The following is a 72,089-nucleotide window of genomic DNA, read 5'->3' as shown; positions in this document are numbered from 1 at the left end:
ACCCTCTTGATTTTTATTGGATGTCTTATATCCCAAAGGACATTAAATGTGATGAAATGCTGGGCTGGGTCAAGGACCTGGATATGAGATGCTGTTAGGTTGGACCCTTTCTTTGGTCTACCGTCTGTGGTGCACGTACTATAAAGTTTAGCAATTGTTGTTCTGAGAGTTATTTTTGTGAATTTTTAATTACAAAAGTTGACCACAGTCCTGCTCTCCAGTGGGTCTGGGGTTCGAGTCCCACTTGGGGTGCCTTGCGACGGACTGGCGTCCCGTCCTGGGTGTGTCCCCTCCCCCTCCGGCCTTACGCCCTGTGTTACTGGATAGGCTCCGGTTCCCCGCGACCCCGTATGGGACAAGCAGTTCAGAAAATGTGTGTGTGTGTGTGTGTGTCTTTTATGCTGACATATTCTCATGAAGTGTTGTCAGAAATATGTGTGTTTGCCTTAAAAAAAGTCCACTAAGGTAATTGCACCTGTGTATTTTTTTGCCTAAGTTCTCTGCCCTGCCTTATCCTTTTCACCAAATTTAAAGCATCAGCACCCGAATTCTGTGAAGCACAAAGGTTTTATATAAACACCTCATTTCATTTGCTTACCCAGGGCCATTCACAGTCCTGTAGCCGATGAAAGTGAAGGACGAGCCGACCCGCCGCTAACCTTGTCTTTCCACAGGACTGCTGTGGTTACACTGCGTTGGCAATGGGCTCATGGGAAGGGAATCAATCCCAGCAGGTCACAGTCTCTCGCCACCTGGTAACTGATGGAGGCGCAGATGGGGTGTCACGTGACGCAATGTCGGCCCGATTCAGGGGTTTCGGATTCAGCGTTACGCTTCTCGAGATGACGCGTTGTTGACTTTTTATTCACAGGCCGACCCAGAAAAGCGAAACACCAAAAAATGTCGGCTGAAACGCAGATAAAAAAATATGATAAAACACAAACATCATTTTTTTTTTTTTGTACAGTACAGTGCAGTATTGCTACTGCAGAGTACTTTGCACCCTGTCTGCACTGCTATTACACACACATATGCGGAACCAAAAAAACCTGATTGTATTCTTCCAAACAACGTCCCTTAAGTGTTTTCGTTAAAATTTAAGCATCTGTTTTGTTATTACATCACTTTTTTTGCAAAATTTTTGTCCCAAAGACTTATTTTTACTGTGTCATAATGATCTCGCTTTAAGTCTGTCGTACCGAAACTGTTTTCCTTAGAAGTTGTGATCATGGTGAAGTGGCAGGATCTATGAAAACATGGGGTAATAATTAACAGGGTTTGACATATTATATTTTTCCCTGCCAGATGCTGCAATCTTCACCTCCCCAGAACGCTCATTACAACCAACACACAAATCAATAAGCCCACGTAAAACACAGAGGCGTCATCAAAAAGCATTTCATTTACTGGAACGTCTTGGTGAATATTGATGGTGAGAAGTGAACAATTTCCCATTGTTGTGTTTTCATTTGCTGAAACGGTGCCCTGCTGTCGTGCACCGTACAGCTGGCAGATGGCACGAGTGCCGCCGGTTCGCTCTCGCACGCTCCTGCGGGTTCATCATCCACGAGACGAACCGATCCGAGTTGCCCACCCCCTGTCGTTGCCGTTGCGGATCAACGTTACTCTCGGTGTCGCCGGCAGGCGCGGCGGGTGATGGGAATATCTACTACTCGGCAGGAACGGATGTATGAGGCACAGGTGCGCTGGTGCTGATGAAACAGTCCGGTGCCAGACGGACACTTCTAGATCTTAAGGGGATCTGTCTGCTGATCTTCACGTGTGCTGAAGGCTTTTTCCATGATGACTGACGTTTCCCCCGTGTGCGCATGGGTCCATGTGCGGTTTCGCCCTCTTGCTTCACACGTGGCTATCGTTAGAATCAATAACCGGTACTTCAACGGGAACAAGTACTCCATAAATAAAAGCACTTTTACAATTACATACTATGTGCTGAGGTCCATATAATGTAGTACGTTATTATTTTTTCTGATAGAGGCCTTAAGGGAAACTCAGTGATGATAATGTTCCATGATGACATTAAAAGGTATTTTCGTGTCTCCGAATATCATACCAACCCACATATTTTTAGGGATCATGTCAGTATTGTGATGTAAACGTCACTAGGAATAGTTTGTTTTGTCTCTCATGGACTTTGATTTGAATTAAACTAGACTACTAGGGGACAGCTGGTAGTGCATTGGTTGGCGCTTCTGCCAGTGGATCCAAACGGCCAGCTCTACTACCCTTGAGCAAAGGTACTTACCCTAAAATTACTCAGTGATATAAATGGGTAAATAATCATAAGCTTGTAATAACTAGTAATAAGTAATAAGTAGTCAACATTGTAAGTTGCTTTGGAGAAACACATCAGCTAGATGAATAGATGTAGACTACTTCAATTCAGGTCCTTTTCATTGCAGACATAACCAATTCGGGATTGATTCTTTTAGGCATATATCATGGGAGTAAAGCCTGTCGAAAATGTTTTTATCGAATACATTATATATATAGTACATACAATTTTTCATACATTGCCGATGATTGTAGTTTTAGTTGTAAATAAAAAGGCAGAATATATATTGTAGCCAAAGCTCCTTGTCTTCAGCTGAACAGATAGTCTAGGTACTTACCGTCCCCCAGGTACAAAATGGGGCTCCACGTGCAGAAAACTGCACAGTGATGGAGAATGAAATTTGAGGTTTCGTGTTCCATGATCTGCTGCAATCCTGAGCGGAGAAATTATATGTTTTGAAAGTTACAGTGGTTAAAAACATCTGCAGTCTTGTAGCACTTACTAATAGCATTTGTGATCCCCAGGTTGCTCCACTATGACATTTTGAAATTGGTTTCAGTAAGTTTTGGGCAACACAATATTAATAAGCTGAAAGGGTTCATTCAAAGAGTCAACGGTACGAGACATTTCTTCAAAACATCCATACAATTACTAAGGAAAGCAGAGAATGGTATACCTAAAATGTCATGTCATAACGTCTACCAACATGCCTAATACTCACGTTTTATCACCTTCACTTTTTTTTGAGAGAGAGACAGAAAGATGCTGTGATGCTGGGTCTATTTTTAGACGATCAAGTCAGACTGTTGAGTTTTGAGATGATGGAGGGTGTCCGCCAGGACTCCGTTCAAAGGGGTGAGTGCTTTTCTCTGTAATGCTCACATCCGCAGCCTTTGTGTGGCAAGAGCGGGTAAGGGTGGGAGAGGACAGAGGCGAGAGCTTCCCTGGTACCTTTTCTTCCCTCATTTTATGGCCACTTTAAATAAATCAAGAGTCATGGATGTGGTAAGGGCTTTGTGTGTTGGGGAGAACATCCCATGACTAATGGTGCTGGAGACGGTGCTGTGGAGTCAGAGGTGGAATCGTGGAGTCAGATTCGGAAACAATTATTGGGGATTATCGAGTCGGAGTTGGTAAAAAACGTACCGAGTCTGATTAAATGTACTGCATACGCCGGCATGTAAGACGATCCGGCGTATACGTCGACCCCCGAAAATGAGAGGTGTAATATAGGTTTAGGCCAATATTTGCCAGATGAGTCAACCCCCAGAATAACGTGCAACTTTTGGGCAGTGCTGTGGAGTCGGAAGCAATCATTGGGTTACTGGAATCAGAGTCGAAGGTTTTGTGTACCGACTCCACAGTCCTCGCTGGAGACGACCCATCACTTTGGTGTTAAGCGTGTGTGAACAGATTTGGGTCTATCTGAGATATTTTAGGCAGCGCTTGGCTCAGTGCTCCAGAGGAGCGTTCGGCATTCATTGAACCCGTGTTTGTGATGACACATCTCAGGGCTACAGGGACACCTCACAGACACCTCATCATCAGTAAGACGAGCGCGTTGCCTGAGCGGTGCTCTCTGATCAGAACACCGCCTTCGGTGCTGGGAAACATCAATCTCCCTGCCATGCCTGTTTCACCTCAAATATGTTCACAAGGTCTTTGAATGACATGTACTGTTTATTTATTTCAATGTTGTTGTGGATGTGCTGTAGCAGTTCAACGTTTGAGCACACCTGCTTGCAGGCAGGCTTTTCATGACTGTCTAAGCTTAAAACTATAATACCATGCATAAACAATGAAAATTTCAAACGAAAATTAAAATGTTGGACACTGTACATTGGACATCCAAATCAAACCTATACAATTAAAACTGAGGAGAATGATAATAAAAAAAATACTTGTAAGCATGTATACTTAGGTTTTTTATTATTATTTATGTATATGTATACTTATGTATATTTCTGTATATGCATGTATACTTAGGTAATTTATTATTATTTTCTAAGCTTCACTGTGTAACTGCACACCAAGAACGAACATTTTAAGCGGAAATGAAAATGGACATCCAAATCAAATTTATGCAAATTAAAATTGCTGGCAGCAATGGAAAAAAAAAAAAAAAAACTATCCAGCGTGTGTGTTCAAACTTTTGACTGGTTTTCTTTAGTTCATTGCTTTGACTCTGTGTTTGGGAATTTCTAACAGTGTCGTGTGAACCACTTTTACCGGAAAGGATCCATCATGGCGATCTGCATATCGGGTCCCACAATGCACTGCTGTCAGAGGCAGCTTTGAGCCGCAGCGTCTTTCCCCGAAGCACAGCAGACGGCCCTTGCGTGATGTTCCTTTCCGCTTTGTGGCTCTGCGTCAGCTGACGGCGGTTCTGAGTTGATGTCGGTGACGCAGCTCCCTGTCTGATCTCCCTCCAGCCCCAGGCGCGTTTGCGTCCCTGGCCGAGATGGAGGACACTCTGCTTAGGAACCTCTTCCAGGACTACCAGAAGTGGGTCCGTCCCACCCCGCATGCCAATGACACCATCACAGTCCGCTTTGGACTCAAGATCTCCCAGCTGGTGGACGTGGTGAGAAATACTTGCATAGCAATAAATAACCAACGGTGGAATAACCTTTAATCCTCTTCCTGAGAGAAGTATGTGCACCACCCAGTTTTACTGAATGATTTAAACTTTCTAAATACACTTGGGGTTTTCTATCTGAGGACATACATGTCTAGGGTAAAATAATTTCTTAATATGAAAATAATGAAAAAGGGTAAAAAAAAATAAACACCATAATAATCCAGGAACGATCACAAAACCGCTGCTTTTGGATCCCAAGGTTACAGGTTCGAATCCTGTCTCATGCTGCAGTACCCTTGATCAAGGTATTTACCCAAAACTGCTGTGGTTAAAAAAAAAAAAAAAAAAAAAACTGCCTTTGTCTGTATGAATAAGTAAATAGCTGTGGCCAGGCTGACATTTATTTACTCAGCAGACACTTTTCTCCAAAATGACTTCCAATGAACTCTATGTAGTGTTATCAGCCCACACACCTTATTCACCATGGTGACTTACACTGCTAGATATACTACTTACAATGGGTCACTCATCCATACATCAGTGGAACACACTCCCTCTCTGTCACTCACACACTGTGCATGAACCTGAACAACATGTCTTTGGAGTGTGGGAGGAAACCAGAGCACCCAGAGGAAACCCACACAGACACAGGGAGAACATAGAAACTCTACACCGCCTGAGCAGGGATCAAACCCAAGTCCTCTCACACCACCCAGGGGCTGTGACACAGGAGCGCTACACACTGTGCCACCCACACCACACCACACCACGCCACCCCACACAACTTGTCACTGCTCATCACCTTAGACCATGCTGTGGAACCGTTCAATCTCTCGGCACCTTACTCAACACTCCTGCGCTCATCTCCAGCTCGGGGACGTGGGTGAAGGCTGATCTCTGGGAAATTCATTTAAAAAAAAAAAAAAAAAAAAACAGAAAAGTACATTTAAAAGGGTTTTAATGACCACTCTGTGGACTGGTTAGAGATGTATGGCTCCACTTAAGCTGATTATTTTGGAGGAATTAGGCTGTGCCATTTGATAAAACGCCCTCGACATCTAACATGCAAGAAAGTCCACCAAGTGGGAGCTGTGTGGTGCACTTTGGAAAAAAAAAAAAACGGGAATGAATCGAATCAGCAGCGGGCAGGATGGCAGTTAAGAACACTGACTTAAAACAAAAATGGCCAGTTCAGGTTCCAGGAAGGGTCCTGCTGTTGTACCTTTAAGAAAAGTCCATAAATACCACAGTACAATTATCAGCAATAAAAGCACACTATTTTACACTGACATGTATTCATTTAGTAGACACTTTTCTCCAAAGCGACAAACATCTCATCGAAAATACAATGTGTTCGTTACATTAGCAGGAAGAGACACTTAGATGCAGTCGTGTGATTTTTAAGTGCAGTTCGTTTGTTTCTTTCCACCATATGAACCAACGTTCATCGCACGAGTAGCCGCATATTAGATATGCTGTCAGTGCACACCACTATAATTAATAATGGGCTGTGAGCAGAGCTCTGAAATCCCACATTCTAACCGACGGTGGAAGTGTCAGCACGTGGAGCAGCAGGTGGCGTAGTGGTTAGAGCCACCAACTTTCTGCTACAAGACCTGGATATGAATCCAAGATATGTGAATCGTTCCAGTAAAAATGACCTTGCTGGACAAATGGATTCATAATGAAGTAGTTCGCTGCACCAGACTAATATTTTAAGCTGCTTTGAAGAAATATGCCAACTAAACGAATAAATAATAATAAATGGCCGCTGTGGCCGTACATATCCTTGTGCTGCAATCATCTCCCGCTTGAGTGATGAGGGACAGATGAACCCTGTGAAGGAGGAGGACAGGATGGAACTCAGCATCAGGGTTTCATTATTATATGAGGTTTTTAATTTTTTTTTTTTTTTTACTTTACTAAGCTTCTATCTAGCTCAGCTGTAATGCGTCACAGGGACAGTTGCAGTGCTATATTACATTTCCCCTCCCTTATTTTCGAAAGTTTGTGAATCCCGTGCTACCTAAGGGAAATAGAGTCCCCAGCATGATGCCAAGAGCGCCAACTGCATCACTCAGCACGCAAGGACAGGGCATCTGCGGTCTGCTTTCAGTCTGCACACCTCCGCCGAGCAGAGCCACTACGCTTCGAAAGGGCTTCAGTAAACACAGCTCTGCGACTGAGTGCGACTAAAACAATGTGCTTCTGGCAATAAACGTCCCTGTATTTCTCGGTTGTCGCTTCGTCCGATTTTCGGTGCGTAATATTCAGCTTGATGACTCAACTTGATCAGCAGAGATGGGCAACGTTTTTGATTTCACCTAGGGAATCGTATTGTTTAAATTATCTATCTATCTATCTATCTATCTATCTATCTATCTATCTATGTCTGTCTGTTCACCCGTCTGCCCGTCTGCCCGTCCATCCATCCATCCATCCATCCATCCATCCATCTGCTTGTCTCTCTGTCTGTCTGCATCTATAATTAATTTGAGTGTTTTGCTTAAATGTGTATTATGTCAGAAGAAGTTATACTGTCCTCTCCTGGTCACAGGAATCAATTGCCTGCAAAACAAAAACAAAACTATGAATGTTTGCATGCAGAATAAAAACCTAACGGGGGGGGCGTGTTGTCACAGTGGGTTGGACTGGTTTCTGCTTTCTGGTGGGTCTGGGGTTCAAGTCCCACTTGGGGTGCCCTGCGATGGACTGTGTCCCTTCAGCCTTATGCCCTGTGTTTCCGGGTTAGGCTCCGGCTCCCTGCAACCCTCTATGGGACAAGGGGTTCAGACTGTGTGTGTGTTCTTCTACCTTACATTTACATGTATTCATTTAACAGAACACAGTTACATTGTTACATTACAAAAATACAATGTACATTACATTAGCAGAAAGAGACACTTAGATCCAGAAGTGTGATTCTAAAGTACAGTTAGTTTCTTTCCACCATATGAACCAAATAAGATGAGCTTCACACCTTCACATTTAGTTGACACTTTTTCTCCAGAACAACTTACAACAGTAAGGTCACAATTATTTACCCATTTGTACAGGTGGGTAATTTTACTAGAGCAATTTAGAATGAGCACCTTGCTCAAGGGTACTACAGCTGGAAGTGGCAATTGAACCTCTGGATCCAAAGGCATCTGGTCTAATCACTACACTACCAGCTGCCCCTTTCGATGGACCTTTTCGTCCCTTTTTGGACCCTTGAGTTGTCCAATTAGTTTATTCATTTGGGAAGTATTTGACACCCGGGGGGGGGGGGGGGGGGGGGGGCACAGGGGTGCAGTGGCATGGTGGTGCAGCAGGGTTGGCCGGATCCTGCTCTCTGGTGGGTCTGGGATTTGAGTCCTGCTTGGGGTGCCTTGCATTGGACTGGCATCTTCTCCTGAGTGTGCCTCCACCCCCTCCCAGCCCTGCACTGCTGGGCTAGGCTCTGACTTGATGCGACCCTGCTCGGGACAAGAAGCTTCAGACAGTGAATGTATCTGACACCCCAAACTCAGTGTGTTCAATGATGTTTTTAACCAAGCTTCTGTTCGCCACCTTCAGGACGAGAAGAACCAGCTCATGACCACCAACGTCTGGCTGTGGCAGGTAAAGAAACCGCAGGAGGTTACGAGGAAGGCTGCTTCCCCACTTAAAGTGCAATTACTCACAGCCCTCTTCATTAATTATGCAGTCACTGTTTATTTTCTTATTTGCATTTTAAAGCGCTTTAAATCTCCGCTAAATATCCGATACCTCGGTGCGTAGCTGCGGTCATAATGGGCAGGTTTCTCTGGCTAATGTGCTCTAGTAGAACTAATTGAGAAGTGCCTATGCCGGGAGGAATTATCGGCACCCTCCGGGGAGGCTTTTGAACGGCCTCACACTGATATCAAGGGCCTTGTTTTAAGAAGAGCTTCAAACGGAACGGAACTGCAAATATAGGGCTAATTTAGCTCTACGGATTCAATAGCTGTGAGTCGTATCTGTGCTTAACTCACGCTGTGGTTGCAGGAGTGGACCGATTATAAACTACGCTGGAACCCTGAGGACTACGGCGGAATTACCTCGATAAGGGTGCCGTCCGAGAGCATCTGGCTGCCAGATATTGTGCTGTATGAGAAGTAAGTTTTGTTTTGGTCAAACACCCATTAGTGGTCCAATCTTAAAGCGGCTCTTCAAAGATGCATTTGTGGATGATCCTTCTTTGACTGGTCCTTAGTGCAGATGGGCGCTTTGAAGGGTCTCTGATGACCAAGGCCATTGTGAAGCACAACGGCTCCGTCACATGGACACCACCTGCCAGCTACAAGTCGGCCTGCACCATGGACGTCACCTTCTTCCCCTTTGACCGGCAGAACTGCTCCATGAAGTTCGGATCCTGGACCTACGATGGAAACATGGTGGACCTGGTCCTGGTGGATGACCATGTGGACCGCAAGGACTTTTTTGATAATGGCGAGTGGGAGATCCTCAATGCCACGGGGATGAGGGGCAACCGCCAGGATGGACTCTACTCTTACCCTTTTGTCACCTACTCCTTCATCCTCAAGCGGCTCCCACTCTTCTACACGCTCTTCCTCATCATCCCGTGCCTGGGCCTGTCCTTCCTCACCGTGCTGGTCTTCTACTTGCCGTCTGATGAGGGCGAGAAGCTCTCCCTCTCCACCTCCGTCCTGGTGTCACTTACCGTGTTCCTGCTGGTCATCGAAGAGATCATCCCTTCCTCCTCCAAGGTCATCCCGCTCATCGGCGAGTACCTCCTCTTCATCATGATCTTTGTCACGCTGTCCATCATTGTCACCGTGTTCGTGATCAACGTGCACCACCGCTCCTCAGCTACCTACCATCCCATGGCCCCTTGGGTGAAGAGCCTCTTCCTGCAGCGCTTGCCCAGGCTGCTCTGCATGCGAGGCCACGCCGACCGCTACCGCCACCCTGAGATGGAGATGTGCAGCCCTGAACCCCGGGGCCAGAAGCAGCAGCGAGCCTCATCGGGGAAGGAGGATGAGAACCACGCCTGGGTGGACATCCTGGAGAGGGCCACTAGCTCTGTGCGCTACATCTCATATCACATTAAGAAGGAGCACTTCATCAGGGAGGTGAGGCAAACTTAGACCCCAAGACACAGGATGATAATAATAATAATAATAATAATAATAATAATGTCCTCCATTCTGTCACTTCTCACGTTAGTCACCATTTCTACAGCAACGTTTGCTATACAAGCTTTGTAAGACTTTTTCAAAATGATATTTACTTCCAGTTACGCTAATGACATTCATTTACAATGATTGAAAATAATTTATGTGAGCTCTGCAAAATGTCAACGTATGCAACGTTTTTCATCGTGTTATGGATCACAAATGTCAAGGAACATAGTGCATAAGTTGTAAACGTTGTGGAAGTGAGTTCAGTTGAGGTGGTCTCACACCCCTCTTTTGTCTGAGCACATTTTACTGGCACATATTGACTTTTACTTGTCAAGAAATAGAAATTTTAGAAAATATCAAAAAAAACTCATTCATTTGTAACATTATTCACCAGGATACTTTTACTACTACTACTAATAAAAATAATAATAATAATCAATAGAAACAAAAACGATACTGAGTAGTAGTTCAGCGAAATTCTAATGCCCTAAATGAGCTGTAGTAAGAACTAATTATGATCAACGGCTATAAATCAAAATTATTGAGAAATAGCTTCTTGTGATTCAAATACAGAGTCGTTATACCTATAATCTTTCTTTCGAATAATTTTCTTATTATTTTTTTTAATTTAGCGTGCAGCATTATTAGGCAATCCAGGATAATAATCCTTGACGGAAGGACAAAGTGGCTGTTTTGCTGACTCTCGACCGGAGTTCGTTCCATAGGATGTCTCACGTGTGTTGCTGCAGGTGGTTCAGGACTGGAAGTTTGTCGCTCAGGTGCTGGACCGTATCTTCCTGTGGGCCTTCCTGTCCGCCTCTGTGCTGGGCACCATCCTCATCTTCACCCCGGCCTTGCAGATGTACCTGAGCACCCCGCCCTGAGACCTCCTCACCGATGCAGCCCTCATCACGCATCACATCATCACCACCGCACTGATGCACCATCACAAGACAAGAATGCCGCTGGAATGAGCACTTCATCCCAGTGCTTTTCACCTAACATCAAGCACAATAATTACATTAAGCACAAAATATTCAAACACTGTAGATTTCATAGAAGCTCTGACCACGATTTTCGGTGATTACAGGAGCTCACTGTTAACTATCAACACGTTCCTGCTTTTGGGAGGCTGCTTTAGTAGGGTATTGTGGAACTTTTGTTTTTTTATTTTTGTTTAACCATGTATTCAACCGAGTATTTTGTGGTTCGTATACTTTTTTGATGCCGTGTACAGTCCGTCAGTATTATTTTCCCGTTTTCCGAAGTCGCGCTACTGAAACCGTCGCCCATCATACTGTAAACGTTCATCCACAGAATTTTAAGAATAAACAGCTTTAACTAGTTGTTGTTTGCCTTTTAATTAACAGTATGTCAATTAGAATACTTATTCATTTGCCACTTGGGACAAAATTACACAACTTAAAACTGTGGAATTTCGCTTAGTGAAAAATTCTGTATGGAATATTCCCAGTGGTGGTGGGCAGGATAATGTCTATACTCCTTTTGGCAGGAGTGCTGGTCAGCAGGTCCAGGGACACTAACATGGGGGCAGTGGTGGCTGCTCCCCCCATCTCTTTGTCTGTTTTTCTTTGTACTTTTGTTTACTTTGAGTTGTGTGTCGCTTGTGTGTCAAATAAATAAATGTATCTGTAAAGAGTTCACACCGCACACACAGCGGCGGTATCTGTACTCACCCTGCTGAGCTGGAATGGATTTTGTTGGAGGTGGAGGCATCAGGAGTTAGATGGTTACTGGTAAGCTGTAAGAAAAAGGAGGAAAAAAATTAATGGATATGAGTGAGTAATAATAATAATAATAATAATAATAATAATAATACCACTTCTCACTTTAGTCACTATTTGTACAGCAACGTTTGCTATATAAGCTTTGTAAGACTCTTTCAAAATGATATTTACTTCAAGCTACATTAATGACATTCATTTAAAATGACTGAAGATAAATTATGTGACGTCTTCAAAATATAAACATATGCAACGTGTTTCATCTTGCTATGGATCACAAACCTGAAGGAACATAGTACATAAGTTGTAAACACCATGGAAGTGAGTTCGGTTGAGGTGGCCTCACACCCCTGTTCTGTCTGCGCACATTTTACTGGCACATATTGACTTTTAGTTGTCAAGAAATAGAAATTTTGCAAAATATCAAAAATAACTCATTAATTCGTAACATAAAGTGCCAGAGTACTTTTTAATAGTAATAATAATAAGAATAATAATAGAAACAGAAAACTGTACAACGATAACTACTACATGGAAGTACACCAAAAAAAAAAGACTGTCTCTCGTTCATCTCACTGTCTGGCACTAGGTGTCAGCATGTGATGAGAAATTACATATTTTTTAGATTTATTTATTTCTTCATTTATTTATTAAACCAGTAGTTTTTCCTTATTTGCTGTTTTTTATATAGACTTTTTTCTCCAAAGTGATGTGGAATAAATATTAATGTTTAGCAGAATCCTTTTCCAAGGTGGTTTCCGTTGATACATACAGTTCATTAAATTCACTACAATCATTCACACTTCTGTAGAGTAGCAGTGTAACACACACACACACACACACACACACACACACACACACACACACGCCCAAAGGCAAATGAGGGTCATCATTTTTTATCGTACGATCAGAAACAGATCTTCAGCAACATAGGGCAAGCTTTAAGCTGTAAAACTGGCTTCACGCGGCCAGAGTTTAACGTCTGTGTCATCGATGTTCGTCAGATCCACTGACGTGGGTGTGTACGTGGGGCAGTGAGTCAGCAGATGTTCTGCAGTTTGTTGCTGCTCTCCGCATGGGCATCCAGGGCAGTCTGCTAGTCCCATTTTGTACGCGTGTGCCCTGAATCGGCCGTGCCCGGTGCGTAGTCGGTTTAGGCGCTCCCAGCAGTGTCGGTGTAGCTGGCTTCCAGGTGGTTTAGAGGATGGCACCGGGATAAATCTGTGTAGCCGTGAGCCACTGTCCTTAGTCCATTGCTTTCGCCGCTCGGCTTCCGCCCAGGCCTTCGGTGACATGCCGCTGGTGTTGTCGAGCATCTGCACCACGCGCTGATGGAAAGGCCTTCGAGATTTCAGGCGGAGTTGCTTTTGTTGGCCGGAGGTGATAGCGGTTAGGTGACTGTTAAGCAATGAGCTTTTATCGTTTAAGGAGTGTTTTGCCAGTGCTATGCACTGTGCATTTCTCCTGATATCAGGTGGAGGTATGCCGCTTATGACAGGTAAGTAGTTTGTTGGTGTGGAGCGGATGCAGCCAGATGCAATTCTCATTGCGGTGTTCAATGCTTGGTCTACTTTGTTAATGCGGGTGCTTCTAGCCCATACTGGTGCACAGTATTCTGCTGCGGCGTATATGAGTGCTGCTGATGTTGTTTGTAGGACTTCGAAGTTTGCTCCCCATGAGAGGCCAGCTAGTCTTCTCAATAAGTTGTTCCTTGCGTTTACTTTCTTTGGCAGTTGGTCTAAATGATGTTCAGAGTCATCAATTCACCTGAAACATATAACCGTAAGAGGGCACTCATGCAAACATGGGGAGAACCCCCAAACTCCACCAGGTGACCCAACAGGGACTTCACAGCTTAGGTGCTACACACTGTTCCACCCCTTCTTCAGGTGTAAATTTTGAAGCAAGTCCACTTTAAACACGTCAGTATTTCAGAGACGCAAGAACTGCACCGAAAAACCATATTTATTCATAATCTACGAAACTCATACCTGCTCTGTCCTTCACTTATACAGTATAAGTACCTTTTAATTCACTTTCAGTGTGACATATGCGAGGTGCTTCTTGATTTTTCTTCTCATTTTCCCGTTAAAAGCCAAAGTAGTGTGCTGAAAGGACGAGGGACCAGAAGGAGACTGGAAAGAATGGCAGCGAATGTTATGGGATTGTCTGGAGCGTCGAAAGACGGGAAGAAAAACAAAAGAGATTGATGGGGAGAGGAGAAACACGAGCGGCACAGAATCTCCGTGCAACTCATAATCTCGTTGAGTGAAGTCGGCAGACTTCTATTGATTTCTTTCGTCCCAGTCATAGCATTGCACACGTCGCCCTCACCGGGTAGATTGCTGCTGACATCTGGATTGTCTGCAGCCCCCAGAAATTTCGCGGAAAAAGTCAGTTCGGAAAAAAAAGACGTATAAATTAGTTAGTGAGGACTGACAGATCGTGTGTTTCCGTGCTGGTCTTATCGCAGAGCCAAGGCCCAGCAACTGAAGGATGTTCATGTCCTTGTCTAGATGAGTCTCCTTAGTGTCACACCTGAATGTCAACACTGTCTATCACTCATGCTGCCATTACTACTGTGTGTTTGTAACTTTGATTAAGGAACTAGACAAATATCTCTTAAGTATGAAGGTGAGTTGAGGGACTGAGAAAACTGGACATGTAGCTTTATACACACACACACACACACACACACACACACACACACACACTTTCAGAATCGCTTGTCCCATACGGGGTCACTGGGAACTGAAGCCTACCCGACAACACAGGGCGTAAGGCCGGAGGGGGAGGGGACACACCCAGGATGGGATGCCAGTCCGTCGCAAGGTACCCCAAGCGAGATTCGAACCCCAGACCCACTGGAGAACAGGACCCAGTTCAACCCACTGCGCCACCACGCCCCCTCTTAGATTTATAGAAAACAAAACACTTTGTACCAACACCAAAATCTAATCCCAACTGCAAAGCATGGTGGTGGGAGTATAATGCTGTGGGGCTGACTTGCTGTTTCAAGGCCTGGATGGCTTGCAATCTTCGAATGACTAATTATTAAATATTTGTTCTATACACATATCACAATTTAAAATACTATGAGTGTTAAATAAGACTGTCTTTATTATTATGACTTAGATGAAGATAAAATCACATTTTCGGAGCTATTGCTGTGGAAATCTGGAAATATCCAAAGGAGTCACAAACTTTATCTCACAGCTATACACAGAATACATTGCCTGTGACAGACAAGAAAATAAAGAAATAAATCAGGATGTGAAATCATACAAAACCTACATGTTTCAAAAAAAAAATGTTTACTAGTTATCCAAAAAATTATATCAATAATGTCATAATACCTAAATGATGACTTCCAAAGTCTTACTACATTTTCATTACATTTACGTATTTATCAGATGTTTTTCTCCAAAGCAACTTCCAATGAACTCTATGTAGTGTTATGAGCCCACCCACCTTATTCACCGTGGTGACTTACACTGCTAGATACACTACTTACAATAGGTCACTCATACATACATCAGTAGAACACACACACTCTCTCTCTGTCACTCACACACTATGGGGGAACCTGAACAGCATGTCTTTGGAGTGTGGGAGGAAACCAGAGCACCCACAGGAAACCCACGCAGACACGGGGAGAACATGCAAATTCCACACAGACTGAGTGGGAATCAAACCCATGTCCTCTCGCACCTCCCAGGCGCTGTGAGACAGCACAGGTTTTAGCACATATTTAACCTTCACTGTCTCTGTGTGAAAGCCTATAAGACCCTACATTGTATTTATCAAAAATTGCCAATTCATCTGCTATTCATTTTTGCTTATTTAATAATTATTAATGGAGCAAGTCACAAAAAGATATGTTGCAATCAAGTGTAAGAAAATTTTAATTATAATTTTACATTTTTTGCAATCATGAACACCCACTTCATCACCCAGGAAACTCATTTAAAAGGCATAATAATACTTCATAGGGAACCAATACATTAGCAAAAAAGTTCAACTTCAATGGTCCAGTGTCTCAGAACATCCATCTCAAGTCAGCAACCTTGCATCTCATTTTTCTTTTTTTCTTTTTTTAAAATAATCCCAGTGCGAGGAATTTAGTTCCTAATGGTTCAGTACCTTTGTGATTTTCACTGAGCACTGGGAATAAGGGAGCCGCAGCAGCGCCCTTCTGCACTGACCTTACAGCGCGTATTGGCTGTCTGGGTGTGCAGGCATCCGATGGACTCGTCGAGTGTGTCACTGGCAGCTGTGTCTCCTCTCCAGCCATCGCAGAAGTGGCAGAAAAGTAGGCCACGTGTGTGTCTTTGTGCCACTGTCAAAGCAGATCTGAGCAGAATGACAACAGGCTAATTCTCCTGCCTGTGTCTTATAATTCCCTCGACACGATCTTGATTCTGCGTCGTGTTCTCTTCCAGATACGCAGGCATCTCGATCAGAGCCTGGATAACACGCAAGCTTGGTGACACAGACAATGGCAGCCCTCCTCACTCATTTTGTCTAGATGACATGTCTTTCCCGAGTCTCCCATTGACAGACATGAGGAGACGAGCTGGCCTCGCTCACCTTCAAACGTAATTCTTTTATAGATCCTAATCGCTACTTTGTTGTGTTTCAATTTGCATTAATTTATTTGGTCCCAAGCGGTGTCGTGGCAAACAAGGCTTAAGGGGGAGGGGACACACCCAGGACAGGACACCAGTCTGTCACAAGACACCCCAAGCGGGACTCGAACCCCAGACCCACCAGAGAGCAGGACCCAGCCAAACCTGCTGCGCCACCGCACCCCCCTCTTTTAAAACACAATTATTTATTTTACATTCACATTTATTCATTTAGCAGACGCTTTTGTCTAAAGTGACGTACGTCTCAGCAAAAGTACAATTTATCCATTACATGAAGAGGAGACAAAGCTGCAGACATGAAAGTCTCAAGCAAACCTAATTTGTTACCTACTACTTGCTGCACCGAGGTTCATTGTTCGAGTAGGTGCATAGAACACAGGATAGACAAATCCTGATACCTTTCCACCATTTCTTTTTTTTTTTTTTAATATTCTAAGATACACAAATAAGCAAGTACAATGCTGGAGAAGTGACTGAAAAAAGGTTGTATCTGGGGATGCTTATGGAGTTACGATGCGTGAACAGTTACACCATGAATGAGCCGGAACAGATCTTGGGCGAAGTGGATCTGGAAAATGTGGGTTTTCAGACCCTTCTTGAAAACAGACAGAGTTTCCGCAGTTCTGAGTGAGAGGGGAAGGTCGTTCCACCACAACGGACCCAGAACCGAGAACCTCCGAGTTCTACCTTTCGTGCTCGGGACCACCAAGCGAGCAGAAGTAGACGAGTGAAGGGGCCTGGCTGGGGTGCAGCGGTTGATTAAGTCTTGTAAATAGCTAGGAGCAGTTCTATTGATGCATTTGTACACAGTAACCAGGGTTTTGAATTTGATTCAGGCAGCTATAGGAAGCCAGTGCAGAGAAATGAGTAGAGAAGATACATAGAAGCACTTTGGCAAATCAAACACAAACAAACAAACACACACACACACACAGCTTCTGAACCGCTTGTCCCATACGGGGTCACAGGGAACCGGAGCCTACCCGGCAACGCAGGGCGTAAGGCCGGAGGGGGAGGGGACACACCCAGGACGGGACGCCAGTCCATCGCAAGGCACCCCAAGCGGGACTCGAACCCCAGACCCACTGGAGAGCAGGAGCCGGGCCAACCCACTGCGTCCCCCTTCAAATCAAACACAAATTTATAATTTATGCATCTTACATCAGCTTTTACTTAGGCACTTCTGGGTAAATGTTGTTGGAATTTATATTTTTCAGTCAGTCTGGGGTTCTTTGGAGTGTTCCATGATAAAGCACGAATAAGATAAAGAAATTATTTCACAGATGGACACATTTCTCCTCTATTCTCATATACTGCAAGTGTCTGTTATCTCCCTGTGCCAATAAAACAGAGCATTCAAAGCCTCCTGAACAAAGCTGTAGAAATTACAGAAATTCCATAGCAGACCATATTTACATATTCCGCACATGGTTTTCTCCAAAGCAATTTCCAATGAACTCTATGTAGTGTTATCAGCCCACACACCTGTTTCACCGCGGTGACTCACATTAGTAGATATACTACTTACACTGGATCACTCATCCATACATCAGTGGAACACACACACACACTCCCTCTGTCACTCACACGCTATGGGGGGACCTGAACAGCGTGTCTTTGGACTGTGGGAGGAAACCAGAGCACCCGGAAGACTTACACTGCTAGATGCACTACTTACAATGGGTCACTCATCCATACATCAGTGGAACACACACACTCTCTCTGTCACTCACACACTGTGGGGGAACCTGAACAGCATGTCTTTGGACTGTGGGAGGAAACTAGAGTACACCCCTGCAAACATGGGGAAAATATGCAAGCTCCACGGAGACTGAGCAGGAATTGAAGCCACATCCTCTTGCACCACCCAAGAATTATGAGACAGCACCACAATGCAATGTACCACCACTTCTTTCAGCTTGTGTGTGTGTGAACTGCTGAATCTAGCACAGCAAGATGCTACCACAGAAGTGACAATCAATTAAAATAAAACAGATAAAAACAATAAAAGACATACTGTAAGTACTATATAGTATAATGAACTGAATAAAAATGAAATTATTGAAAAAGGAAGTATGCCCCCCACTTAAGGGTTCTAGGAGTAAGATTCAAACACAAGGCTTTGGAGTTAAGGCTGCAGTTCTTACCACTACAACATCTGTTCCTCCCCCCCCCCCCCACTAGCTTAAAAAAATCAGTGCATCTGAAAATTTATGTTTTTTAAAGATTTTAAAAGCATCACAGGTGGCAGCATGTCACACACACACACACACACACACACACACACACACACTGGAATGCATATCCATACCTAGCAGTGCTCAGCATGTACTGACACAATGGTATTTGTTGTTGTTTCTGCAAGCCAAACAGTAATGATGGAGAAAACTTGTAATTCACTGAATGTATTCAGTTAAAGAGACAAAGTTATTTCGTATTGGCGGTGCAGTGATTAGAGATTGCCGGACAGTCCAGTAACAAGGGTTTCAACGCCCACTCCTGCAGTAGTTCTGTACTGCAAAACCACTGTGTAATTACCCTGAACTGACACAAATGGACAGATGTCCAGTTCTATACACTTTTAAATCACAGTTTGTCATTAGAGGAAAAATGTAACAATAAATAGTCTTGGAAACAGGCTTAGCTAGATGAAGATCACTCGTAACTTTTAGCAGTTGACCCAGTAATTTTACTCTATAGTCTCAAGAGGAAACAGAGAACCTTCAGCATCACAAATAAGGATCATGACACTTGCCAGACTGCTACAGTTAACACAACTCAATCTTCCAGATGTTTGTTTAGCTAATCCTTTCCCCCTCCACCTACAATGTGGAGGTATATACCCATTTATATAGCTGAGTGATTTTAACAGAATAATGGAAAGTAAGTGCAATATATTGCTCCAGGGTACAATAGGTGGAATTGGGAATCAAACCTGCAACCTTAGGGCATAAAGCAGCAGCACTAACCACTGTGCTACCAACTGACTGCGTAAAGGGTTCAAAGAGGTATGTATAAATATCTCAAAACAACTGTCCTATCCTATTCAAGACAATCCCCAGAATCACAGCTGTAATGTATTCTATGCTGTTTTATATTCTAGTCCACTTTACTCACGTGTGATAGTGACCATATAAATTACACAGATCTGCCGACACGTTTAACAAGAACGTTTGCTAGAAACGCAGGTTCAAAGTCTTCTTTCTTCTCAGAGTTAATTCCATGGTTAATAAACACAACAGGTAGTTTATTTTGCTCAGCCCCATAGCTCCATGTCACTTATTTATTCATAAGATTGTAGAATGGAGAGATTCGCCTATGAGGAAGACAGGGATGTTAAGAGCATGAAGTACCTTGCTTTACCGTGAAAGTGAAGTTTGCGAACAAGTGTACAGCATGGTCACTTTGTAAAAGTCTCAAAGCTCAAAAGAGAGGTGAGGTTTTATGTGACGGCCTCATTATATATCTTAAGAAAAAGGACAAATTACTAAGGGCAAGAAAGGTAGGATTAATACTCCGTGGATCCTACCAAATACTGAAATAATCAAAAACTGCTCTTCTGGAAATATGGCTCTTGTGATTTATTTTCTTTTTTATTTTCTCTTCTTCCAGAGCAGAAATCACCGCTGCTCATGTTGGTGTCTCTCCAGTCGTTAAAGTTGAATTTTCTTCAGAACTATACTTGGAATACAAACGTTCTTCTTAATAAGACATGCTCTTTTCAAATGCTGAGAAAGTATTGCAGAGGAATGAGAAAAAAATAACGAATTAGTGCTCGGAATAGCGCAGATCTGTCGTGCTTTGCCTGTGCGCTGTCATGTTTATTTCATTGCATCAAGGAATTTCGTCATGTGAGCAGGTACAAATGAAACACACAAAATGTGCAATTGTCAGAAAGAGTGTATCCAATTTCCTTTTAATTCTCGTATCAGGTTTCCAACGAAATCTGGGACATCGATATTAAATTTCATCAACTCAAAAAGGCTGCTCAACGCATCATTAATAGTGTTGCCGGATGTGAAGGAAGAATAAGGAACACAAGTTCTAGTTCTGCTGGTGGAAGCTGCTGCAAATGATGACTCATAATTATGATATATAGTCCGTGTATTATACCTCAAAAATCAGATCCTAGCAGATCTTTCAAGAAGAGCTGTGACATCACACATTTTTCCTGTAAACACAGCATTCGTGTTACAGATTCATATTGATCTCAGAACGACGGCAACACGCCCACATCAGGCAATATCGGGCGCTAAACTTAGCAGCTGTGGGAAAAGTGACATCCACCTTTATGATTTGCATTTATCTATTTTTTAAACACAAAAATAAAAACAAAAGTTACATTTGGCTGCACACAGGGAGAAAATTTTCCTTTATAGTAATTAATTCCAACTGTTTTGATATTACCTCTACTGGCCGCAAGAGAATTCCTCTGTAAATGCCTGCAATGGGTAAACAGACCACACATTGCACTGCAGTACCCATTGGTTCAAATGACAAAGACATTTTAAGTCCACAAAGTGCAATCAGGACGGTGTCCCGTTGCACGGTGCATGCTGATACCTTGGCTGTGACGTACAGAGGACACGTTTGACATCTTTCAGAACTACTTAGTTCCTCTGGAGCTCCAGGTGGCCTTTAGCAGCCCTTGGTACCAGACAGGTATTTGTGAGCTGTCAGCAGTAATCAAGCCTGCTTTGTATTGCACCCTGTGCAATGTGCTAAAGGTAATTCAGCACCATTTGACACTGGACAGCTCCAGAAAAGTGTTTCACCATCCTTGGTCCCCTGTGGTCCTACTGGAAGGCTTTTCCACAGCATTCGCTTCCAAGGTCTTAAAATAGAAATAATCCTCATGGAACTTCCATATATAAGTTATGAATCAGAGTAAAATGTGGACAAAAATGTCAAAGTTTAAACGTCAGCAAAAGTTTCTTCAGTTAATCTGTTCCCTAAATGTTTTTAAAATGAAAAATGACAAACAACATTTTATTTCTCACAAAGTGATGAGACTGTGGGTGGCACAGTGGTGCAGCAGGTAGTGCTGCTACCTCATGGCTCCTGTGCTGCGGTTTGGTGTTGGGATTGAATGGGGCTCAGTCTGTGTCTTCTAGGGCTCCAAACATTGATGTTAAGGACTATTTTAAAATCTCAGTTTGGTTAAAAAAATAACACATATATGAAATTATTGACTGTCTGTCTGTCTTGTTATTTATGTAGAAAGTCATTTACATTGTGCAGTGGAGCCTGATCATGTTCCATCTGTCAGCACAAACGAGGTGCTTTGCATGCGACTCATTTCACCAACAAGATTTGTAACTTTGTTGTGACTGTTTGTTCCATTGTGGAGGAAAATGTGGATAAAATTACTAAATGACTATGCAGCAAAGGAATTTCATCAATGTAACTTTAATGACAGCACATTCCCCTTTCTCCTGATGAACAAGGTCATGGATTGCACTGCTAACTTGTTATCCTGTGGAAGTTGTGTGGTGCCATGGATAGTTTCTGGCATTGAAATGTTACAATTCCTTGGGGACTCAATTTGGAGAAGACTCTTTCAGGTGTAAAACCTCAATGTCTGGCTGGACCAATAATGGAAAGTATAGAACCAGTTAAAAGGTCCTGTGTTTAGAATGTATGACTCACTCAATACTCATCTTATGAGATGCACAAGACCAGAGAAAGTGAATAATATTAATGGGGAATATATTTTCAGACATGCCCTCTTGACCAAAGCTGTCTTCCTGTCCCACATTTCCTTGGCACTGTTTAAAAAAAAATAAAAAAAAAAAGTTTAGGAACCTGTCCAAGCATTTTGCTACAACAGGAGTGAGACTGCATAGTTAAATGCACTTGTTGAAGCAGAGATTTTAATGTTTTGCAAAGGTGCAAAGAAGGAGCTGTGAACTGTGCTCTGCTGGACGCACATGGTCAGTGGGCGGAGTCAAGTCTTACTAATAATCATTATCATTACTTGTAGGTTAGAAAGAAATACGGGACACAGACAGATAGGCAGTACTAGACCAAAATGTAACCATGTGGAATTTCAAGAAATATGGAAATGTATGATTACGCTGTCTGCCTGATGGAGTGTAATAAGTACCTAGTTGTAGTGTGGCTTTTCCAGACTTCTCCCTTGACCTCACCTTCTAATTTTCAGATGTAAATTTCAGTGTGAGGCCTGAGGTGGTGCGGCGGGCCTGGCTGGGTCCTGGTGGGTCTGTGGTTCGAGTCCTACTTGGGGTGCCGTCCGGGGTGTGTCCCTTCTGTCGCCGAGTAACGCTCCAGTTCGTCGTGACCCCGCTCGGGACAAGCGGCTTCAGAGTGCGTGTGAATTTCAGTGTGCTTTATTGGCATGCCGAATTCCATACACTTTTCCAAAAGCAGTGCTGCATATCACAAGAACAAAGTATTCCTAAATGAGTAGTTGAGTAAATTCACAAAAGAACATGATTTGTAAAAGTAGTGGTTAGAACTATGCCTGTAGATCTACAGGTTGCAGGTTCGATCTCCAGCTGTAGCACCCTTGAGCAAGTTGCTTATGCGAAAATTGCTCCAGCAAAATCCCCCACTTGAATAAATGGATATGCAATCGTAAGCTTGTAATAACTGTAACCTTAATATTAGAAGTTGCTTTGGCGAAAAGCGTCAGCTAAATGAATAAATGTAAAGCAAAACAAAAGAAAACAAATAAAAAGATTAATAAACAAGCACACAGTAGTTTTAGCATCTTTAATACACATGAAAAATTGTGGAATGATTTGGACAACAATGCTTTGTAAAGAACAATGTGAATGTATTTTGTAAATTTAAATGCTATATATTTATTACTATCTATATACAGTATATACATATATACATATACATATATCTATATTTCTCCCTGTCTCTCTCCTCCTTTTCTGACCATCTCGCTCTCTGTCTCACTGACTCTCTCTCTCTCTCTCTCTCTCTCTCTCTCTCTCTCTCTCTCTCTGTCTACCAAATTAATCCCATGCTTTCCCCTCTTTACACTCCAGCAGAAACACAGGAGGCACAAAGGACTCCAAGTGCAACATGCGGACTCGCAGCTCCTTGGGATTCCTCTATGTGGGGCTGCACCTGTGGTCCTCCTTCCTCCTCCAAGGTGAGACACCTGGGAAAAAAACCCTCGATGCGCCTCCCTGCTCGCACTTATCTTTGCCAGCATGAAATTAAGTAAATTAAGTGAGGAAACTGCTAAACTGAACCCTGGGAATATGTTTGACTTTCAGCTCTGCGAACAATAAGTTAACAGTGTAACGGTGTACAGTGAAAGTTCCTTCCTTGGGGGGGGGGGGGATCAGCAATCCTGTTAATAACCCAGATTTAATGAAATAATCGCGTTGATTTGTTTTATTTTTTTTTGTTGTACGATTACAGCAATTCTTTAGTATAGTTATTGATTTCCGGGACAGCATTTTTTTTACATCATTTTGATTGCTTCTTAATGGCATGCACTGATTCAGTGTTACATAAATAGAAAACGTTAGAAGAGCAGATCTGTTTTTACTGAACTGCGTCGGCAAAAAAGGGTTCCGTAATTTGTGTGGTTCCTTCACTGCTGAACAAGTGGAGACAAACTTCTAATGTTCTTTACAATCACCTCCACTGAATGCAACATTACAGATTTCTTTTTTTTTCTTAATATCGGAAATATGCCATTGCATGCATGTTAGCTCATGATTTAATTCGGATATTTGGCGTGAAATGTTTGCGTCCCCGTCCCTCCCTCCCACCGTATCATGATGTCTTTTTCGGGACCCCCATCCTTCGGGATCACTTCTTTATCCCAGAAAATAATACGCGCAAGAACAAAAGTCCGCGTTTCAGAGGCGCAGTCAGTTCGGTTTGTATAGTTTTATTCAGGAGGGAAATAATAATGGAGTTGCAGTGGCGGCACTCGTGTCACCCAGTGCGGTAATTCATGGTGTGTCCCCCCCCCCCCAACCCCCCATGGACCTCCTCCATACCAGACCATACAGAGTCTGTAATGTGTTTTCTACTGTGTTACTCGTAAATCATAATTCTCATATTCACTGAATCATCACGCAATGGCAGTAGTGACAAACAAGTAGCAAAATTAAAATTACACCTTTAATTACAATATCATACGCACAGTCTAAATCAATGTATTTACATTCACACAAATACACAATTTCATGTGGTTACAGCGAAAATTCAGTAAGAAAACAATAGAATTCGAAGGAAAAAGGTTTAAGAACTACATCAAAATTATGTTTATTCTAACGTTATTGATGTCGGTTCATACATAGTAATTACCACAATATTGTAGCTAAAACGGCAGGAAATGTGACGAAATCAGTGACTATAAACAGCGGTAGCGACGAAAACAACAGCGCGTGGAGACGAAACCACGTGATTCGAAGCGTCACTGTAATTGTAATTGTAATTGGGTAATAATGAGAGCTCTGAGTTGAGCGCATTGGAAAGTTCAAAAGTCAACGAGCTCAGAGTTTTACACTTGTCGGTATACTGATACAATGAAACCGGGCTTTATTCCGAAAAATGTTTCTGTTCTTATAACAAACGGATATTTTTCTCTAAAAAATTGCATATGCTGAAATACTGCACACAAATTTTATAGACAGTCGTTTTAGTGTCACCCCCTCTGATGGTGTCACGCTCCCAACCCCAATCCCCTAGTGACGTCACCATGGAGTTGTGTATAATCACAACATCGTTTACTCCATGAGGATAACACAAAGTAAAACGTTTTCATCGATAAAATATTTGTGGATATCTAGTAGTGTAGTAGGGGGTGTGGTGGCGCAGTGGGTTGGACCGAAGTCCTGCTCTCCGGTGGGTCTGGGGTTCGAGTCCCGCTTGGGGTGCCTTGCAGCGGACTGGCGTCCCGTCCTGGGTGTGTCCCCTCCCCCTCCGGCCTTATGCCCTGTGTTGCCGGGTAGGCTCTGGTTCCCCGTGACCCCGTACGGGACAAGCGGTTCTGAAAATGTGTGTGTGTGTAGTAGTGTAGTGGTTAGTACTGCTGTCTTTGCATCTGAAGGTCACAGGTTTAAATCCGACCTTTGGCTGTCGTACCCTTGAGCAAAGTACTTACCCTTAAAATTGCTCTCGTTGAGTTACCCAGCTCTGTAAAAAATTGCAAGTAGATTAACATTATAACTTGCTTTCAAGAAAAGCATCAGCTAAATAAATGTTTTCCTTAATGGATTTTTCTCGGTTTGTGTATCATCGGCCATTCAGTGTACGGTGGTGCGTTAACTGAAGTGCTTCGAGTGTCGCTCACCGAAGCAACACTGGCTTCAGGGACCATTCATTCTCCAGGCCATTGCTGTTTGAAGGCCATGTCTTTAACCACACCGCTACTGCTGCCTCCTGAGTAGTGATTATGATATTATTATATAGTGCCTATTATGCATTTTAAGTAACCTTGAAGGGATGTAAAAGGTAAATTCTTTCTGGCTGGACTGTTATTCATCTTTACAGAAAGAAAGAGGGAAAAATGTGTGTGTTTGACACTTATTGTTAGACATAGTCAATATGCAGTCGTGCCCCATGTTTGTGGAAACGCCAGGTAATTTATGCGTGGCAGTTTTTGCCCTCTTCATAAAAGATGAATAATCACGTGTCCTTAGGAAAGGGAGGTGCTGTAGTTCATTCAGAACTACGATATTAACTGGCATTTCTGCACAACGGCATCTCGTGAGTTTTAACTGGGCGCTGATTCTGGAGAGATGGGGGTGGGGGCAGGGTAGGAATTCATAATTTAGCAAAAAACGAAAATAAAGTGTTTTCGCTAAAATGCTGAAAAAGATGTTAACGGACTACGTAGCGACGCACCGTTGTTTAAAGTGCTCGAAAGTGCAAAACGTGGCTAATGGTGTCGGAATGGCAGCCAGAGGGTAATGGTTTTGCCAACAGAATCCTCATTAAATTGCACCAGTAAAGGGCTTTCATGGAATATTGCATAATAATTGCTCTCATATTTACAAATTGGCCAGTTGAGCACACATATTTGGTAAGAATTTGAATTTTCACTATCGTGTAAGTGCATTTGTGCTTGTTCAACCCGATGCATGCAGCACTATTGAACACTACGCACACAGGATGACCTTAAACAAAGGCAGAGCATTTAACAACAAAGCTAAAATTTTTATATAATTAAAGCTCTCCTGCTTTCTAAATATGGTTATTAGGCCTTTAGCTGAAAGACACATTTTTAGTGCGTTTATTTACTGTACAATCAAAAAACAATTTTCATATTTCTGACCAATGTTTTTTTTAAGATGTACACTTAAGTATTTGTCTATTATGTTTTACAACAGAATTTGCTTGATAACCCCTGGGGGAAGGTTGTCATCCACCCAAATCTGTGCAAACTTCCCCTGCTTTATGAAGGTTAATTTGTGTGGGGAAAATGTGATGAAAACTCTCTTAACTCAGGTTTAACATTTCTTAATTATCGTAGTAATTTTTTTTTTTTTGCATTCCTAAGCCCCAAACGTAGCACCCAGCGAGGCTCAGATACCACCAAATGCTATTAAAACGGACTCATTTATTTCAGCAGTAAACTTTATTATCATGACACAAGATAACAATTTAGTTTCCCTTTCATTAATTATTTTATAATTGTGTATAGTAAGTTTTTAGCGTTTTATGGCTGCCCACGTGTGGGTTTGAATAGGTTTTGAATGGGTTTCCTTCCAAAAACATGTTTCAGGCAAACCCGTGATTCTGTATTGCCGTGTGTGTGTGTGTGTGTGTGTGTGTGTGTGTGTTTCTGGAGGCACTGGAATGTTTGTTGGTTGTGTAGTGATTATAGCTGCTGCCTTTGGACCCAGGGGTACCAGGTTCAGATCCTGCATCTTGCTATAATACCCTTGAGCCAAATACCTCCCCTAAGTACCTTGCTATAAATAGGTAATAATTATCAGTCTCTTTATAGAAAAGCATCTCTAAATGTGTTCCTATAGTATCAGGAGTTCAGTACGTATAGCATTGTAAGTCACCTCGGGTAAAGGTGTCAACTAATAGGAGTTAACAATCATTGTAATTTGTTTTGGAGAGAAGCGTCTGGTAAATTAAAAAAAAAAAAAAAAACATCTAGCATGGCACACTCAGCCCTTGTAAATTCAAGGATACACCTCATAAGCTCAAGCAGGGGTTTTAAATGAAATTCTCATAACTCGAAAATGAGTACCTCTGGGGATGACTTTAGTTTCACCAAAAACAGACATTTTGGGAATGAATATGCGAGTTCATTAAATATACAGGAACGTATCTTGACTTTACCTTTACTAACATTAAGGGCGTTTTACTCAGGTTCTTCACAGAGCTCAGTTGCTTCAGGTGTATTTGTCTGTATGCTTTTGTGTGTGGGTGTTGGAAGGGGAGTAAATTTCAGAATGTTTCAAAGTGGTTTACTGGTTTTCGGAGCTTAATGAAAGTGAAAATTATGACTGGAGTGTTGTTTTTTTTTTATTACCATAGCAACCTGAGGAATTTTATTCCAAGGGGCTGTTGCATATTTCCTCTGCAGCTTCTACATATTATGTTTGGCGGGGCTGAGTAGGTACTCTTACTCAATTGCCAGGTGTTGCATTTGAACCAACATGCTCATTATTCCATTTTAGAAATTCAGAGTGCAGAAGGATGAAGGGAGTATTGGCGGCACTGATTTGGACCCATCTGAGTGCCTGGAGGAAAGGAAACTGATGTTTACCTCCCAGTTGTTGACTAGGTATCCTCCACTGAATACCTGCTTTCATTATTTTATGATCTCAGGATATAAACAAGCACATTTTGCCCCTGAGGAACTATTCCCTTGTTTTGTGAAGGGAAGTTATCTAGGTCCCTTTTAAGGGTTTTTGTGTCAATGCGTCACTGGAGAGCCACACAAAAGCACTAAGCTGCTCAGCATATGCATACAATGGGGGTGGGAGGGTGGGAGATGGCAGAGCAGCAGGTCACAGTATTACTGGCCCGCGTTGTTTGTGTAACATGGTGCCCGTCACACACACTTCAGCACCACCTCTCTTTCACGCGCAGGGATTTTCTCTAATTATTTTCGAGGGGGGGGGAAAAAAAAAAAGAGCTTAATGCCGCTCCGCTCTTTTGATCTCCGTTACAGTCTCTCCCGTTCTCTGTGCGCTGTCACGATGAATAGCGGAGCTCAGCACTCGTACCATGGCGTGGATTGACCCACTTTAGGTGTGCGATTTACCGCTTGGCTTCTGGTGCCGGCTTCCATAATTTCTTTGAAATAAATCTGAAATATTGTGTTTTGAGGTCTTTACAATACCATAATTATCCTTATTTCATACCTAAATAACCACTACCTGCTGTCCACATTGCAGTGACATTATTATTCAATCACTGCTTGTTATTACTGGCCATACATCACATTTATTCATTTAGCTGACACTTTTCTCCAAGGTGACTTACAACATTAATCTAGCTACAATTATGTACCCATTTACAGAGTTGGGTAATGTTACTGGAGCCATTTAGGGTAAGTACCTTGCTCAAGGGTGCTAGAGTAGGAAGAGGGGATTGAACCTGTAACCTTTGGGTCTAAAAGCAATAGCTCTAACCACAACACTCCCAGGTACCCCCGGTGCTGTCACCTCTTATTCACTGTTTCTTGTGGTCTGTCCACCATAGAGAAATCTGTGGCTCTCAATCTGAATAGTTTGTGATCGAATTCAGGAAACAGACTGACATCCTGGGTTCAGATCTGGGTTCTTGCTCTTATATGTGATACATATGAATGTTTGAAATTCAGCCCTGCGTATAAAAAGATCACAGACTGCGCTGCTCATCTGATGTGCATTTTCATGTAATCCTAATCTGGATGCTTTCAAGCACTTACAAACATGCTATGAGAAAAAGTTCCTTGCCCTTAATGTGTGTATTTTAATTCATTAACTGTTTCTTGTGTTTGTGTGAAGTTGTTTGGTTAACAGTTTAAGTGAGCTGTGAAAGTGGAGAGAATAATTCAGAGCAACGGGTTGCCAAGTTTGCAGTGAAAACACTCTTTTCCCTTCCTCAGAATTAGTGGCTGTTGAATAACTTTAAAGGAAAGAAATAAATCACCACTGAGAAACCTACTGTGGTATGCTTACAAAAAAATAACATTTCTCCATCACCCACCCATAAGGAAGCAGAAAATCAAAAAATTGATTGCTTATCCAGTTTTTCAAAGCACATCTTAACTGTAGGATTTAAGATTCCTCTGGTGAATTTCTGATAGTTTTGCATGCAACATAATTGCAAATCAGTTATAATTGCTTGCTGGTGGCCTGGTGGGACAGCAGGTAGCAGTGCCTCCTGACAGCGCCTGAGCTATTTGGGCATATATGCAAATCCAGCTGTTTGTGTGGTTTGTGTTTCGTGTTTTTCCTGCGACTGTTTAGGTCTCCTCTGGGTGCTCTGGTTTCCTCCCACACTCCAAAGATATGCAGTTCTAGTGAATTGGCAATGCTAAATTACCTGTAGTGTGTGAATGGGTGAGTGAATGAGTGTTTGGTTACCCTGTGATGGACTGGCATCCTGTGCAGGTTGTACCCCCTCAACCTTGCAGGGAATGATTCTGGGAGAGGCTCTGAACTCATGTAATGCTGACCAGGGAATGTGGTACAGTTACTCTTACTGAACTGGGATGCACACATTGATCTAACGATCCAAGAAACCTTTAAAAAATATATATATCTATATCTTCCGAAACTATTCTCTTGTTAAATCACAACTCCTTTTTTGGTGATGCTTTGGGACCCACACTATCCACTCACATATTTCAAGTTCAAGTTCAAATTCAAGTAGTTCTTATTGTCATTCCGCTATACAGCTTGTGTACGGTGGAACGGAATGTCGTTTCTTCGGAGACCATGGAGACACAGAACATAGCACAATAAATAAATAAATAAATGAATAAATAAATGAATAAATAAACAAGACAAATTTGGCATATTTGGCAAACAACTTCATTTTAATGTTGTGGTCCAAACCAGCAGTTCTCTCAGTAAACATGTGGACGACAGAAATATTTAAATCTCTCCCACTGAAAAACCGACATCTGATTTGCATGCTCATTCTAGTGGATTCCGGAATGTCTGGACAACCTTCCGGAAGTTATTGAAAAGTGCTACATGGTCATACCTGTGATAAACTGTGACCTTTTGACCCTGAGCCCAATGCATGCTGACCTGTTTGCTTTTTCTGTACTGTCTATCTGCATGCTGTTTTGACCCTGTGCTGCTGTTTATAAACCCCTCCTAAAAAGAAAAAAAGTAAATTAATATGATTTACATGTGACATATACTTTGCTTTCATCATCTTATCTCCTATTATGTTTATAATGTTAGGGCAAAATTTACATTTATTCGATTATTCATTTATCCACTTTTCTGTAATGGAAATGTATAATTAAAGTCAACTTTACTCAACCAAATTATTACACTATTATTCTGCCTTTTATGCAAGACAACAATGTAACACATTCACTCTTTCTGTCGCGCACACACACACTCACACACACACACACCTCACATACACAAAGGGCAGTTTAGAGTGACCTCCTCACCTGAAGCATATCTTTGGATAGTGGGAGGAGAGCCAAGGAGAACACACCCATTCAAACGTAACAGACTGAAACCCATATTGGAACGTGCAGTCCAGGTGGTGTGAGGCACCAGCACTACCTGCTGTGCCACCATGCAACTTGTGCACTAATTTTGAATCCAGTCTACTACTATCTCTTTTTCTACTCTGTCAATGATGAATCTGTGCACTGTGTTGCTTACACTAAAGGCAGGGAACAAAAACATGCCAAATTGCTTGACACATAATTAGAAAGAACTGTTTCTGCATTAGGGGGTGCGGTGGCGCGGTGGCGCAGTGGGTTGGACCACGGTCCTGCTGTCCAGTGGGTCTGGGGTTCGAGTCCCGCTTAGGGTGCCTTGCGACGGACGGGTGTCCTGTCCTGGGTGTGTTCCCTTCCCCCTCTGGCCTTACGCCCTGTGTTGCCGGGTAGGCTCCGTGACCCCGTATGGGACAAGCGGTTCTGAAAATGTGTGTGTGTGTGTGTGTTTCTGCATTATGGCTGCGCATTTCCTCTTTAAGGCCTCTTTCTTGTTCTCATGAAAAATGTAAAATCCACCACTTCATTGTTCTGTCTGAACTGTGAATGGGTCCCAGATTTATTTTGGTCCTGGATTTTGCTTCTCAATTAGGATCACTGGAAGTGTTAATTTGGTGTGAACAAATGCGATTAGAGCAAATGTACAGGAAATTATCATACTTATTTTGCCGGGTTTGTATTTCAGATACGCAGTTGCTACGTCTTGTTTTTCTATAGCTGGATATGACTAAAACAACAATAGGCGATGCGGAGGAGAGTGTTTGTCTTTCGGTGAGAAGATCTAAAGAATGTGCCCAAGAGCCTAAAAAGCTGTTCTGCATTATCTCCTTTAATTTTTGCAGATTCTGTTTTATTTCCAAATTACTACAGCAGTCTTTGTTGACATTATACTGACCTGAATTTCAGGATGCGATCATAGCTTAGAGATGTCACAAAATCATAATTTGTGCATTTCAAGGTCACAAAATGATCATTTCTGCAGTGGTTTGACTAAAGAAAGAGCACTAATTTGATTGAAATGTCTTAGTTCAGGGGTATGGTGGCGTGGTGGTGCAGTGGTGCAGCGGGTTGGACCAGGTCTTGCTCTTCAGTGGGTGTGGGGTTCAAGCCCTGCTTTGGGTGCCTTGTGATGGACTGGTGTCCCGTCCTGGGTGTGTCCCCTTATGCCCTGTGTTGCTGGGTTAGGCTCTGGCTCCCCATGACCCCCTATGGGGCAAGTGATTCAGACATTGTGTGTTTTAATTGTATAACAATGCATCATATAACTGGTGCAACGAGACATATTACTGTTACAATTCAATGGATTCATGCTGAAACATTGTACTTAAACGTATTCTTAAACGTATTCTTCAAGTGAGATGGTCTCCAGTTCTTTACTGTGGTTTGGGTTGTACTGGAGGTATAGAACCACATTTACATGTACATTCACATTTATTCATTTAGCAGATACTTTCGTCCAAAGCGACGTACATCTCAGCAAAAGTACAATTTATGCATTACATTAAGAGAAGGAGACATAGCTCTAGACACACACACACACATTTTCAGAACCGCTTGTCCCTTACAAGGTCACGGGGAACCGGAGCCTACCCGGCAACACAGGGCGTAAGGCCGGAGGGGGAGGGGACACACCCAGGACGGGACGCCAGTCCGTCGCAAGGCACCCCAAGCGAGACTCGAACCCCAGACCCACCGGACAGCAGGACCGTGGTCCAACCCACTGCGCCACCGCACCCCCCTAGCTCTAGACATGAAAGTCTCAAGTAAACCTAGCTTGTTACCTACCACTTTCTGCACCAAGGTTCATCGTTTGAGTAGGTGCATAAAACACACACACACACACACACTTTCTGAACCGCTTGGCCCATACGGGGTTGCGGGGAACCAGAGCCTACCCGGCAGCACAGGGCGTAAGACCGGAGGGGGAGGGGGCACACCCAGGATGGGACGCCAGTCCGTCACAAGGCACCCCAAGTGGGACTCAAACCCCAGACCCACTGGAGAGCAGGACCCGGTCCAACCCACTGCACCACTGCACCCCCTGCATAAAACACAGGATAGACAAATCCCAATACCCTCTCGCCACTTTTTTTTTATTTTTGTTTAAATATTATAAGATCCACAAATAAGCAAGTACAATGCCAGAGTAGTGGCTGAATAAAGGTTGTATCTGGGGATGCTTATGGAGTTACGATGCGTGAACAGTTACACCGTAAATGAGCTGGAGAGATCTTGGGCGAAGTGAATCTGGAAAAGGTGACTTTTCAGACTCTTCTTGAATATAGACAAAGTTTCCGCAGTTCTGAGTAAGAGGGGAAGGTCGTTGCACCACAACGGACCCAGAACCGAGAACCTCCGAGCTTTACCTTTCGTGCTCGGGACCACCAAGCGAGCAGAAGTAGACGAGCGAAGGGGCCTGGCTGGGGTGCAGCGGTTGATTAAGTCTTGCAAATAGCTAGGAGCAGTTCAACTGATGCATTTGTATACAGTAACCAGGGTTTTGAATTTGATTCGGGCAGCTATAGGAAGCCAGTGCAGAGAAATGAGTAGAGGAGATACTGGGAACGCTTTGGCAAATCAAGCACAACTCGTGCAGCAGCATTTTGTAGAAGCTGCAGAGGTTTGATGACAGTAGCAGGGAGGCCACACAGGAAAGAGTTGCACTAGTCCAGACGGGAAGTCACCATGGCCTGGACAAGTAGTTGGGCGGAGTCAGTAGTGAGGTAGCGACGGATTCTACGAATATTATGCAGGATGTATCTGCAGGACGGGGTTGTGGCCTCGATATGTTGAGAGAACGACAGACTTGCGTGAATCGTTACTCCCAGACTCTTGGCCAAGGAGATAGGCGAAATGAGTGAGTGAGTGAGTGAGTGAGTGAGTGAGTGAGTGAGTGAGAACCAATCTGTATGTGTCCCCCATCATTACATCCTTCGTGTTTCTCTCCCTTGTTTTGAAACACTTGGGTTCCATCGGTTGTGATTCCAACTAATCCAGAATTCAGGGCGTTTTCAACCCCTGGCTTTTTAATACAGATCATGGTACACGTGGAATCTATACCCATTGTGCCTGAGCATGCTTTATTTCTGTCCTGGAGGCAGAGAAGGAAAGAACAATACACTTTCCTAAGACCTAAAAAGAAGCAAAAAACAGCAGGAGCTTTGTATGTTGCGTATGAGTTGCCATGGAAACAACCTTGAGGGAAATGTGTGCCCTACTGCAGGTGCTCTGTTGTAGGCTTGTGGGGGCTGTGAGCTGCTCCATACAATGACAGAAGAGTGCAGACTGCTGGAGTTTTGTTTATACTCCTACTGAGATCACATCAAGTTTGCCTGGGACATCCTTGTTTTTTTTTGTTGTTCGTCATCCTCGTTCCTATGAACAATTTCAAGCAACGAATTACTAATAATAAAGAGGGAAATAAAATGCACTGCTGTCATGTTACAGTATTAAATAGCGCCCCTCCCCTTTGAAACAGCATATTCGCAATATTTGTAAACATTTTCAAGGATGAAAGATGAATCCGGAATGCCTTCTATGTGCAGTTGTTATTAAACCATCATTATTTCAACCATGATCGTAATTATTATGATTATTTTTGTGGTGGAAAGTAAAACAAAAGTACATCGTAAATATATGAATCACTCACAATGTTTCACTTTTTTGTTAGATTCGATGTCTCGATGTACAGTGAGGAATTGTGTGAAAGATCATTTTATGGCTTGGGTAATAAAATGAATCACAGCACTGGGAGAGATAAAACTTTATTGTTAGTTTCACTGCTCACTTTATGGGAGCGCTGGCTGAATACTGAGTTATGCCTCCTTGAGGACCTTGCAATTCACAAAAAAAACAAAAAACAAACAAAAAAAAAACATTTAATTATGGTTTTAACTACAACATTATTTTCCACTTCGCTGTCAGAGTGTGATCGTACATACAACTTTAAACCACCTGTTTGCCTAGCTCTGTAGCTGTCTATTCTCAACATTGACACAGGCTTTTCATTATGGGCGGACAGAGAAGGAGAATAGAATGAATACAATAGTTAAGGAACTGCCATCATAAGGCACCAAGAGGTGCAAAGTCATACTTTAACCTAAATGACTTACGTAAATAAAATAAAATAAAGAAAAGAAAAAAAATCCAATTATTTAGCAAATGACAAATAAAAGTTAACATGATGTAGCTCTATTTCATTTTATACAGCTGTCATACTGCTGTCAGAAGCTCATTACTTAACTTTAGATGGAACTGGCTTGCAGCACACAGTGTTAAGAGAAACTTGTGTCTTTCATGTAATTCTTATTAATTTCAAAGGCATTTCATTGGCGCCCACAGCAATTACAGAGCCGTTCTCTCTGTGGTATTTTCTTGTCAAAAAGAATTTTTCCATTTTAGTTGTAAAATAAATCCAGGGGCAGAATTTGAAAAGTGTGTCTATTAAGAAACACATGCTGAAAAAAGTTTTTTTTTTAAATTTCGTGATATTAATTTATTGTGATAGAGTGGTGTCCCATCCAGGGTATACCCCCTCAGGGATAAAAGCAGCGACTCACGGTCGGCATGGTGGCACAGCGGGTAGTGCTGCTGTCTCGCAACACCTCACTGGCGCGAGAAGATCAGAGTTTGATTGCTGCTCAGTCTGTGTGGAGTTTGCATGTTTTCCCTGTGTCTGCATGGGTGTGCTCTGGTTTCCTCCCACAGTACAAAGACCTGCTGTTCAGGTTCACTTATAGTTAGAGAGTGTGTGTGTTCCACTGATGTGTGGATGAGTGACCCAGTGTAAGTAGTGTATCTAGCAGTGTAAGTCACCATGGTGAATAAGGTGTGTGGGCTGATGACACTACATAGAGTTCATTGGAAGTCGCTTTGGAGAAAAGTGTCTGCTAAACAAATAAATGTAATTGTAGTGAGATTCTAACTGTCAACCAAACAAAGTTGATATGTTCAGATCTGAAGCCATCGTGCTGGTGATTTCAGGGATGTTCTTATTAGTTGCTATTTCTTGAAGAGAGGAAGTGAAAGCCAGGCATTCTCAGTCCTCCTCACCCAAAATAATATAGATTTAGAGCAAGACATTCAGTGCAACGGTACTGCTATCAAGTTGCAGTGTTGCAGGCCAACCTATGGAAACCAGCAAAGCAACTGAGCAGTTCCATGTACACTCTTGTCCTGGTAACGTTCCATTCAATAAACAGTGTCCAACGGATTATAATACTAAATATTTATCCCTGCAGCACCTGCATGGCTCTGTTGTTTTTCTAAATGAACGCATGATGGAAATCAGCGGTATGTTTAACTCTCACCGTCCAGTTCTCTCCGCACTGTTTTCTCAGATCTCCACTGAACAATCAGCCCTTTCATGTTCACTGACTGTGGTTTCCGTTAAAAATGGTTCTAAAATACGCTTAAAGATTTAAAGAAGCAAATCAGAGGGCATTTCTGTAGATAAAAAGAAAATGAAAATAATTGCTCCGAAAAAGAGAGAGGGGGTTTTGTAGTTCATGGAATTCTAATAATTTGTTCTACACCTTACGTTTTATGTCTCAAGAGAAGCAACAGCTCTCAGCTGTCTAGGAGAAAGAAGATCTTGATTAAATATACTACAATATTATTTTAAAACGGTTCCTAGGAAATGTGAAACTCAGGAAAACTTCCACAACTTGTTAATTCTGAATCATTAGTGCAAAAGTGATGTCAATAAAGGGCTCAGCATCAAAAGACAAGTTTTTAATGCAGCGATTGTGAAATCAATCATTAACTCAAGTAAATATAATGGGTTTTTATGTTTTAAAGAATCTTGCAAGCTAGTAGAACTGGTAGCTGGTAGAACATCATGTCATGTCTGGTAGAACATCATGTCTACATGAACGTGTGGTGAGGCTCTAACTGTCAAGGTGATACGTTCAGCTCGGAAGCCATCATGCTAATGATGATGACTTCATGGAAGTTCTTATTAGTTGCCTGAACACCTTCAAAAGACATATAATGGGTTTTTACATTTTGAAGAATCTTGCAAGCTAGTAGAATTGGTAGCTGGTAGAACATCATGTCTACATGAACAACATGCAGTGAGGCTCTAACTGCCAACCAAACAAAGATGATTCGTTCAGGTATCCACGTTTTTGTGCAATGTTTTAATCAGACCTTTGTGTCTGTTGGTCTAAACCCACTTTGCAATCTATTTAGCCTTCTATTCCACTTGCCATGAGCAATGTGTCCTCCTCTATTCTGCACCGTGGTAGGATCTCTCCAGGGGGAATACCAGCGGAAGCTGTACAAGGAGTTGATGGAGAACTACACACGCCTTGAAAGGCCGGTCCTCAATGACTCGGCGCCCATCCTGGTGGAGCTGGGAATGACGCTGCTGCAGATCATCGACGTGGTGAGTTGATCCAAACCGGACCAAGTGGAACAACTTCCCTGAAACAATTATGCATACAGTTACTTGCATATGTGCGCCTTTTTTAACTGCGTACCCCCTACCCAAAAGGTTAAAACCACTGAAATATTATTTTCAGGGAATTCTGCAAAAACAGTGATATTTTACCTTTTTATTAGTGTTTAACTATTTTTTTTAAATCATGATTGTATAATAATTTTTTTAATAAACATTTATACCAGGCCCATAATTGTGCATGGCGGTGGAATGTTTTTTTGGCAATATTATTATTTGTGGCTGTATGTATAGCAATAAAATTATGCTGCAGATGCCAAACACTCTTACGAGGAAACTCCTGTTGGACTAAAAGATGTGTTTGTTTCCTTCCTCAGATTGTTGGTAAATGCAAAAGCGGAATGCAGCCTTTGAAAGAGACAAAAACACTTTTGGTGCTTTTCTGTGCATTTACATTTACATTTATTCATTTAACAGACGCTTTTCTCCAAAGTGACGTACATCTCAGCGAAAATACAATGTGTTCATTACGTTAAGAGAAAGAGACATAGTTGCAAACGTGTGACTCTTAAGTAAACCTATTTTGTTTCTTTCCACCTAAAGCATCGATGCTCATTGCACGAGTAGGTGCATAAAATGCAGGATAGATTTACTCATTTAAATGACACTTTTTCCCCAATGTGACTTACAATGTTAAGGTTACAGTTGTTAACCCATTGATACAGCTGGGTAATGTTACTGGAGTAATTTTAGGGTAAGTGTCTTGCTCAAGGGTACTACAGCCAGAGGGGGGGATTGACCCTGCAGTCTTTGGGTTCAAAGGCAACAGCTGTAACCACTACATGACCAGCATCCCATCAGGACTCCTGCAGACCATGTAATACACGACCGTGTCACCCAGGTCCGTGTACATTGAGTTCATTCGTTTTTTGCTTTAAAAATGAGAAACAAATTATGAATGAACTACGTTTAAAAACCATTTTTTCCTCAAAATGTAAAATATTTTAAATATGCCTCATTTATAATTTTTTGCTCTCTTATTCTTTGACTTAGTTATTTCGTTTGGTGGTTTTCTTGAACAACTCGGATGTAAGCTAATTGAAACCGTGCATAATCTATTGGGGGGGGTGCGGTGGTGCAGCAGGTTTGGCTGGGTCCTGCTCTCTGGTGGGTCTGGGGTTCGAGCCCTGCTTGGGGTGCCTTGCAGCAGATTGGCATCCTGTCCTGGGTGCGTCCCCTGCCTCTCCAGCCTTGCCCCCATGTGCTGCTGGGTTAGGCCCCGGTGCGTGTGGTCATAAACCGTCAGTGGCATCATCAACCATGCTGGCTTCGCTCTGAGTTATTCATAAATTAATAGGGATCAGTAGGTGCTTTTCAAAAGCAGCAAGCAGAGTGTCTAGGAGTGTGGTGGGTCAGGGTTCAAGCCCTCCTTGGGGTGCCTTGTGACAAGCTGGCCTCCCATCCTGAGTGTGTCCCCTCTCTCTTTAGCCTTGTGTCCTGTATTGCTGGGATAGGCACTAGCTCACTGTGACCCCTGCTTGGGACAAGGGGTTGTTTGAGGTCAATTGGAGGATGGGAGGATGACGTGTCCACCCGGAAAATGATCAGCAGGTTTTTTCAGGTGCTACTTCTTAAGAATCTTAGTACTAATTAAGCACACGCGTTAAAAGCACCGTGAAGTTCTTGCTGGCCAGGGGCGATAGAGCATGACGAGATGTACGTTTCATTCGTCATATTCGGTATTGTAAGATTTTGAGTTCTACACTTTATATGATTAGACAAACAGAGAAAATGAATGAACAAGTCCTTTTCTTTTTCCGTGTGTGCGCGCTCAGAAAAAAAAAGAAGCAGTTTTTCTCGTTTTTCTGATTTCAATATTAAATAAAAAAATGAAGAAAGGCATCGCGAGTCGCATTTTGTTTTTCAGTTTCGAATGAAAAAAACGAACGGACGCAACGTACTCACCTCATGCAGTCCAGTAAACCTTGGGAGGCACGGAACCAATAGCTTACAAATCTCACACGACCTGTGGTTGTATGCAGGAGCCAAGATTAAAGTTGCCCAACGTGCCTTGCGATGTTAACAAAATGCCTTACGTTACGGACGCGCTGACACACTTTTTCTCTCTGATATCTTGTTACCTATTTGCCAATTTAGACGATTAACAGTTTGTTCGTGCCAAGTGGTTCCCAGCGTACATCAATCATTCCCCAGGCCCTACGAATACTGTCAGTATGAGTATCGCAAATGAATCTTTTCTCCATTGCAATCCCCCTTTTCAATGTCTCTCTCATTCCAGCATAATGAAGCATCCACCTTCTTAAATACAAAAAGTTATGAAGAGGTTTACCGGCAGAACAGTTTATGCAGTGTTACTGACTGTACCACTGAAACCCTGTCTTAGTTAGTATTGTATCTTTTAATATGACCCTTCATGTGACATGAAAACGCAATCCATGGCATGAGGTGTACGGTGCAGCATCAACAGTTGACAGTTTCAACATTATTCCTGATAGGACATAATAAAGTAAAAATAAAGTAAAGACACACCACCCTCCCCAAGTTGAACTTCTCTGCTTCTTTGAGCAGAAAACAAATTTTTCCTCATTTAAGTAGACATGAAGGAAGAGGACGGGGCGCAGTCTCACTAGTTCAACATCGGTGAGAAAGAATGAGCCTAACTGAATAGGAGTGTCAAGGAACACGCAAGCCCGTGGTAGCGCTCAGACGCCGTGCTGTGCTGTCTGTTGCTCAAAGCTAAGCAGCTCTCTGACCTGTCAGCATGATGCTCGTGAAGGCAGAGCTTCCCTTCGCAGGGCCGAGGGAAGAAATCCTGCAGGCTGCCGCTGATCCCCACACGTTGACTCGGTCCACCCCCGTAATAATATGGACAGCAGGGAAGCATATTTGTCCGCTGTTTACTAACTCCCAGGCAACGCGTGGTGTAAGGTAGGTACTGTTACCTGAGTCAAGATAGGTGTCCTTTCTCATCTCTGAATTAGGTGCATTCTTGTTCTTGTGGTTAGAATTGAAATACCCAGTCTTCAGGTAAACGGAAGCAGGTACAGCTGAGTGACATCCAGGGCCCATTCCAAAGTTTGAGAACCTGCATTTTTCATTACCTGGGATTACTTTAATGTACTGCATGAGAAAAAGCTCTTTTTAAGTGGATGTCACCTGGTTGGCATGGATGAAAGGGACACGCATAAGATGACTGTCAAAGATCCTTTTGGAAACTAGTGGTTTTCAGCAAAAAAAAAAAAAAAAAAAAAAAGTTTGTATAGATAAACTATATATACATACATATATATATATTTTTTTTTTTCCAACAGCCTCCACACACACACACACACACATTGTCTGAAACCACTTGTCCCAGCAGACTCTAATCCCTGTCTAATGCACAGGATACATGCACTAAATATGCACAATCAGTCAAATTCTTCTGACTCCTGACTATATACAGTGCTGCTTGAAAGTATGTGAACCCCTTGTGTCCCTTAGTTTTACCACGAAATCGTTTTTTAATGACATGCGGTCTTCATAATCCGACATGATTGGTGTGTAATGATCAGTTCCACGTGTTGCTTTAGAGGAAATCGTGTGTGTAGTAGAAAAACGAAAGTACTGCAGGTGTAAAAATACGTGAACCCCAAGTTGCATTGGTTAAACCAAGTAGGTAAGTAGAATCAGGGGGGTAAATCAGTCAGTCAATCAATCAATCAATCAATCAATCAACAATCATTTCTTTTCAGATTTAGATTTTATGCTTATTTTAATATTTTATAGAAGAATAATGACCATCCTTATAGGATTCACATACTTTCAAGCAGCACTGTCTAGTTTATCCCATACAAGTCTGGGTTGCCCAGGTGTACTCAGACTTAGACGCATGCAAGATGCACAAAAAGCCTTCTTGTTTTCACACCATCAGCACTGCATTAAAGAAGGTGGGGTACCTGAACCCGGTAAAGTATACACCATCTTTTTAATGTGGTGAAGGTAGATTGCTCAGTTCCTTGTGGCATCCCATACAGTAACTGCACATTAAGGCCTCAGTCTGGGAAATTATTTGTACACTACAAATGTATTGCTGGCTTTTCGCAAATAACTTCTGCTCCTCTTTAGGACTTTTACTAGATACATGTTAGTCATGATTCAAAACACCATATGTGATATGTACAGTATACACAGTTATGACTCCATATGGATGGATATTCATAGCCATGCACCATGTGAACCATATACAATATTTACAAATCCCATTAAACAGAGCTTCTTCTTCTTCTTCTTCTTCTTCTTCTTCTTATTATTATTATTATTATTATTATTATTATTATTATTACTATTATTATAATTATTTAATTTAAGATTCTAAAATCCCTTTAATGTAAATCGTGAAAATTAGTGGAGATCTCATCCCTTCATAATGCAGGAAACCACACAATATGTAACGGGAATAAGGATTTCTGTTCCTTTAACTTTGTGTTTCTTTTATGATGTTAGTAAAAACAATCATATTCATGATCATGCTCATAATGATTTTGTTTTGTTCCTGCCAGTTTAAGAATGCCAGCTGTTTTGTTGTGTGATCGGAGCTCTAATGGGAATTGTCGCAGCTGTCAAAGTGGGACTGACATGTTGACCTTTTCCCTCTGACTTGTTTATTTTTTTCTTCATAAATAATATGCTTGATTCCCATCGCATCTCCCCACCTGCTGTTCCGTCAGCAGAACTTCCTGTGGGATGAAATCATTTGGAGCAGCTGGTTGCAGCCTCTGTCTTCGGATCTAATTTTGAGTCCTTAAAAGTTACTGTGTGTGTGTTTATTAAATATCGTAGTTTGTTTGTGGCTTCACCCACCCTGGCCCCAAAAGGCATAACTTCTTCTCCTCTCCACCCCCCCCAGGATGAGAAGAACCAGGTTCTCATTACAAATGCTTGGTTGCAGTTGGTAAGTCAGATGTCCTTGTGTGCTGTAATGTAGAGATTTAAAAAGCACAAATGTGTGCCTTGGCTTAGGATACCAAATGATTTCAGGACAATTTCATGGCCCACAGTATCCGTTACCTTCGGTTTTTCTATAATCAGCTAAGAAATGAAAGCTAAATGGTTTCTGATGAGGACAGTAAAAATTATATATGAAAATTATATAACCTGGTGGGCTATGTATGATTTCTTTCCATTCATTTATCTTCAGATTTTTACTTGCTGAAAACTCTTTTCCATAATCATTGTAAACTAAAAAAAAAATTACTGTATATTAAATTGTTAACTATACTTACATTTATTAATTCAGCTGATGCTTTTCCCCAAAGCAACTTACAATGTTAAGGTACTTGCAATCATTTACCCATTCTCACAGCAGGGTAATTTAGCAATTTAGGGTAAATACCCTTCTCAAAGTGCTAGAGCCAGAGGTGGGAACTAAACATGCAACCTTTGGGTCCAAAGGAAATAGCTCTTACCACCATACTCCCAGCTGTCCCTGTCTAATAGTCCTATTTTAATGCCCCTATATCCATCATATGGTATTTACTTATATATTTCCCATGTGAGGAACAGACACAATCACACTGAGACAGGGATGTTATCCATCTGGATGGACATTGGTGCTACATTTATCTACTAAATATTTTCACTTACGGCAATTTTTTTTTTTTACCGTTAATTATGGTGTGTATTAACTGTAATAATTCATGAACTCTTCAGTGGGTTGTGGGAAACTTTACCAATTAATGTTGTGCTTCATCTTTTCAGCCTTCTGTAGCTCTGGTTTGTTGATTATTATTATTATTATTATTATTATTATTATTATTATTATTATTCTCTGACACTTTTCTCCAAAGCTACTTACAATGTTAAGCTACTTATTTTTTCTGTTTTTCAATTTTCAACATTTCCAGTATCTAAATTCTCAATCAGAAATGTGCGACGTGTTTACAACACTTCAACGACATCAACAAAATTAGAAAAAAATTTTGATAATGATGCTACACTTTTTTCCCTCTACATATTAGAACAAGCAGTGTCACTAAAGACTGTCTACAGTATTAAAGCTCCAGAAGCTTTCAGTTTCCATGAGACTGATTTTTTTTTCCCTGACAGTGAATGTTAAGCCATGTTAGTCTACGACTGTGAGAGGCTTTTTATAAACAAGACAAAACATTAGACCATTTAATGAAATATAACCTTGCATTAACTTTGTCTTTCAAAGTCAGTAGAAAATTTCTCGATTTATAAATCATGAATAGTGCAGCAAAGGGAAAGGAGGGCAGATGAAAGACATTTTGACACTCAATGCAAATGAGGCACAGATGAACAGCCATTATGTAGAACATAGTACAAATGAAAGGCAAACACATTAAATCTGTCTCACAACCTTCTGTTGAGTTTGTCTAAAACACTGCGAGATTAGTTTGTTTTTAATTGTTGCGTCGGATTATTTAGGGTGGATATTCAATAATTATTGAACTGCCTAATGGGCAGCACGGTGGCACAACCCTTGGGTTGTGCGAGAGGATGTGGGTTCAATCCCCGCTCAGTCTGTGGGGAATGTTCTCCCCGTGTCTGTGTGGGTGCTCTGGTTTCCTCCCACACTCCAAAGACATGCTGTTCAGGTTCACTGACAGAGAGAGGGTGTTCCACTGATGTATGGATGAGTGACCCAGTGTAAGTAATCTATCTAGCGGTGTAAGTCACCACGGTGAATAAGGTGTGTGGGCTGATAACACTACATAGAGTTCATTGGAAGTTGCTTTGGAGAAAAGTGTCTGCTAAATAAATAAATTTAAATGTCATGGCTTGTTTTCTTTCCTAGTACTGGACAGATGTGTACCTCACTTGGAACCCTGACCATTACCCTGGTGTGCAAAATCTGCGCTTTCCATCCAATCAGGTCTGGGTGCCAGACATCCTCTTGTACAACAGGTAAAGTAAGGACATTACACACATTTCTTCGTCTTGATTGATTTCAGGCTGCTATTCTACTTGCTGTGGTCTGAGGTTTCGGTGCAAAATTATCAATCACAGTTTTTCCTTCTCTAGTCCTTTCATGTTTCCCTATTTTTTTTTTTTTAAATTTCTCCTAAATTATTTATTCCTGCTTCAGTCATAGTTTTTGAGACATAAAAAGCACATTTCGATTCAGATAAACTTTCTTTTAAGATGTACTCCAGTAAAAAAAAAAAAAAAAATCTGAATAAGGATCTCATAAGAAGCCCAAATAGGCATTAGAGTAGAATGCTAATTCATATTCCCTTAGCAGACATTCATTTGTTTCATCCTAAAAAAATCATTTGTAAGCAGTGACTTTCAAGGCAATGAAGCAGACTGACAGAGTGAAGGCAAGTGTAATCATTTTTACTGGCAGCCTTTCAATACTGTGAAGATTACGTAATGCAGATGAAGACAGATGTCTCTTTTGGAAGTGGAGCTTTAAGGTCAGCAGCGAGAATAACGTTTGAGCCCAAACAGCCCCAACGAGCTACAAGTCTCAATAACAGATATTGTAATGTTATAAATTAATGCAGAGCTACTCACTACTAAACTCAACTGATTTACATATACAAAGTGATGAGTTCATATCTGAAGGTTCATTGAGATCTGTAACTAAAAGCAAGGATATCATGGGGGTGCAGTGAGTAGTGCTACTGCCTCACAGCATCTGGGTGGTGTGAGAGAACATGGGTTGGATCCGTACTTAATCTCTGTGGAGTTTAGATGTTGTCTGCATGAGTGTCCTCTGGGTGCTCTGGTTTCTTCCTGCAGTCCAAAGACATCCAGGTCAGGTGGACTAGTGATGCTGAATCGCCTTTAGCGTGTGAATGGGTGAGTGACTCTAGGTGTGAACGGCCTGCAATGGACTGGCGTCTCATCCAGGGTGTATCACCCTCAGCCGTCTGTCCAGTGCTTCCAGAAGAGGCTCTGGATCACCATGACCCTGCTCAGAACAAGTGGTGGATGGATAATTGAAGACAACAAAAAGGGCATCGGGCTTGATTTACTAAAGAAGCTATTTTAAGAAAGGGAAACAAATAACACCTCCATAACCGCACTGAAAATGAAAATAAAGTCAGGAAACTCTGTCTAATGGGATGCTACACAACATTAAGCAGCTGATGGCTAGGGCGGAACACTAGGAGGAGTCCACCGAGAAGCAGATAACAGGTAGTTTCGATATATCACTCATTTTGCAGTGTAGTGTTCAGTAAGGGTTGCAATAAGAGGCATTATTACATGTATATTGTATACATTGTGATGCTAAAATTGACATTCATGTGCTCTTCGTACACAGTCCATCACTGGTCATTCCAGCATTATTTTCCAAATAATTTCGTTCCATCATTCCATCGCTATTCCATCCATTGTTGATTATTTTGTATCTTTGACTTTAAACGACTTCCGACATTAATTTTTCATTTTGAACCAAGGAATTTAGCTTTGACTCCATGGCTACGTTTGTGTGGTGTGCATGCGTGTGAAAAATGTAACGCATCATTACTACTGTGTTCTTAAAACTGCTAATCAATTTAATAGCTAAAGCAGGAATAGGATGACAATGTACCTGCGCTGTTGGTTATGAAGTCTGTGCACCTTCCGGTTACATTCGTTGTCCACTTTTTTACCCGTTTCCTGAAAGTTATACGGATTAACTTGCACAGTGCTGCCGAACAAAAGGTCTCACTTAGACAAAGCCACGTTGACCAAAATTGTGGATTATTTTAGAGAAATATTAAACATGAATACAGGAAAGTCTTAAATTAAAAAAGTTACTTAATCACGAGGCGTGCAAAGAAGTGAACTGCAGACATTCCCGTTCATTACGGAACTGGAGCAGAAGGCTGCGAATTTAATTTTTATTCAGAGCAATGAAACGAACATTCTGAGGACACCTTATTCAGAGTCAGAATCAGAATGAGTTTTATTGGCCAAGTGTGCTGACACACACAAGGCATTTGCTGTGGTTCTAGGTGATTCTGGTATTTACAGGCAACAAAGAGCTGACACAAAATTACAGAATAAATAAATAATAACATATTTACCCAGTATACAAACATGAGAGTATAAATAGTAGTGTAAATCCTAAGAAAAAGTAAATAAAAAAGAATGGAATTACAAAATGTGGTTGGATGATGTTGCACTGACATCCTCATTCTGGACTTGTACAGGACCTGGAGGGTAGGCAGGGGTGTGCCGGTGATCCTTTCAGCCATCTTGACCGTCCTTTGTAGTCTATTTCTGTTCGATTTGGTAGCCGAGCCAAAGCAGGACAAAGTCAATGACAACTGAGTAGAAGTGGATCAGCACGTCCTGCGGAAAGTAAAACTTCTTCATCTGGCGGAGGAAGAACATCCACCGTTGGGCCTTTTTCACGATGGAGTCAATATAGGTGTCCCACTCTAGGTCCTGGGAGGTTGTAGGACCCAGGAACCTGAAGGACTCCACGGCTGACACGATGCTGTTAAAGGAGAGATTTCCATGAAACGAACCTAAGACAGTTTTGTTGTTTCCGAAATATTACTGCATCTCCATCTTAAGGTTCTTATAATGCCAAGAATCACGTTTCGAACCTTGTGCTCATGATGCAAGGAGCCCACTGATGATGCGACTTCCCATCATACTGTCATCTCACTCAACAGTCATTTCAATCTTTACTGTATTTGTCGAATAAGAATTGCCAACTTTGGTTGTGGGTAACAGCAGTCGTTTTACCTTGAGAATAATTTTTTTTTTTTTTTTCTGTTATCTCAGGGAGAATTGGCACATCGAGCATTTCCATTTACTGCCCAAATAAAAAAAAAAGGTAGAACTAAAGTTGAAGACTTTAAAATAAGAGCATAAAATGAGATACTTTATGAGAAGGGCTGCTGCCCCTGTAATAGGTAGAGTACCAGTCAAAAGTTTGAGTACACCTGAGGGCATACATTTAGATTTTCATAACTGACATACATGTATACACTCCATTAGCAGGAGTTATTCTTCACTTTCTTTCTTTAACAGATAGATCTTGCACAACTTTAAGGTGTTTTTCAGGCTGTTATCTGAATAATAAAGGACTGCTCAACTCTAATGGAACAACATGTTTCTGAAATACACTATGATGGTTATGCTGGTTGACATTCACATGGACTTTGTAAAGATTACAAACCCTGTGACCAGAAAAGCAGCCTCAGACTATCATGATCCATCACATTGCCAGTCTTCCTCTTTGTTATGGACCTTCAGTCTCACCAAGCATGGTGTCTTTTTCTAATTACCAGTCTTTTTGCATGATGTGTCCAACGAAACTCATTTTTGACTCCACTACACCAGCTGATTCATTTTTGAGCAGTCCACCACAGTATCCATAGTGTTCTTCACCATAATTTTCTTCCTGTCTTTTTCTTCAATGTCCAACTTTCCTCTCAGTATTAAATAACTGAGAATACAAGAGCTTGAGGAAGCAGAATTCTCGCATGCAAAGATACATCTTTACATTTCAGAATTTTGCCCAGGTCCTTCATAGCTGTATATCAAGAATGGTTTGTCATTGGATTCCTTAACTGCTTGACTCATCATTACTGATTATGGATTCGCGCAAGCTGAACTTGTGTACTATTTCTACTTCTTCTCTATGAAGAATGAAATTATTTATTTAACCACTTGTGAGAATCTTTGTCTTTTAGACATTAAGGTACAAAACCATCTTGAGACGATGGTTTTCGATTGTGACAAGCAGAGTTTCACATCATCTTCACTTTCAGCCGGTAACATATCATCGGTATAACGAAGGTTGTTGATGACTCTTCTGCTAATTTTCACACCTCGATTTTCTTCTTACAATCCTGCTTCTCAAAACTCTAAAAGGAATTGAAAATGCCCAGTTAGAGACTTATCTATAGAGCTGGATTCTTTTCAGGGAATGATTAAGCCCCCCTCCCCACCCCAGGGTAAATACAGTAAATCCATGACTGCTCTGGTGTTTTGAAGTATTTGCAATGCGGACTCCCCCAAAATGGCAGATTAAATTTATATTGTCTTCTGCGGTTCTCTGATGTCGCCTCTGGCCCCAACTCTCCTTCAGTGAAATGATCCTGTTTCGCACTTCCGCTTGGAAATTTTGGACAGAGCTGGGTCAACCAATCTGTACACTAAACGTCTACTCTACTCTTTTAGGGTGGTCCTTGACACACTGGCTTCAAACTGTGTGTTTGAAGATTCTGAAACACACACACACACACACACACACACACACACACACACACACACACCTTTGGAATTTATATACATAGCAAAGAGGGCGAGTTATACTTAAACAATGTGCAAGATGACAGCACAATGCGATTGTATTGAACATAGAAAAACAGGAGGAGCCATAAACACAACTGTGAACATGGTTTTGCTTCCTCACAGTAAATCTGGCTACTGCTGTTGATGCTGCTGATGCATATCTCTGTGTACTTCCTTCTCCTTTCATGTGTAACTTTCAAAGTAGATTTAAAACGAACAAATAAATAAATAAATTAATCTTTTATATATAAATATATAAGTTAAACTTCCAAACAGAAATCAGACAACTATTTGAAAGAAATGATGTGCTAAGTGTCAGTCTTTTTGGTGCACTTGTCATAACTTTAAAATCTGTGCATATTTTTTCAGTTTCATAGTCTGTTTATGGTTACATTCCAGACATCTTTGAAAAGTAGGAAGTCTCTGATGTGCAAGCTAGTTGCCATCGTTGAGTATGACATTAAAAATATACTTATCCCACTTTTAGAATCAACCTATTATAATATCTCACATGGGTAGAAATTGTTCTTCTTAGTATTATTATTATTATTAATATTACTGTAATTATTATTATTAGATATAATTCTTCACTTTTCTCAGGAGCATCTGATTACGATTGGGTTGTACACTAGGCTAGGTATAAAAATCAACCCATTTATACAGGTGATTCATTTTCATTAGACCAATCTAAGGGAAGTACTTTGCTTAAGGGGACACGGGGCAAAGCAGGTAAAACCTGTGCCTTGCAGCTCCTGGGCTTCTTGGTGGGTGTCGGGTTTTGCATGGTTTTCCCCATGTTTGCACCTTCCCGAAATCCACTTCTATCCATCCACGTTGATCGAAGGCGCTACAAAAAGGAGCACGATTTGAAGCCAGGTCCCTAAATTGCAAGGTCGTAACCGCTGTCAGGAGAACGTGCCGTGCAGTTTTGTAAAGGAAGGGGGAAAGAAAGTCCTTCACACCTCGTAAGCATGAACCCTGTGAAAAGAGTCGTGAGGGAAGAATGAGATCAACAATAATGGTGCACTATCTAGTTACCGACTGTATCCATTCCATCAGCTACTGCAATTTCGATCGCCAGCAAAGAGAGGAAGAGCAAAGATTTCTTATTCATATCTAGCACAATTTAGAGCAGATTTTAAGCATGCTGTACAACCTTGACTCATAATTGAGAAGGTGAAACTAAGAAGCCCTGACTATGTTTTCATTTCATTAATGGAGAATTGCACCCTTAACCTTTGCTGTCAAAATGTTTCAATTTTGATTTGCCCACAATAAATGGTACTTGAAATATACTTTTATAAAATGCATATTTTTCATACTTTGATTCTCATTACATCTCACAAAAAATGTCACAGGATATGTATTTGAAGTAGAGAATTTCAAATTGTCGGTAGTGTCCCTCAGTATAAGAATCTCACGTTACTTGGTTATAAATAAATAAACAAATAAATATTGAATAAATAAATGTGTCATTGGAACAGTCCTCATATTTCAGACACATTATTCAAAGTTTGTAGAAAAGTAGGACACATTAGAAGTAAGCAAGTTTTTTTTTTTTTTTTGAAATAATCACATTGTCTTGAAGGTGTGAAAACAGTGCATTTAAAGAACTGGGTTAAAGCTTCAAGGGTTTTGCCTAAATAATTAATCGCTTCTGTGCCACTCGGTTCATTTTCTTCTCAGCAAACTTGTGGTCTGTTGTGTCCATTTGAAATCTTTCCCCTTTCAATTTTGCTTTGTGGAATATTTTAAATGCACAGTAATTTAGCTGAGGTGGTGGGATAAAATTGAAATTTATTCCTCAGTCTTTCCACAATGCTTTTACATTCTGTTGGCGATGACATTGTTTACATTATTGTCAGTGCTGAGCATACTTTCAAAATTTTTCTTCTTTTAATTTAATTAATAATTCATAGAAAAATTTATATTATTTTTTGGACTATTTCTTCATCCAGAAAGCTCAGTGGAGCACAATGTCCTTATTTTTATTTTTTTTGCATGTATGATTGCTTCGAATGAAATTTAAATTAGAGAATGTTTTGGAGTTTCTCCAATATCCATTCATTAGTATCTCCTGTGCGCACAGACAGTCATTCACAGAAGACGGTTAAAGTCAGTTTCTGTACTCCATCCATTCATTATGAATAACTATTAGTCCAATGCTGGGTCATGGTGACGTCTCTGCTCTTGTGCACTCAGTTCTATGTCCTTCATGTAATACTTTGTGTGTATCAGCCTGGTTTTTTAACAGTTCTAGGTTGTTTCTAACCTCTAAGTTTTCCATGTCTCAAACAAAGCCGTGGAGACTAGCCATTTTTCCTAATTTTGATTTTGTCATGTTTTAATATAAATCATTAGTAATTAATGGTAATGCAAATAAAGCCATAGAATAGAGCCCTGTAAAACAGTGTATTAGAGCTTTTTCCCCATTTGTTCCCTGACAGTCAGAGATCTGAAACTCATTTTCAATTAAATATTCAAATACTTACCCAGTATTTCCTTTATTATCAAAAGAAACGAGAAAGCAAAAACACAGTGCAATCAGTGTTAGTTATTTACATCACTTTCATTAATGGCTTGTTTAGTGCAGGGTCATGGTGGTCCACAGCCTAACCTGGAAGCATAGGGCATTGGGCTGCGTACGCCCTGCACAGGACTCTAGTCCATTGGAGAGAATTTATATATTATTTTAATAATCAATACTGGACAGTAATTTTTTTCCAGGTTTCCCTGAAAAACAACATAAATGGTACAATATCTGCTTTCTTACCTCCCCAGTGCTGATGAAAGGTTTGATGCCACCTTTCACACCAATGTCCTGGTCAACGCTTCAGGCTACTGCCAGTATATTCCACCTGGTGAGTGTCTCTTTGTTGTTGTTGTTATTAATTACATTTCAAGGTTAGATCCAGGCTTATAAGGTAATAAGTGTGGAATCACTCTTAGGCATAGTCTGTGTGGAGTTTGCATGTTAAAGTGGATTCCTTCTGGATGCTCTGGTTTCCACCCACATTTACTCCTTTAGCTGACATTTTTCTCCAAAGCAACCTACAATGTTAAGGTCACCATTACTCACTCATTTATACAGCTGGGTAATTTTTACTGGAGTAATTCAGGATAAGTACCTTGCTCAAGGGTACTACAGCCAGAGGTCAGGCTTGAACCTGCAACCTTTGGGACCAAAGGCAGTCACTCTAACCACTACGCTATCAGACATGCATTATGGGCAAACTGCTAACTCTCAATTATCCTTACTGTGCTCATGAGTAAATAAATGAGAGTGTCTATATGATTTATAATAACTGTAATTGTTATATTTGATTGTAATTGTAACTGTAATACAATTATTCAGTTATAATTGAATAATTGTAACTTAACATTGCAAGTCGCTTTGGAGAAAAGCGTCAGCTAAATAGTAAATGTGATTTCCCTGCAATAGACTGGTGTCCTGTCCATGGTGTGCTCTGCCTCACACCCTTTGTTTTACATTTACGTTTACTCACTTAGCAGATGCTTTTCTCCAAAGCGACTTACAATGTTTTCAGGAGTAGTTATTGATAATGAACGAATGAACGAACAAACGAACGAGTGAACGAACGAATGAATGAATGACATTAGTCTGGGCACCTTTAATGAAAGTTTGCTGTAAAGCGTCTTTGAGGAAACCCCCCTATTTCCGTGCAAAGGAATTCTCAAGAGTACCTGCTACATCGACGTCCGCTGGTTCCCCTTCGACGTACAGAAGTGTGACCTGAAGTTCGGATCGTGGACATACAACGGGTGGCTGCTGGACCTGCAGATGTTGGCTGTGGACATCTCAACCTACATCTCCAATGGGGAGTGGGACCTAGTGGGTATGGTTTGGCCTTTGTTGCTGAGAATGCTGTTTACGTACCCCATGCTCAATCAATAGCTGTTGACAGGTAGAGAAGCAGATTCCTGCGACCTTGCAGGGACATGACTAATGAATGGCTTGCCTTTTTAATCTGATATACCCTGGAAAGAAATGGAAATACTGCATATGTCTATACATAAAAAGTAGCATTTTATTGTAATTTTATGTTGCCTTTTCTTTGTGTCCTTTCCACCTATGAAATTGTTCTTGAGTTAGTTTCCCAAAACTTTTATACTCCCCCACAACATTTAAATACTGCATGTTTTCACCATATTGACATTATAAAATAGAACAGTGGTATACCTGAGGGAAAAAAAAAAAAAACACCATACTGAGCTGAATCTGGTTTCCTCCTACAGTTCAAAGACATAATTTGGTGACATTAAATTGCCCTTTGTGTGTGTGTGTGTGTGTGTGTGTGAGATTGTCCTGTGATGGACTGGCATCCCATCCAGGATGTACCCTGCCTTACACACTATGCTTTTGGGATTGGCTCTGGACTATGATAATGAATGAACAGGGTGGGGGGGGGGGGGGTTCTCTTACTATTAATGTCCATAGAAGGTACTTCCCACCTTTTTCTTTTCTGCTTTGAAAACTTATCTGCTCAGTTAATGGAAATAGTTTGAATAATTTAATTTAAGCACAAGGAACAAATATAATACATAAATTAGTTTGTGATGGCAAGTCATACTGATGAGGTTCTTAATTACTCAGCACCTCAGGGAGGTAACATTTCATCAGCACATTAAAAGTTTCCATAGCTGCATTCAGGTTTCTGATGATGTGACTTGAACCCTACAGTTTCAAACACAGTGATGAAGGGAGTTTCCACAGATTGCAGTTACCATGGTTAAAAGCTCCTCAGAACCATGTGATGGAATCTAACGTCACGTGGGAACTGAGCACGGAAATCAAAGATACTGACATCCCCCATGGGATTTGAACCTAGGAAGCTTCTGAGATCTAACTTTACTCACATCATCAAACTTTTTGGCACAAATTAGCATCTAGAGCTGTATAAATCCTTAAACAGGTAGTCTTCAACTGACAACATATGTGACCTACAATGACCTTTGCTTACCATGACCCCCATTAACCTTTTTTTCGAGTCCCGGCATTTGGGTGTAGTATCTGATGCTGACCGCCCCATCTGCTGTACAATAACATCGACTGGCTGCACAGCTGGAAGAAAACAAATTTATTATTGACTCAATCACTGTGTCTATCAGTGATTGTGTTATATTTGCAATACACATTATTTAACTTACAGAACATTTCTTTTGTGTTTTTTTTTTTTTTTTTTTTCTGTTTCTTTATGGCTAGCACGCAAAAATGTAATTCCAGTATTCTGCTGGTACTGAAAGAAAAAGCTAAAGAAAGCAGATTTACATATGAAAGTGAAAATAATGGCACAGCATGAAAATATAATTCTAATTCTGTACAGCATTTAGATTATTTTTAAACTCTAGTATTATTTTAACGAGAACAATGTACAAAACTAGTGAAAAATATAACAAAGCCCTCTTCTATAACTGCACATTCATGCATGATAATTGCTTATATATCCTTATCGTTTATATAACTTAGCATAATGGGATTTATCATTTTTGATTAAGCAGACTTACAAGGTCATTGAATCGGAACACCATCATAAGATGAGGATTACCTGTAACTCTCAACATTTACTTCAGATATTCAAGCTTGATTATAAACACAGCATGCACATAAAAATAAGAGTTGTCATTCCTTTTGAATGCCTTCTGATTAATATTGCTAGCTAACAGACATGGTTTGCCCATATCCTTACTGGGATTCCAAAGGAGTCCCAGGGAAGAGGAACGAGCTGTACTACGACTGTTGCAAGGAGCCCTACCCTGACGTCACCTTTACTGTCACCATGCGGCGACGTACCCTCTACTATGGCCTGAACCTTCTCATTCCCTGCGTGCTCATCTCCGGCCTGGCTTTGCTGGTCTTTCTGCTCCCGGCTGACTCTGGGGAGAAGATCTCACTGGGTGAGACACTCCGTGACATGATGGCCCGGTATACTTCCTACCAAATCAATGTGGAAAGAGGGTTTGTGTACATTAGGGCATAGACAACCCTGGGCTTGAACTGCCAGGGATGTTTCAGGGTAGCTGGCAGCATGGTGCTTAGAGCTGCAGCCTTTGAATCTAAAGGGTGCAGGTTTGAATGTCACCTCCTGCTCTAGTACCCTTGAGCAAGGGATTGACCCTAAATTGTTCCAGTGAAAATGACTTAGCTATATAAATAGGGAAATTATTGTAAGTAGCTTAACATTGTAAGTCGTTTTGGAGAAAAAGATCAGCTAAATGAATAAATGTCAACTTAGTTATGAAATTTCATGTCCAGATGCTCCTCAAGTTACGATGGGGTTACGTTCCAAAAACCCACCGTAAGCGGAAAATCCGTAAGTCGAAAAAGAATACAGTACCGCACCTACAGAATATCGTAGTCTGGCCTTGCCTACCTTAAACGTGCTCAGAACACTTACCATAGCCTACAGCTGGGCAAATTTCAACAGGAGACACACATGGGCATTGAGTAGACATGATGGGATGCGAAAACACAAAATTGAAAAAACACTTTCAATACAGTATCGGTTGTTTGCACTTGCGGTTGTTTACACTTGTCTGCATGATCGCTATTGTTGAGTAGGTGCTGTGGCTCGCTGCCATCGCCCAGCATCGGGAGAGAGTACCATACCACATATCGCAAGCCCAGGAACAGATTGAAATTCAAAATTCGAAGTATGGATTCTACCGAATGCGTATCCCTATCGTACCATCGTAACTTCAAAAAATCGTAAGTCGAACCATCGTAAGTAGAGGAGCATTTGTATATATACATATGAGAGCTCTGTGGACTATACAGGTAAAGTTGTGTTTGAGGCGCTATGGGTCTAACTGCTTAGACAACTCAATGAAATGTACAGGGCTGCCTACCCTTCACAAACAGTATAAATCATCTCCTCGCCCAATATCCTCCACGTCCCTGCTGCCCAATCCCCAAAGTGATCTTTAAGAAGGGAACCTGCTAAATCCTTTGAGTGTCACACCATCATGAAGAGTCAATATTTGCAGATTTATCGATGTCATGACCTTTATGAGTGTATCGTGTTCGTTTTTACAGGAATCACTGTTCTGTTATCTTTGACCGTCTTCATGTTGCTGGTTGCCGAAATCATGCCTGCCACTTCCGACTCTGTTCCTCTCATTGGTATGTTTTGTTTTTCATTTTAAATGGGAAAGATATGATTTGCAATATTTCAGGCTGATAGTATTTAATGAATTGACTCTCTAAATACTTTTTTTCACATGTGTTCTGCCTTTTGCGTACTGGTCATGAATAGAAATTATTTCAACCCGAGTCATCTTTAGATTGTTAAATGCTGTATAATGAACTTCATTAGTCAGTTACAGAAGATAATTTATCTTTTTGTTTGCAAACGGAAACGATATTCTAAAGTGTGGATTTGAAGTTGAAGCTCACTATTAAGCCAAACTGAAACAGCACGCAGTTCTGTCAAATAGCCCAGAAATCTTGGGTTTCAAGTGATATGCGGCTCTGCTGATAGGTCTTCACATCAAAATCCTCAGAAGATAAAACTGCAAAAAGGAAACTGGCAGAGAAAGTCAATTAACTAAATAAATGTTTGGAGAGCTGAGACATCAGAGCGTCAAAGCCAGGAAAAGGCAGGAGTTGCTTGAGAAGTTCTAGTAACTGCCAGTTGTTGTTAGGATCCAGTATATGTTTCCACATAGACACACACAGAGACACACACACACACACACACACACACACACACATATATTATATATACATATGAAACACAGGTATAGGTATAAGGTATAACACAGATGTATATACATGTGAGCATACTGTAGGCAAAGCAACGCAGAAGAAGCATGAAAACTCCAAAATCTTGTTGTTGCAGACTTTAAAAGTATAATAAATAATGAAGCAACATGTTGAATAAAATCATTATCAACATTTATAAAATTTTGCAACATTGCTGTGTTATTGTGTCAGTATTCAAATAAGTTCATGTCAACATGCTAAAAATGGAAGCCATAATTAACGATGAAGCAAAGACAATGGCAAACTATTAAAGAAAAGCAGTGGTCACACTGTTATTCTTTAGTATCAAAAAGAACACGTTAAATCATATTTTAAACAAAAATTGTAAAACATATTTTGAAACACCGTGGCTTTCTGTATCAGCCAGTAACTGAAGGAATTGTAACTAGTGAAATATGTTATTTTTATTAATTAATTTCTTAATTTATTTCATTATTTCAGCCCAGTACTTTGCCAGTACAATGATGATCGTGGGCTTTTCGGTGGTGGTCACGGTCCTCGTACTCCAGTTCCACCATCATGACCCTCAAGGAGGCAAAATGCCAAAGTGGGTAAGTCATCAGGATGCTGATCCGGTGCTGGACTGGCACAGTCAGCAACATCACGTGACAGAGATGACCTCTTATTCGTGTTCTTTTGTTATTGCGTACTTTCAGAGAAAAATATGGCAGATGTTATAGATAATATAGCAATATAGCATTTCTGAAACCTCTTAATTAATTGTTTTGCTTGAATGTTCAAGGACAATTTTATCCCTAAGCCACGATAAATGTATGCTTCTTAATAGACATCCATTCATCCATCCATCCATCCATCCATCCATCCATTTTCAATAAGATCTTGTCCTCACCAGGGTCGTGGTCAACTGGAGCCTATCCCAGAAGCATTGGGCACAACACTGAGAGGGTACACCCTGGACAAGATGCTAATAATAGACGAGACTTAAATTCAAATAATTCAAAGGTTAGGTTCTGTGAAAACTTTGAGCTACATTAAATGGACTACATTAAAATTAAAACTGATCTGTAATAGAATGAGAAAAATACGATGTCTCCGCAAACCCTTATTTGGTGCCAAACGTAGACTAATCCATCACATAAACAGGTGCAATGTTTTCGTTTTCCAGAGCCTTCACTGGGCTCGTAACTGAGGTCAAGTTCACTCAGGCACAAACAAGTTTTCGTAAATATGAAGGAAAATGGAATTAAAAATAAATGAAGTTGAAAATGTTTGCATCTTCGAAAATTTCCGAAGTCAACCTTTCGTAACACAGGGAGCCTGGGTGTGTACATAATTAATAAGTCCATGTTGTTAGACATGGCTTTTTGTCATATTTCACTGATTTCCAAAGCTTTTCCAAAGCCCAAAGAATTTTACGACATTCCAATATACAGAACTGTAGATGTTCGACAACGTTGAGGCAAAAAAAAAAAAAAACCATGTTGCTATTGCAGTTTTCAGCTGAAATATCGACCTATATTACTGATATTATCTTTATTTCACTGTGATTCACTGGTGTCCCGTCCCTGGTATACCCTGACTAGCCTAGCCCTGTGTTTCCAGGATAGGCTCTGGACCACCATGGACCTGATTTGGAGAAACTTCTAACGATAGTTAGTGAGTGATATCGTCACATTTCACTGCAAACTTCCACCGATTTGCTTTCGTTCTATCCGAACGATAAAGTGTACAGCATTTCTGTTCTCTAGCTAATTTGTTCTGCCGTTGTCCTGGTTTCTCTCTTTCTCCTCGATGACCTTGACTTCGGTTCCTGCCCCCCCACTCCCCAGGTACGCGTGGTCCTGCTTAATTGGTGCGCATGGTTCTTGCGTATGAAGCAGCCAGGAGAAGATCGACGCCTCCTGGGCTACAAGTTCGGGCACCCGGCCCTGCGACACGCCTCGAGCAGCAGCAGCATCGAGATGAACCCCGTGTCCGGTCAGATGGCCGGCGGAAGCAGCAGCAATGGCAACATGAACATCTACTACAGCTACCACACAGTGGAGAACCCCTGTTTCCCGCCGAGCAGCGACTCGGGAGTCATGTGCGGACGGACGCCCGGCTCCCCCGCCGAAGACGGAGAGCGGTCCGGACCCCTGTGTGAGCACTTGCCCGAGATTACCAAGATCCTGGAGGAGGTGCGGTACATCGCCCAGCGATTCCGCGACCAGGATGAGGCTGAGGCCGTCTGCAGCGAGTGGAAGTTCGCAGCTGCTGTGGTGGATCGTCTCTGCCTGGTGGCTTTCTCGCTCTTCTCCATCATCTGCACCTTCTCCATCCTCATGTCCGCTCCCAACTTCATTGATGCTGTGTCCAAGGACTTCACATAACTGCCATGAGGCACCTTCCCCCAGGCTGACTGCTGCTAGAAAAAAGAGAACAGGTGGTAATGATGAAAGTGCTCGTTAATGGTTTTTAAAAGAAAGGGGGTGTCTGTGTACATACATATTCAAAATTCAACAGTAGTTCCCCGTAATGTCGCTGTACATATACATCACGGAATGACAAGCACTTCACAACCCCTCCCTCGTCCTGTTTCTTATTCACTGAAATAATACTTGTAAGGTTTTTTGCTGTCACGCTTATTCAAGCCTGTTCATAACTTGGTGTTTAAATATTGTATAAGGAATTTGATGGTGATGCACATAGCCAACTGATAATAATAATAATAATAATAATAATAATAATAATAATAAGAAGAAGAAGAAGAAGAAGAAGAAGAAGAAGAAGAAGAAGAAAATACACATTTAAATATGTAGGGTCTAAGTCACACGTATATAATGTGCGTGAAAATTCACAACACACATCATCTGAACCGCTTGTCCCATACGGGGTCGCAGGGAGCTGGTGCCTAACCCGGCAACACAGGGCAAAGGGCTGGAGGGGGAGGGGACACACCCATGACGGGATGCCAGTCCATTGCAAGGCACCCCCAAGCAGGACTGGAACCCCAGACCCACCAGAGAGCAGGACCCAGACCAACCCACTGTGCCACCACGCCCCCCCATAAAATTCACAACACCATCTCCCTATATATATATATACATATATATATATATATATATATATAAAATATCTATATATATATATATTCATTTTAATTTCAATAATTAAAATGTTTCAATTCCCCAGCCAGCTCCCAATTATTTTAAGCTCTTTCTTCATGGAACAGTGGCACAGCGAGTAGCGCTGCTCTCTCACAGTGCCTGTGTGGTGTGAGAGATCATGGGTTTGATCCCTGCACAGCTGATGTGGCGTTTCCATGTTCTCCCCAAGTCTGTGTGAGTTTCTTCAAGGTCCTCTGGTTTCCTCCCACAGTCCAAAGACACACTGCTTAGGTTCACCCATAGCGTGAGAGTGACAGAGAGTGTGTGTGTGTTCCACTGATGTATGCATGAGTGACCCAGTGTAAATAGTGTATCTAGCAGTGTAAGGTCTTTGGGTGCTCTGGTTTCCTCCCACAATCCAAAGACATGCTGTTCAGGTTCACCCATAGCGTGTGAGTGACAGAGAGAGTGTGTGTGTGTGTGTGTGTGTGTGTGTGTTCCACTGATGTATGGATGAGTGACCCAGTGTAAGTAGTGTATCTAGCAGTGTAAGGTCTTTGGGTGCTCTGGTTTCCTCCCACAATCCAAAGACATGCTGTTCAGGTTCACCCATAGCGTGTGAGTGACAGAGAGTGTGTTCCACTAATGTATGGATGAGTGACCCATTGTAAGTAGTGTATCTAGCAGTGTAAGTCACCACGGTGAATAAGGTGTGTGGGCTCATAACACTATATAGAGTTCATTGGAAGTTGCTTTGGAGAAAAGCATCTGCTACATAAACAAATGTAGTTAGATTGAGCTTTACAGATATGTTTATGACTCTTTTTATGTGTTTTTTTTTTTTTTTCATATCCATTTTGGTAATACTCTGTTTATTTTCATTAAATTAACAGATTGCCATAAAATTAAATTCACTTTTCATAGATCACAAGCCACACATTGTTAGGTCTTCAGGAATAATTCTCCCTGCTTTCTAGAGTCTGAGATTCTGCCAAAAGATTTTTTCTTTCTCGTTTAGAGTCATAATTTTATCACCAGGAACATCATCTGGATAATTTTTTAGCCAAGGCCTACTGCATACAAAACTTAAAATTCAGTAGAAAAATCGGGTTGAACTATTTAAAATATTTTAATGAAGGTGTTGAGAACATTTTCCATCGAATAAACATTCTGATGTGTTTGACATTTCTGGACACAGCAAAAAAAAAAAAACATAATTAACAGGATGGAGGAACTTCAGATAGAGAAGACAATAGCTGGCTATTGCTACTGCAGCAAAAAGTTTGCCATGTAACAGAAAAAAATTAAACTTATTTAAATGTTTAATTAGATTTTAGTCAGGTGTGGAAAGGAGTTATGAATATGATGATAAAAGAATCGCTAAAACTAATTTTAAGGAGCCTGGCTGAAGTGCAGTTGTGTATAGTAATTAGACAAACTGTTGCGCTGTGAATTATTTATCATACATTAAACAAAGATTTAATTTGCACAAATTGAGTTTGGTTGATAGGGAGAAGAGTTTGTCTCCTGTGTGTTGATGGTATAATTACTCCCTTAAATCAAAGTACTATTAGATTACTCTGAGTCACGAGTTGACATTTTTCAGCACCAACATATTTTGCAGTTCATCCCTTGTCCTAATGAATCGTTTTCAGTCTTAATCAAAATCTTTTTTCAAGCCTGAGTACATTGTGTGAGAAAACAGAGCGTAAAAAGAAAAGTAATTCAGCGAGAGACTTCGCAAGCATAACAATCATTTGCGGATGTTCGGCAACCAGCAATTGTTGCCAGTCGTACTAAAAATTAGCTTTCAATAGAGGATTTTTTTTTTTTTTGTACTTATCTACAAAAAATGGAACAAAAGCTTTGCCCCCATTCTGACAAATGTGTCATACTAACATTTGCTGAGTAGTGAAAAGGAAGAAGTGGATCCTGACATGGTCCAAATAATTTTAAGAAGACCAATGGTGGAGTGGAAGCTATGCTTTGGACAGTTCTGAAATAAGATAAAATAAGATATGTCATTGTCACTGTATGCAATACAGTGAAATTTTGTGCGGCAGCCCTTAGAACAACAGCTGCAGAAAAAACACAAAGAAAATAAATAAATTCAAAATTAATATGATATTATCATGTTAATTATATTAATTATATTATTATTCATTATACTATTATAATTTTAAATATTGAGTTTCCATGGCAAGTAGGAAAACAGACTGGAATATTCTGGATTTTAATTTTCTTTATATAATCGGAATGCAATCAGACATCAAGTTTCTTTACTTGTTATGGTTAGTGGTTCAGAGATTGCTCCACATGTCCAGTGTCCCTGCAAAGTAAAATAAGTAAACTACTAACAGAGTTCAAAACACAAGTAGATGTTACACACACACAGAAAAAAACTGTATGGCAAGTTATTGTATTTCAGATTTTTGCACCAAAATAATAATAATTTCTTGAGAACACATTAATGACCTGGTGTAACAACAGTCAAAATGCATTTGAAAAATAAAATAAAATAAAATAAAAAAAATAAAAAAGACAACAATTCTTGGAAGCTGCTAAATGTGATCTGAAGAACAAATAATGTCAATGTGAATAATGGCACTTTGTCAAAAAGAGAATTTATTTCATGAATGTACATACTCTTTATCTGCATGAACTGAACATGTTATAGAACTATATATACTAGAAGTGCTAAAGCAGGCTGACTATAGGCTCAGATCCTGGGGGAAAGGGGGTCCTCGGACCGAAAACAATATTTTACTGTAAGCCTGGACTGAAACACCAGTGGGTTTTTAGTATGATAGTTTTGCAGATGATCTTAAGTGTGGCTGTCACATGTTTGGACTTTGCACATTGAGCAGTACTGCCCAGTGGGGGTTAAAGTCGCTGAAGCAGCTTCATTAATTTCCATCCATCCATCCATCCATCCATCCATCCCTCCAATTATTATGAATTGTTTATGTAATATATGAACACTAGTGGGTTCTCTACAAAATACTCATGCAAATAAGCTGCTAAACAAGTTAATTTGGGCCTATGATAAATAAACATGAACAAAACAATGTTTAAAAATTCAGAGAACTAATCAGGCCAGCTTTTCATATGCTTTTTTTGCCAGTCAAAATGTACTTCTGATGATGTTTTTTCTGCAATACCTATGTTTAGTAAGTCCAGGTAAAGTGATATTTTATTTCTGGATATTTATAGACACATGGCTATGAATGCAGAGTGAACATTATGTGCTTTGGAATCAACTGCACTGTAGAAAAGGGCAACACCAGGTATATATGCACAGATTTCCATCAACTGTTGGTCTGACAGCAGCAGCTTCCGTGTTTTTGTCGTTTGACCCAAGTTTTATCAATGACGCTTCGCGACCTTTTCACTCAACATCCTTTCGAACCTTTATTCAAAAATTTCCGCTGCTGCATGACCTGTTTCTTTTCTTTAAACATATAAATTATGGATGTATATGAGAACAGTAAAGAAGAAAAGCAATTTATAAGAAAATGTCTCCTCGTTCTTCGCTTTTTGTGAAGTGATTCTCTCCTCGTCTGCCTATTAACCCTAAATACGGAAAACCTCATCAGCTTAGTTTGCACTTTTCTGAATAAAATCTACTCTCATAACTCTTTGAAGAAAACTGTCACATCTGATGTCTGTGAACTGTTTCCTCAAGACACAGCAGACGCATCTTAGTGAGACGTAGATTTTACTCTAGCAGAAGTGCTAGTAGGACTGATAGTAGCACTGAACATTACAGTGATCACATTTATTATTATTATTATTATTATTATTATTATTATTATTATTATTGAGATAATAATTTTAGTACTGTTTTAAGACCAAAAAAATTTGTCTTGAGGTTTCAACATGCAGTTTTGCTGCTTGAAAAATGGGAACACGTTCAGGATGATGTATAATGACCCTTACATTGAAATTTTATCCTCAGATGAACAGAAACCCTGATCTGATACCCGATGATGAATGAAAGACAAACTAGCAAAAGCAGGCTTTCTTCCATGGTAGCCCTCTTGGTCAGGTAAACCAGAAATGTGTTTTCCCTTTTTTATCATCATCATGTAGGTCAGAGTCTGAGCTCTGTGGTCATAGACTAATTCAGTAGAAGGCCGTAACCCCCGATGGGAGAAAAAGTCGGTTCGAGACAATGGAAACTTCAGCCGTCTGTTCCCCTTCGGCTTCTTTCTGTCTCCTCTAATAAAGAAAAGTGTAAAATGAGTCTCGGCTCAAAAAGGCTGCATGCGTGTCTATTCTGTGCTTCACAGTTCGAGTAATTTTTAAAATAATACACTGGTAGAAAAGAGCGAAAAAGTCAGTCTTTACTATTTAAGATCATGTAATACTGACACATGGAACAAGACACTGTTAATAGCATGTTTTGACATTTTCACATTCAAAAGCTATGAAAATGCATCTTGTTTAATATGGCTGTAAATTTTGTTTGCTTTGCTTGTTTCACGCACAAAAATCATATTTTTTGCTTTAAATGATATTGAATTTTGAGCTTTGTTTCACTTTGGTGAAAATCCCCAAAAGTACACAGTATGCTGTGTTTTTATTTAAACAGTAAAAGTTCTGTTGTGTAGTAAAAATATGAACGACGACTTCGGTCGCTGCAGAAACAGCTTTGCCCAGAGTTGCAGAAAGAACCCGAATCTCAGCAGATTCAACGGGCAGATGATTTGCCCCTAGTTCCCCCAATATAAGCTCACCCTCAGGACCCTGAGCATCACGTCACCTGTAACAATTCAGGCCCCTTATTTTACTCACCCCCTGAGGGAGGTTCCTGACCGAGGCTACGTGGTACACGGCACATTTAAAAAATACCCTCCTGGAAATAAACTCCTGCCATGATGCACTCTGAGATTTATGAATATGTACCCTGTAACCCCTTAACTGAGTGGCAGTAAATTTGATCAATTAGAAGACAGTGTAAAACAACATTGAGTTACCATAAGTATATAGTTATACAGGTATCCCAGTGTAGGTACACAGATAAAAAGTAATAAGTACATCAATAGACAAATATAAAGGCATGTACAGTGGATGGAGGTAATGAGGTGCTGATGGGACAGCTGGTAGTGTAGTGGTTAGCGCTACTGCCTCTAGATCTAAAGACTGCAGGTTTGATCCTCACCTCCAGCTGTAGTACCCTTGAGCAAGGTGTTTACCCTAAATAGGTCCAGTAAAATTACCCTGCTGTATAAACGTATAGTGTGTGTGAGTGACAGAGAGAATGTTCCACTGATGTATGGATGAGTGACCCATTGTAGGTAGTGTATCTAGCAGTGTAAGTGTTCTGCTGCTCTGGTTTCCTCCCACAGTCCAAAGACAGGCTGTTCAGGTTCACCTGTAGTGTGTGAGTGACAGAGTGTCTTCCACTGATGTATAAATGAGTGACCCAGTGTAAGTAGTGTATCTAGCAGTGTAAGTAACCACAGTGAATAAAGTGTGTGGGCCGATTACACTACATAGAGTTCAATGAAAGTAGCTTTGGAGAAAAGTGTCTGATAGATAAAGAAATGTAAATGGGTAAATAACTGTAATAGCTTGTAATAACTGTGACCTTATCATTGTAAGTTGTCCTGGAGAAAACTGTCAGGTAAATGCAAAAAGCATTATGGGTTTGGTGTAGGGTGGGATGCAATAGTGCAGGACACGGACATGACAGTGTAAATATTACAAGGACAGAAATTCCCAAGAGAGACATCCAGAGTGCCACTGGAAATAGTACAGTAGTGGGTGGGTGATCAAATTTTACAAGGAAGACAATCACTATTATACCCCTTCATAGAACTGGATGTTTTCCAAAAGGTGCAGGAGCAAGTCACCCTCCTGAGACTTGGAACAAACGTGTTCCAGGGTATAGCCCCCCCGTCCTTTACCACGTTGCAGTGTGAGTCCCGGTTTCGTCTGGGCCAAGCGGATCGGTACGAGGTGAGCCGCACAATCTCAGGAAAAGAAGAAGAGGTGGTGTTGCGGTTAATCATATGGACCAGCAACACTGCGGCGAACGCCCCTGAGTTCTTTCCGCCGCTGCGGCAGCTCTCAGGATCGGGTAAACTACCCGGAGCTGCTCAAGTAAAAATACGCCGAGGCGAAAACAGGCCTCCTAATATAAGCTGCTTTGGATGAACAGGCCACCTAAACAATGAATAAATTAACATACATTCATACCACAGTGTAGCTCTGGTATAAATACAAGTAACTGACTGATCTGTTATATAAATCAGCCACTATTGATAATCAGTTATCCTATTGTAGGGTTTCAGGGGTCCAGTGCCTAAACCAAAAACACTGGACAGGTAGGATACATCCAGGATGGGATTCCACTCTATTTGTCTTTAATGTGAATATATATTTTTTTTTTAATCATGAAAATGATTTCCCTTCTTTCTATCTGTATCTGTGGAGACTGGCTGTGTAATACAGGTGGCTTTAGAGCCTAGAGATGCTATTAAAATGGGCTGTCATTAGAAATAATGAAGAATTAATCCACAAAATCCATCCATCATCAAAGAACCTGGAGAGGCGGGTCGAAATCCAACATGATACGACCGTGTGAGGATTTCCACAACATCATTTCGGGAAGCGTTTGAGCTTACCTGGGGAGAGGTACGTCGAGTCGCATTGGGGTTTCATTTCCCAGGAACAATGGAGCCTCGTGAAAAACTGGCTCATATTTAAAGTTCTTGTCTTACAGCTGGTCAAGCGTAACACGGAGCTCAGCGATAATTTGGGCCCGATCTGTACACGCTGGGGCTCCACTGCCTTCGAAGCAGGCGAAAAAATCCACATTAGCCATGCTTCCAATTTACCATCATAGATAAAATCTTCGACATCACGGACTCAAAGAGTTTTCGAATCGGTTATGTAACGGTTAATCGGCTTGAGCTGTGATATAAAGAGAGAAAAAGGGGTGTAGAAGCCAGGTATTTCTGATGTTCAGACCGCTTGCTCAGTACAGGGACCACACAGTTGCATCTGGATTTTCCTTTGGGGAGGTGTCCATGGTGACAGATTCTTTAGAGATGGAGTCCCTTGAGGAAAGTGTCCATAGTGACAGATTCCTCGGGGACAGAGTCCCAAGAGTCCCTCTGCTGTCTCGGTAGCTCGCTGAGAGGAATTACAATGGTATTGTGTTTCATAAGAATTGGGATTTTGGGATTTTGGGTTTTGCAATATTGTCTTTTGTACATTGATGGCAGGAGTTTCCAGAGTCGATGTCAGGAGTCGATGTCATCTTGATTACTTGATTGAAAATAGCTAAATTATCCTAACCCTGTAGCAACTGAATCCAATCTAAAATAAGAAAAGATGGATTTTCTTAAATCATTCAATTCTCCCATTTCTTTAAAATAAAAAAAAGATTTCCTCTTCATTTTACAAGAATTAGGCCATATTATAAGTTTTAAAAACAGATTTTATGTGGATTTCCAGAAGAGAATGTAGTTCAAATAATTATTAACGTATTTTTATTTAAAAAAAACTCCAAGAACTGCTCCAAGAAATAACTGCTGCTATAAAAATTTGCTCATATGTGCACAAGCACTGCATGTAGGATTTACCAAACCGCTGAATTTACCATTTGATGCTTTCCCACCTGGTCATTCCTCATGAACTGCCATCATAACACAAGAGGACACGGACATGAACTTGGGAGATGAACAATACATGTAAAGTGTCATTCCTTGCTTTTTAGCTTGATATATTTTTAAACATTCACTTGCATGTCTTCTCTACTCAAGACACACACACTTTGTTTACTGTACACTGAACGCAAGCACCATGACACTGTAATTCATGTTTTTTTTTTTTTATTTCTTTGAAAACCTAAATACTTCAGGCATTTTAATCTTTTGCTTTTTAATATTGAAATTCAGCAGATTTTGCTTTTTTTAATGCTAATCAGTCGTTGGGAGCGTAACTCAGTAACTCAGTTACCCATGTAACTACGTTCGTCTGTTTTCACTTCTTTAAGAGACAGTACTGGTTGCTGATTTTTGTCCCATTATGTTTGTGTCACTTGTCCCATGTTTGCACATCCTGTCATTGGCCTGAGAGCATCCAGCACCTCCACTGCGCACCAGTCAAAAACCCCATACTTACATATCATACCTACCTACACCTGTGCTGTTCTGTGGGTCATTCAGCTCATTGCAATTATAAAGGTAGCAATTACTACACTATTATTATACAGGTTTTAACCTTCATGAATACGATAATTTCAACTGGAGCAATAATCTGAAAATTCTCAGCACTTCTTTTTCACTTTTTTTCTCCTTTGAGGACAATTATGGGAAAATTAAACTCCAAATCCAAAGACATGCTCTTCAGGTTCACCCATAGTGTGTGAGTGACAGACAGAGAGTGTGTGCTCCACTGATATATGGATGAGTGACCCAGTGTAAGTAGTGTACCTAGCAGTGTAAGTCTTTGGGTGCTCTGGTTTCCTCCCGCAGTCCAAAGACATACTCTTCAGGTTCACCCAGAGTGTGTGAGTGACAGACAGAGAGTGTGTGCTCCACTGATATATGGATGAGTGACCCAGTGTAAGTAGTGTACCTAGCAGTGTAAGTCTTTGGGTGCTCTGGTTTCCTCCCGCAGTCCAAAGACATACTCTTCAGGTTCACCCAGAGTGTGTGAATGACAGAGAGAGAGAGAGAGTGTGTTCCACTGATGTATGGAAGAGTGACATAGTGTAAGTAGTGTATCTAGCAGTGTAAGGTCTTTGGGTGCTCTGGTTTCCTCCCACAATCTAAAGACATGCTGTTCAGGTTCACCCATAGTGTGTGAGTGATAGTGACAGAGTGTGTGTTCCACTGATGTATGGATGAGTGACCCATTGTAAGTAGTGTATCCAGCAGTGTAAGTCACCATGGTCAATAAGGTGTGTGGGCTGATAACACTACATAGAGTTCATTGGAAGTTGGTTTGGAGAAAAGCATCTGCTAAATAAATAAATGTAATGTAAATGTAAGCTGATTGCAGAATCAGGAATTTTCCCTAGGTGCAAGAAGTGATGGTGGCGAGCGGTTCTCAAAGAAGGAACTAGAAACTCTTCCTGAATGTAGCCTATTCATCTCTGGAAAAGTCTGAGCGACAGATTCACTAGTCAAGAGAATGGACCGGAGCCTATATTTGTTGACAGCTGAGGGAAGAGGGGAAATTGAAATCTTCCTTCATTAAAAGCATGCATATCCCGTTGCTCTTCCAGGCTCTTCCATAATAAATTATTAGTCTTTTTATGTAATCTCAGAAGCCATTACGGTGCACTTGGCTCTGCACTTGGTCCTTGGTATTGCTGTAGTCACATGACCTCAGTGCCACCAAGGTCCCCCATTAGCAACATAAATAATACATTCTCTATAAAGCATGGCGACACCTGCAGAGTAGATAAATCTTTTTCAGTGCGTCTTCCATCCTGACAAATGGGCCAAGGATTGGAACGGCCCATATTCGCTTTAGCCAATGCCTCTGGCTGTAACTACTATTAAATTCTCAGTAATACTGGAACGCTCACTCACTATATTTTGTTTTCCTGTAATCAGTAGAAATAGATGGAGATGGAAAGGAAAAACTACTTCTTTATCAGCTCTTTCTTCTTTGCAAAGATACAGAAGCTCTCTAATACACGGGTGTGAGTTTATTCCTAGCAATAAAGAGTGTGACACAGAAGTGTAAGGTGATAATAAAGAAACCAGGACATAATAGATCATACCAACAATAAATATCCCACAAAAGTAATTCTGTCCTTAAAAATGCTGATTAAATAAATAAGAATGGAAAGAACAACTAAGTACAATCCTTGTTACCTAAGGGTGGTTAACCTGTTCACAGCAGCTAATTAATATCATTTGCATGCACTTCATTACTTGAGGGATTTTTAAGTAAAAATGTTTTAATCTTTCTCAATGTAATGCACAAATTGTACTTTTGCTGAGATGTACGTCACTTTGGACAAAAGCGTCCGCTAAATGAATAAATGTAAATGTAAATGTAAGTACAAAGCCTTCTGCAGCATTTTTGTTATAATTTGCTTTAACTATTCCCTTATTGCCTAATTGTAATGCATATAATTGTAATGAATTATATAATTCATAATTGTAATGATCCTGGATTTTACTGAAGACATTGAAGATGCACAGGACGAGATGTTATATCCCATGTGTATTTATCAACGGGTGTACACAAAGACCCAGTCCAGCCAACATGAAGCCACAGAGAACATCCAGCGTAGCCAAGAGACATCTCCATGACCCGAGACCAAGAAACTTAGCTACCTTCTCCAACAAACCAACAAATTCAAACTACCAAACCAACTGACACACCTAACTCACTAATCCACCAACCGAACACACCGAACCCACCAAACCAACACATCCACCAACCGAACACATTGAACCCACCAAATCAACACATTCAAACCAACAAATCCACCAAACTAACATAGTGAACCCACCAAACCAGCACATCCACCACACCAACACATCCACCAAACCAACCGAATGGATTTTATTGAAAAAAGATATCCAACAGAATAAATAAGTTGCCCGGTATAATTGTAAGGTATCTGTATCTGTACCTTACTGTAACGGTAAGGTACTTTGGATCAAGCATTTGCTCGAATAGTACTAGAATTAATCGAAATTTTAAAAAAAAGGAAAAAAAAAACAATATATAATGAGTAATTCAACATGAAGAAAGTGAGTGTAGCAACAAAATGCAACATATAAACATCTATGTCCTATTCCACATCGTTTTTGACGAGCTGTGGAGGTCTGTCTACAATGTGACATGTCTTTTGGAGACAAAAAAACCTTATTTTAAGCAAAGAGCAAACTGACAAAGTTTTCAACTTTTTAGAGGTTTTACGGTGTCACAGTTGCAGGGTTTCTGAGATGGAGGGAATTACTTTTGTAAATGAATGTTGCTCTGCTGATGTTTTTATATTGCGATGTCAGACATTCATTATGGCTTGACAAATGAGAGGGGCCACATCACGGAGGTAGCAGTATTGCGCTTTCTCCTTCATGCCAAGATAAAGGTTCATTGTTAGCCAGATTAGGAGCTAGATGGGGAAAAGAACAGTGATTGAAAGTGGGGATTTCATTGTGTGAAATGTTCCAGATGGACTCAGACTGGTGTGAAATTTACAAAAACATGCAATTATTCTGCTGGCATTTTTTTCCAATGTGACTTACAGTGTTAAGCTAATTATAGTGATTTACCCATTTATACAAATGTTACTTTCTATTCTTGAAATAAAAAAATGCTGAGGAGCAGTGCAAAGGAGTGCATCATTTTATCAAGCATTTACAGTTTTTTTTTTTTTTTTTTTTTTTTTTTTAACATTTACACGTACATGTATTAATTTAGGAGACGCTTTTCTCCAAAGCAATAAACATCTCATAGAAAATACGATGTGCTCATTACATTAGCAGAGACACTTAAATGCAGACATGTGATTCGAAAGTACAGATAGTTTGCTTCTTTCCACCATATGAACCAACGTTCATCACACAAGTAGCTGCATAAAACTCAGAATAGATGATTCCTTCGTCACCTCCCTACAATTTTTTGTTTAGATACACAAACATTTACACACAATACGGGAGTAGCGATGTAAAGGTTGATCCGGACATGATCATCTACAGCTTACATGAGCCTGAAGGATGATGGGAGAAGTAAGTCTGGATGAGGTGAGTTTTCAGACCCTTCTTGAATGTAGACAGAGATTCAGCAGTTCTGAGTGGCGGGGGCTCATTCCACCACAACGGAGCCAGAACTGAGAACCTCCGTGTTTTACCTTTCATGCGCGGGACCACCAAGCGAGCAGAAATAGACGAGCGAAGGGGTCTGGTTGGGGTGTAGCGGATGATGAAGTCTTGTAGATACCTGGGAGCAGTTCTATTGATACATTTGTAGACAATAACCAGGGTCTTAAATTTGATCCAGGCAGCTATAGGAAGCCAATGCAGAGAAACGAGTAGAGGAGATACGTGGGAATGCTTTAGCTAGTCAAACACAACTCGTGCAGCAGCGTTTTGTACGTTTTGTATCAAACTCAGAATATCGACAATTCCTGATCACATTCCTGCTAATTTATTTATTTATTTATTTTTTTAAGCACTAACAGTGCTGTAGAATCTAACCCTAAGAAATGCTAAGTCCACTTGATGTGAACACACATTTGCATCCTTTTTTTATGGAAAAATGCCTCTTCCGTTCTCGAAGAACACAAGGAGCAGCAAGGAGAATTTTGCCGCACTGGAGCAACCCGAACCTCCAGGCGACCGCTTCACAAACAGCAAGCCAGCGGCCGTGAAGAACTCGTGCGCCTTCACTGTTAAAGGAGTGTAAAATTGCGTATCCACTTATTCACGCCAGGTGCTTTTGTCTCGGTGGCAGTTAGGACCTGGAGACAGGGGATTAAGTACCTACTCGTCACAAAGCCACAGAACGACCAAATCCCTTTGTTTCACTCGTGAAACTCACA

General features: G+C 41.0%; 2 protein-coding genes across 3 annotated transcripts in view; both read left to right on the top strand.

Moving 5' to 3' along the window:
* Window positions 1-11,639, top strand: part of LOC108930849 (neuronal acetylcholine receptor subunit non-alpha-3) — a 12,859-nt gene extending 1,220 nt beyond the window's left edge. The window contains exons 2-6 of one of the 2 annotated variants that reach the window (XM_018746322.2): window positions 4,729-4,880; window positions 8,436-8,480; window positions 8,886-8,995; window positions 9,094-9,973; window positions 10,774-11,639. In XM_018746322.2, the coding sequence (XP_018601838.2) occupies window positions 4,729-4,880; window positions 8,436-8,480; window positions 8,886-8,995; window positions 9,094-9,973; window positions 10,774-10,908 (1,322 nt within the window). In that variant the 3' untranslated portion in view covers window positions 10,909-11,639. Of the gene's footprint in view, window positions 1-4,728; window positions 4,881-6,327; window positions 7,137-8,435; window positions 8,481-8,885; window positions 8,996-9,093; window positions 9,974-10,773 lie in introns of those variants that run through there. The other variant, XM_018746323.2, reaches the window with a different exon arrangement.
* An 11,869-nt stretch (window positions 11,640-23,508) lies between these two features.
* LOC108930764 (neuronal acetylcholine receptor subunit alpha-7-like) lies at window positions 23,509-58,865 on the top strand. Its single transcript, XM_018746173.2, has 12 exons — window positions 23,509-23,547; window positions 28,058-28,164; window positions 28,941-28,954; window positions 37,311-37,450; window positions 42,372-42,416; window positions 44,283-44,392; window positions 51,515-51,594; window positions 52,423-52,590; window positions 54,455-54,649; window positions 55,788-55,874; window positions 56,958-57,067; window positions 58,307-58,865. Exons 1-12 carry the CDS (start codon window positions 23,509-23,511, stop codon window positions 58,844-58,846), a joined length of 1,635 nt encoding a protein of 544 aa, XP_018601689.1. The 3' UTR covers window positions 58,847-58,865.
* Window positions 58,866-72,089: the final 13,224 nt, after the last annotated feature.

The sequence above is a fragment of the Scleropages formosus genome, chromosome 5 (genome assembly GCF_900964775.1).
Source record: "Scleropages formosus chromosome 5, fSclFor1.1, whole genome shotgun sequence".
NCBI classification, from domain to species: domain Eukaryota; kingdom Metazoa; phylum Chordata; class Actinopteri; order Osteoglossiformes; family Osteoglossidae; genus Scleropages; species Scleropages formosus.
Note: the sequence above shows the minus strand (reverse complement) of the source record. Positions and strands in the feature narration are given on the sequence as shown.

What these genes read in the sequence shown, in the direction of transcription:
- LOC108930764 (XM_018746173.2), top strand. Translation starts at nt 23,509, where the DNA reads ATGTGGGGCTGCACCTGTGGTCCTCCTTCCTCCTCCAAG. An exon ending in GTCCTCCTTCCTCCTCCAAG is followed by an intron (nt 23,548 to 28,057) that starts GTGAGACACCTG and finishes ATTCCATTTTAG; the next exon opens with AAATTCAGAGTGCAGAAGGA. An exon ending in TGCTGCAGATCATCGACGTG is followed by an intron (nt 37,451 to 42,371) that starts GTGAGTTGATCC and finishes CACCCCCCCCAG; the next exon opens with GATGAGAAGAACCAGGTTCT.